This window comes from Sphaerodactylus townsendi, linkage group LG10 (genome assembly GCF_021028975.2).
Source record: "Sphaerodactylus townsendi isolate TG3544 linkage group LG10, MPM_Stown_v2.3, whole genome shotgun sequence".
Taxonomy (NCBI): Eukaryota; Metazoa; Chordata; class Lepidosauria; order Squamata; family Sphaerodactylidae; genus Sphaerodactylus; species Sphaerodactylus townsendi.
In genome coordinates, this window is record NC_059434.1 from 3,661,809 (window position 1) to 3,732,856 (window position 71,048).

Sequence of the window (71,048 nt, forward strand, 5' to 3'; positions counted from 1 at the left end):
GCCGCTGCCAACACAGCCCAAAGATTTTCACTGTGTGATTGAAGGTAAGCTGTGCATATGCAGGACATTATTTTAAAAACAATACGTTAAGCCATAAAAGGCATCTTATTAAACAGAGCTTCTGCTTGAAATACTGAAAATGTTAATATCAGAGTTGCTTGAAATGCTGAAAATCTAATTTCAGAATCACCAGTAACATCTCTTCTGCCTCACCTAGCAGCCATTTTGAAGTTAAGTCCACCACTCTGTGTCTGAATTCTAAAGGTACCTGCAGCCTCAGAAAAGCTGGAACCCCAGTATCAAAGGCTCCAGAGCTAATTTCGTCAGCTGCATGATATGTTTGCCCATTAAGCAAAAGTATTCAGGATGAATATAACTGGACAGGTTAATATAAAATGCTCATCCTGGAATAAACTTGTTAGTTTTTCAGATGCCACCAGATACTTGTTTTATCATGCTGAGAAAGTATAAGCTGTAAAAACAGAGAGGTCAAGCCATGCTTGATGGAAATCTTGGATCACCCAAATTATAGTTGCAGGCTATAAGGATTCAGTGGGGCTATATAGGGTCAGGAAGGGTTAGCCCTTTCCATCCTCACACAATTTGATAACCAGACTCCTGTGCAGTTCACAGGGGAAGGCGTCTTCCTTCCCCCCTTAAAGGGCGACAGTGGAAGGTAGCAGTCTGGAAAACATATTTGAGATTCTTCATTTTGAACTGGAACTATCTGAATGCCTGCAGAAAATAACGCAATATGCATTAGAGGTAACTATTATGATTTTAAATATAAAAACATACTTTATTTGAAAGGTCCACATTATTTATTCAAAGCAATATAAAAGGCTGAAATATAGAATGATGCTTTAATATAAAAATAAAACTTTATATAAACTGATAGATTGCACAGACAAACACGTTTAATGTTCAGTTTGGCTAAATATCACCCTAGTGTTTGGGGACTCATGTGACCTCCTGCTAGCACGGGTGATTTTCCCCAGATATTCCTGACACTGCTGTAGGGAAAAAAGAATAAGACTGAAGTCTAGCGGCACCTTAAAGATATGTAGACACTCCTCATTTGTGACAAGGACCAGGTATGATATAAATGTGACTTGGTTGGTCCAGGTCTGGTCCACCTCGGCTGGTCCCAGAACAGAACCGGGGGGTGGGGGGTGTCGCCTGAACTGGTGAGCCTGCAGAGGGATGGGGCAGCTGCCTTGACAGGGTTTATCAAACCCACAAGGCAGCTGAGGCACTGCCCCCCCCCCCCCAGCCCCCGCGTGCCTGATCCGGCCTGGCGATGCCACTCAGGGGTTGGATTTGGCCCCCAGGCTGCATGTTTGACATAAAGAGACAACTGGATTTAATGGCTTTTGCAGGATTTATATCTCCGGATAACTCAAGATTCAATGTAGCTCCAGCAGCTTATTTTTATTTCCTGGAATCCAATAATGCAAGAAGAGCATTCACGTGGGCCAGAAGCAAAAACCTGCCCTCTGCTGCACTGGGAGGAAAATTCAAGAAAACCCCACAGGAATGGAATGGATTCAATTGAGCGTGTTTTTCAACAGTGCCTTTTATAACAAGCTTCACCAAGAAACCACAGGTCCTCCTTGGATCTTACTCTTCTCCAGCTCAGCTCCTGACCTGAAATCACCTTCATGGGTGGAAGAGAGTTCGGTTTTGGGTCTCAGCATTTAGTCGCCACTGGGAGCTCCCCCTTACACGAGCAAAGACAAGAAGCTGCCCTCAAGGAAGAAGCCCAACAGCCGGCTGAGCTGGACGTTCTGAACGCTCCACAGCAACAAACACTGGGAAAGCATCAACATTCTTCGAGAAGCTCAGCCTGTTTGTACATGACATTTCCTCCCATGGAAGAAGCAGCAGCAGCCATGCACGAGCCAGACCCTTGATTTCTGAGAATCTTGGAACTCCCCCGCAGGTGAGCCAGGACCACTGAACGTCGTGCTGGCTGATGCGCCCCCATGGTGGCCTCTGCTACGCTCTAGTTGCCCCTAAGCGGGGAAGGGAGGAAACAGCACAGACACTCACGCAAAGGAAGCCGGCAGCTTCACCCTCCCTGGCAGCTGTCTTGGCCTGCGTCTGGGGGAGCTTCAGAGTTCTCAAAAGTCAGAGCACGGCTCTTCTTCAATGTCAGGCGTCGCTATAATCTCAGGTAACTTGTACCTGGGCCAACCTAAGATATTTCAGTATCTAAAGCAGACAATGCAAACGGCACTTGACACACACATTGTCCCAAGGTGGTATAGTGGATACGGTGGTGGACTAGGACCCCGGGTGACCCACATTCCTACCAGGGAAGCTTGCTGGATGACCTTCACCAACTCTCAAATTTGGCCCACCTCACAGGGTTGTTGTGGTGAGAAAATGGCCATGGGGAGAATGATGTTCTAAGCTGCTTTGAATCCCAATGGTGGGGAGAAAAGTGGGATATGAATAAATAAATGCACGCAAGTGGTGCACAATCCAGTGGACAGGTCTTTTGTACGTCCCTCACTGAGAGAGCAAGTGATGTGCAGCACTCTGCAGGGCTTCCCAGTGGACTGAGCCCCTTGGACCAGACTCCCACTCTGCCCCCACCCCTGTGCCCTCAGTGACAGCCACAATCCGTGGCCAGACGCTGATCAGAAGTCACCAGCCTGACATCATACCTTTGCCACAAGTTTAACAGATGACCTCAGATGAACCACTCTTGCGGTGCCTGTCCACAGTCTGAAACACAGGGATTGTAATTGCGACTTCCCTTGAAAGGTTGTTGTAAGGTAGGGGTGGCCAACCTGTGGTGCTCCAGATGTTCATGGACTACAATTCCCATCAGCCCCTGCCAGCATGCCCCCTGCTGTAAGGATTTCAACAATGTAACATCGATGGATGCTCTCTGAGCACTTTCCGTACTATACAAATCAGCAGTCTGACTTCTCACTGATCTAACTCATTCTCATTCTGCAAAGTCTTCATGGCTAAACCCCACAGGGTCACGCTGGAGAAGAATGGCCCTTCGTTGCTTCTATATTCTGCAGATGATACGCGGCTATTCAGTTCACTACTGCAGCTGCTGCCCAGGCTGGCCCCTGTGGAGTGAACCGTAGAGATCCCGTCAGACTGCAGCGGCGGCTCCTCTGGTGGTGTTGCCACTTCTTTACAAGAACATGGACGATTAAGTCTTTGGGGATACCTGGAGAGCTTCACAGGATCTAAACTCGTTTTCTGGGGGTTCCCACAATCATTCTGCTGCTCTGTGGGTGGCATTTTACGAAATGTTCCCGCGGGGCTTTCCAATTCATCCGCTGAATTTCCAGATGGGTGGATGGGAAGTTTCACTGACACTGGCAGTAAAGTCACTGATATTTCTTGGGTAAACGAGTCTGGCATTTGGGACTTTTCAAGGTCCGATATTTCCACTGTTTGGGCCAGATCGTCTAGACGACTTGGATCTTCGTTACCTGCTTTACAATGCATTTTTTTGTGCCGGCGTAAGACGGCAGAACGACTAAAGCATTTATTGCAGGTCTCGCAGGTATATGGCTTTTCCCCAGTATGAGTCCGGATGTGCCTTCGTAAGTCACCAGACCCTGCAAAGCATTTCCCTAGAAAACAAGAAGGTGTTTAAATACCAACCAAAGATCAGCACCATATGTGGTGTGTTGTTTGACATTTCACTCCTAGATTAGTAATTATCAATCCTAAAATAAAATCACTTCTCATTTTTAGAAGAAGAAGAGTTTGGATTTATATCCCCCCTTTCTCTCCTGTAAGGAGACTCAAAGGGGCTTACAATCTCCTTGACCTTCCCCCCTCACAACAAGCACCCTGTGAGGTAGGTGGGGCTGAGAGAGCTCCGAGAAGCTGTGACTAGCCCAAGGTCACCCAGCTGGCGTGTGTGGGAGTGCACAGGCTAATCTGAATTCCCCAGATAAGCCTCCACAGCTCAGGCGGCAGAGCGGGGAATCAAACCTGGTTCCTCCAGATTAAATACACGAGCTCTTAACCTCCTACGCCACTGCTGCTCCAGTGGCGTAACTGAACTTGCTGTTATCATCCGTCATGCGTTCGGATATCACAACAAACCAGGGGGGAGGGGGAGGCATGAACATACCTTGCAGTCGTTCTTACACATATCCCACTGTTCCCTCATGAATGATTCAAGGCTTTAGAAGAAGAAGAGGAGGAGTTTGGATCTATACAAGGTGGGGCTGAGAGAGTTCCAAAGAACTGTGACTAGCCCAAGGTCACCCAGCAGGAGCGTAGGAGTGTGGAAACACATCTGGTTCACCAGATAAGCCTCTGCTACTCAGGTGGAGGAGTGGGGAATCAAACCTGGTTCTCCAGATTAGAATCCACCTGCTCTTAATCACTACGCTCACCTCCGTTGCGCAGCCAATGCCCTGTGCATAATTGGCCAGTGTCAACAAACGGGGCATGAAGGCTAAGACCCTCTCAGATTCTGCTTCTCAACTACAGAGGTGAAGGCCTGGAAAAAATATTGGAGGGAAAACTTGCCAACATTTTTTCCTGAGGCCTTTTTTCAATTTTTCCAATGGAAAAAATTGGAAATTTGGAGTACTTGGGAAAAAAACCCTATGAAATATTTTCTCTTTTTGAATGAGTGAAACACTTTTAAAGACAAGGTGTCCATGCTATGGACATATACAGCTCTTAAATCGAAGATGAATTTCTGCACCAGAAGGACATCTGATCTCTATGAAGGGACCACACAGGACTTTCATTGGTTCTCAACAGCTGCATGCCTTCTGCTGTCCTTTGGACCAGCTTTTCACCTTCCTTCAAACTACTGGCATTCACAGATTTGCTGCCGCTGCATACGGAGACTGCCTTCAGTCACCCTGATAAACAGCCACTCTTCTTAGTAAATCTATCTACCCCACTTTTAAAGCTATCTACGCCAGGGATGTCAAACTGATTTGTTATAAGGGTACAACATGACATATATGCATATTTATCGGGGATGGGCCAGTTAGCCTTGAGAGGACCTGGTAAGGGTCTGGATCAGGCCCTGGGGGTACATGTTTGACACCCCAATCTATGCTCATCATGAAATGATTTCAAATGAAAAATGTAAAAGGGGTGATATTTCTCTCAGTGGCCAGCACCACAGCCCTTAACTTTGAATGGCAATATAAAAAATAAAAAGAATTGAAGCATCTACACCACGATAAATGGATATTTATCTAATCCACCATGAGAATCAAATGCAACAATAAGTACAGCTTGGAGAGATTTCGACGTCGAAATCTCTCCAATAAAATATTAATTGTATCTGAACTTTTATTTTTAGGCTTTAAGGAATTTAGGTATAGACGAAGAAATATCTGTAATGTCTTTGTTAAGTTATATCTTATAGATTAGAATAATAGTCGTTAACAGGACAAATTATATTAAGGAAACTGAGGGGAAGTCAAAGGGGAAGGCGAATGGGTGGGGTGGGAAGACTGGGGGAAAGGGGGAGGGAAGGAGTTATTGATTAATTAAGGAAACTGATATATGAAATGAATATATTAGACAACTATCAAATGCTCCTTTTTAAAGTTATGTATAAACTTTATGTTAGACAATGTATGATTATTTACAATCAATTGATGAACGAAAATGTACAGCTGATTATTATTTAATAAAGTTTTTTTTTAAATTAAAAAAAAAATAAGTACAGCTTGAAATCCACGCCATAATGCTTGGGTAGTGAACAAACTATGAACGTAAGCGTGTTGTTAAGGGGTCGGACTAGGATCGGATCTGAATCCGCACGCACACCAGGGAAAGCAGGGCCGGTCACACCCACCCAGCCTTGGCCCTGGCAAGCATCTGGATGGGCGGCTTCCGAGGAACACCGGGGCCAGGCCATGACCTCTCTTGCCTGAACCCCCCCGCCCCCCCAGCAGTCGCCTGTCGATGGCAAAACAGGAGGGGGGGACTGAACTGAACAAACCAAAGGGGAGTTTTATACTTTAAACCATCCATGAATCTTAAAAGTGGTCCAATTGATATGGGATTGGCTAGAAGGACCGTCCTTGCCTTTTTTACTATGGTCATGCTGCCCATTTGTTATACATTGTGGGGGTGGGTTGAATAACATATCCACCCTTCAGGGGAAAATAAGTGTTTGTATTCTAGCCAATATGCACAGAGGCATAATCCTGAATTTTGAAAATATGTTCCCCAAATGCACCAGTTACCATTTTAGGTGAAAAATTCCATGATAGAATATTATTTATTATTATTATTATTATTATTATTATTATTTATTTAATTTGTATACCGCCCGATCCCCAAGAGATCAGGAAAAGAAATAGAATATTATTTATTATTATTATTATTATTATTATTATTATTTATTTAATTTGTATACCGCCCGATCCCCGAAGGGCTCCGGAAAGAAATAGAATAGAAAGACCACAACAAAAACTTGCATGAAGAGATTGCCCCCCCCCCCCCCCCCCCCAACACACACAAACAAAGCAGTTGGAACTTCATGATTGGCCAGAATATCTGTGAGATGAGGAAATTCCCACCCCAGGGAACTGCATTTTGAAAGAGTTAATTGAGCACAAACTTACCACAAGCTGAGCAGCTGTAAGGCCTCTCTCCCGTGTGCCGGATCCTGTGCTTTACTAACTTCCGGGGTAAGTTAAAGGACTTTCCGCACTCATCACAGGTGAAAACTTTTTCTATGGCATGGTTCTTTTTGTGTTCCTTTAAATTACTGAAATTACTAAATCCTGGAATGGCGAGAAAGAGAGAGAGAGTGAGATGGTTATCTGCAGGGGGTAAGCTTCCAAAAGGTTGCACAAAAGTAATGCAGCTGTCCCTGCTGCTCACATTCGTGCCAAGATTCAAGCCCAGGCAATCCATGTTGCGTCCTGTGAGTGTGGAAGGGCCCAGCACCCAGCTGAGGCTCAGGCAAGAGGTCCCAGGTTGAATTCCCAGTGCCTCTCGCTAAAAGGATCAGATGCACGGGAAGGGAAAGACATCGGCTGCCTCAGAGACTAGGACACGGAGTAATGGATTCAAGGTGAAGGAAAAGAGATTCCACCTAAACATTAGGAAGGACTTCCTGACCGTCAGGGCTGTTCGACAGGGGAATTCACTGCCTCAGAGAGTGGTGGAGTCTCCTTCTTTGGAGGTTTTTAAACAAAGGCTGGATCAGCATATGTCAGGAGTGCTTTGATTGTGTGTTCCTGCATTTGAGGGGGTTGGACTTGATGGCCCTTGTGGTCTCTTCCAACTCTATGATTCTATGATAAACCATCTGACCTTAACAGATAAATGGCCATATTCACAGTATTTTAGCAAGTAGCATGTCCCTGAATTTCTGGGCAGGGGTCTGGCTCAGTGGTAGAGCATCAGCTACCTATGCAGAGGGTCCAAGGTTCGATCCCCGGTATCCCCAGTTGAAAGGACCAGGGAGTCAGTGATGTCAAGGCACTCTATCTGAGACCCTGGAGAGAAGCTGCTCGTCTTGAGTAGGCATTTTGCAGCAGTCAGGAGTTTTCAAAGCAGGTTGCAGTTTCTGACAGTTTCAAATTATTACAGTTCTAACAAACTTTGGTGCATTTTGGAAGCACGGACATATGGAATTCATGTTCCACTAGCCGTGAAGCTTGTTCAAGACCGGTGCGCATCTGGGTTCTGGTTAGCTTACCAGATGTTTTGCACGGCACAGGATTTTTACCTGTGTCTGTTTTTAAACTACATGCTTGTAATTTTGGACTCCATTTATGTATAACAAGACTTCACTTGCAAGTAGAGAGCAATGGCTGCAGGCCTTCATCTGGGTGCTTCCTATTGGTTAACCTGAGTAGGCAAGACCGACCAGGATGGACTGAGGGTTTGATTCACTCGGAGGCAGCTTCACGTGTTTGCATCTTACAACACAGCCATCCTTGCTGCTCCTAGTGATGGGCTGAGGCAATGCTGCCGGTTGTTGGGTGACCGGCTGGACCTCGCCCTCTCCCCACACACAGCTGGACTTTGCCTGGGCTGCGAGGGGGGGGGGGCAAGGAGAGGCATCAATGCAGGTCTCAAGTGTTGCAGGATTCAGTGGATTAGCGCCCCCCCCCCCCCATGGCCCACTCTCAACCCCTTCGAGGGGAGAAGGGCATCTCCTACATACCTCGGCCACAAATGTCACACAAGTGAGGCTTTTCTCCCGTATGGATAATAATGTGACGCTGGACGTCCCCAGAGGCTGCAAACCTGGAAGGGAATCAAAGGCCAGTCAAACTTCTGTTTACAAACTTGGGATGCTCGACCACCATGGCCCAGTTTATGCATTTGGCAGCCTCCCGAGTGAGAAGCTGCCAGGCTTGGAAACAGACAGAAACAGCTTCAAGGGCCTCAGTGCGCAAACTTCACGGAATCAGCATAGTGGCAGCCACTGTGGTCACAGCGGTTTTATATCCCCCCAATGTCTTCGGCTGGAGACTCAAAGGGGAACCAATCTCCTTGCCCTTCCCCACTCAGCCATAAAGCCCTGTGACTAGCTGGGCCATGATCGAGCTCCGAAGTTCGATGTATTGTCGGAAGGCTTCTCACCCAGCTCGGATCATTGGTAAAGAAGAAGGGCTAATCTGAATTCCCCAGATAAACCTCCGCAGCTCAGGCGGCAGAGCTGGGAATCAAACCCGGTTCCTCCAGATTAGATACACAAACTCTTAACCTCCTACGCCACAGATGCTCCAGGCGAAACTGCCAGGAGAGAATGTTGCTAGAACACGGGGAATCAATCTGCACTCAGTCATAAAGCCCACTAGCTGTCATGATCAGTCCATGTCTGGTTTGATTCTGCCCCGTCTCCCGCCTGGGACGTGGGATCCTTCCCTTCCTCATTCTCCCCTCCCCTCTATCTTAATGACTGTGGTTGGATGTACTTTCTCATTCTGTGCACTTTTGGCTCATTCAACAGCTGCTGTTGTTGTTCTGTCAGTGGTGTGGAATGTGGGGTGTTTTGACCCTGGGGAAGGCTGCCTTGTCTCTGGACCATAGGACTGGTAGGGTGCCATCTCCCCTTGGGAACTGGTAGTCAGGGCTGGTGTTGTGTGGTGTAGAGGCATGGCCTGGGGCATAATGGACAGCACTTTGTTGCTTATGCTTTAGTTCCAGCAACAGAAGTCTAAATACTAATTCCTGGTGCAGTTTCATAATAAATAAATCATCTGAATGCAGAGTTCTGCTATTGAACAGTCCAGGAGCACAAAAGTTGCTGACCGTGGGCTGGCCATTCTCTTTCTACCTCACCAAACTCACATGGTTGCTGTGAGGACACAACAAAGGATGTGAGAACCACATATGGCTGGGATGAAAATGCCATGCACATCTGACAGGTTGTCCTTTCTGAGTGCACAGGGGGGTGCATGAATCCAAAGCCCCTACATGGAGATGGCAGATCACACACAGTCGACACCTCCAGTGCAACGACTCCCCTGTGGAGATTTTAAACAGAAGACCTGGGCCTCTGGGTCACAAAACATCCAGTCTGCTGTTAGAACACTGGACTAGGATAAAGGAGACTCTGGTTTGAGCCTCCATGAGGTCTTGCTGGGTGACCTTGGCAGCACTCTCTCATGCACTGGAAGTCATACACTCGCACCTTAACCTACCTCACAGGGCAGTTGTGAGGATAAAATGGAAGAGATAAGACTTATGTAAGTCACTTCAGGTCCCCAGTAGGAAGATAGGCGAGGTATACATTTAGTAAAATTAAGAATGAAACTGCTGCGCTCAGCATCTGACCTCAGCCACCGGTTGGAATGATCAGATGGATGCAGGGTTGCAATGCATCCCTAATTCAACGCAAGGCACTGCCCAGCTATGAAAAAGGTGGTGGGGGGGGGGGGGGGAAGAATCCCCTTTATGAAGTATTTTACTTGATTCGTGACACTATTTATCTTCTTATCTCATAATCTAGACTGAATTAATATTAACATGAGCTTGATGTTTGCACATGGTCATCAGTTGTTTGTCTTGATGACAGAAAGAAGCAAGAAGGATGCTGCAAGAGAAAGGTAAAAAAATGTAAGGTTAAAATGGTATAGAACACCAAAACAACTAGCATATATGATTAAAGGCCTCGTCCCTAAATGCTGGCATTGTGGAGATCAAGAGGCATATTATAGTCATATGTGGACGGAATGTGTAGAAGTGAAAAGGTTTTGGACAACCGTGATGTTATATATCAAGAAACTGGTGAAGATTAATATTGGGGGTAAATAATGATTTAATGTTCATGGGTGTAATGGAGGATAGAAGGGTAGATAAAAAAATATAGCTATACGTATAAAATAATGATCAAAGCAGCACAGGCAACAACAGCTTTAGGCTGGAAAGAAAAGAAAAAATGGACAATCCAGAAATGGTTGGAATACATCTGGGAACAAGGGACACTGGACATGTTCGTAATAATAACAAAGAATCAACTGTGGCAAGATAAACAGAGTGAAATCTTGAAGATATGGACCATATATGCAGACTGGATGAAAGAAGCTGGAGTCAACGAGGATAAATGGGAGAAAAGACTACAAAGAATGAACTTACTGCTGTTTGTTTGACAAAACTATGAAAAATATAGGGGGGAGGGAGGAAAAGGGGAAAATGTACTGTTTGAAAACAAATGAAGAAAAGCATCAATATAAAATGTAATATTCAAATGATACAATATTTTTTTTTAATGTAAGGTAAATACTGTCCACACTTGCACAAATATTGTACATGTTTGACCCCAAAAAACCAAAATGGACAGTTAGGGAGGGAAATCTCGTGGACGAAATAACTCTGGATCTGGTTGGGTACAGGAAGGGAGGGGCATTCAACCACACATCCCCCACCTGCCAAGAAAGCTTCCAGTGGTGCAGGGAGGTACATACCCACCTGTCCCACAGCATTTCGTCCATGAGGCTTCCCCAGCCTTTAGCTTCTGAAGGTCAAAAAGGGCTGCTGAAATAAGGCGGGGAAGATCTGTGCCCGTGAGAACTTTCCAGCCACGGTTCAGAGGATCCAGCCCAAAGAGCAGCAGTTTTTACTTATTAAAAACTTCTCAAACTGAAATAACACTGTGTGGTCTAATGTCAGGAGGCCTGTTATTTAGGGGTTTTGCTGTTGCTGCTTTCTAAATGCACAGGAGGGTGGTGGAATGGGTTAATTGCATTTCTAACTGTCTTTTCACTGTTTCTGTAGAATGTTATGTAGTACCAGGTGGTGTCTGAGGTCACTGCTTGCCCATCTTCTGTTATCTTACTGACTTTTACTTTTAGGCACGTTTTCTCAGGATTGGGGGGGGGGGGGATGTTGGTTGAATTAAGTGTTGGGATTTGCACGGGTAAGTCAGTTCTGGCTTTAGCCAGGGAAGATTCCACATCATTAAAGCTTCTGTTCTTCAACAAGAGTGTATGTGTGTTTGTGGGATTCAGAATTCTCAAAACTTGTTCTTCACTTAGACTTTGCAGTGGGCACACAGCTGCAGAACTGAGGACGGAAGTGACTTGCCCTGCTATTTGCTGAAAGACTGCCTAAAGGGAAGACCACTTCCTGGGAAATATTTTAGTTTGTTCAACTCCAGGGAAGTTCCTGCCTGCGCATTAACACACTGTCATACTAATGTTGTGGGTTACGCAGCCATACAAACCGTTTCCCGCAGATTTCACAAATGTAAGGCTTTTCACCTGAATGCCGACGTAAATGAGTCTGAAGATTGCCTGCCTGCAAAGATAAGAAAAGTTTTTAATATGGTAGAAGTCAGTCATTCTGGTAACAATAATGCACGACTGGAAGGAGAGGCCTCGCTTCACTGCCTAATGTTAGCAATGCAGTGCTGGCTAAATAACAGCTCATTGTTACGAATGAAACCACGCTACAAGACTAAGGTGGAAGAGCGCTGTGCTAGAGATGAGTAATGTTTTAGTTGCAACACAGCCATCTATTACCCATCTATTACCCATGGCAAGGTTCCCGCACCTTCCAAGAGAATTGGCCGGGGAGTCTTTGTCAGAGCCTGTTCGGCATTTATTACCCACCACCCTGTTTGCAGCGGGGCAACCGTTACCCATCAGCTGCCTTTTTACTCTATACAACAACACAAGCCTTTATTGGCATATAAAACAGGACAAAATTTTAAAACAAAACAAGGTTAAGAAATACAGTTAAAATTACTAATTTCCAGTATAAAATTTGCAACAGTTTCACAAAAGAGCACATCAGAGCTGTTCAGGAGATTGGGTAATTTATAACACTCAAGCCACTGAGAACATTGCAAGAAAATGGAATTCGTGTATTTCATGCGTATCTTATTGTATTTAGGGCATAGAAACAGAGAATGGTCAAGTGTTTCGACTGTAATCAGATCACATGAACAAACTCTTTTAGAACGTTCCATATTCTTGAATCTTCCCTCCAGCAGAGCTGATGGCAGCACATTACATCTTGCAGTACCCCCGCCCCCGCCCGCCCCCCCCCCCCCCCCCCCCCCCCCCCCCCCCCTCCCCCCCCCCCCCGCCCCCCCCCCCTCCCTCTCCCCCCCCCCCCTGCCCCCCCGCCCCTCCCTCCCCCCCCCCCCCCCCCGCCCCCCCCCCCCCCCCCCCCCCCCCCCCCCCGGCCCCCCCCCCCCTCCCTCCCCCCTCCCCTCCCCCCCCCCCCCCCCCCCCCCCCCCCCCCCACCCCCCCCCCCCCCCACCCCCCCCCCCCCCCACCCCCCCCCCCCCCCACCCCCCCCCCCCCCCACCCCCCCCCCCCCCCACCCCCCCCCCCCCCCACCCCCCCCCCCCCCCACCCCCCCCCCCCCCCACCCCCCCCCCCCCCCACCCCCCCCCCCCCCCACCCCCCCCCCCCCCATCTTTAAAATAGATTTCTAGCTTGAGTTATATTTTATGGACCCGATGTTCACAAAAGTGAATGTCTTGAATGCTTAATATTATTGAAGAATCCCAATAAATGGCATCACCCGAGAGGACAAAAACACATTAAGGTTCTCTCAGAGAGATTAAAAGCAACCCTGAACATTTTCTCCTCCCGTCCGCCGGTCCTACAGCATTGCCAAAAAGGTTGACTCAAGCAGCAACATGCCTGCAAGATAAAAGTAAAGCCACGGGTGGCCAGACTACACATCAATGAAAGCAGAGCTGATTCAGACACAAAAGAATACTTCACAATATATACACTTTAAACTTCCTACCTGTGAGAAACATTTCCCACAAATGTTGCATTCAAATGGCTTCTCACCTAAAATTAGAAGTAATAACGTTTACGTATACAAAAAGAGCCAGTTAAAACCTCAGCAATTAGCTGTAGCACACTTGTTTGGTGTATTGTTGAAGGCTTTCATAACCAGAATCACTGGGGCGTTGTGTGGTTTCTGGGCTATAAGGCCGTGTTCCGGTAGCATTTTCACCTGATGTTTCGCCTGCGTCTGTGGCTGGCATCTTCAGAGGATCCCTTGTTTGCCCCCTTTTTTAAAAAAGATGAACGCTAGATTTGTTTTTAGGCATTGTAAAATATCTTGCATGCCTTTTACATCTCAAAAGGCTACCTTGATTTAGACAGATGCGCAACTTGCTCAACCATTTCATCACCTGATTTCTACTCAATCAATTTTATACCATTACCTAATTTACACCTCCTACAGGCTGAATGTGATCCACACAGAGCTCAGCACTAAGCCCTATTTGATTTTGATGAAAAAGATATGCTGTGCAACCCTAAACGTAATTATTTAGAAGCAAGTTCCAATATGCTCAGTGGGAATCACAGAAGCATACAGCTGGAAGGCTAGCTCCAGGATCATCTAGCCTGACCCCCATGAACAATGCAGGAAATCCACAAGCACCTCCCCACCCACTCCCCCAGTGGCCCCTGCAAAAAACCTCCAGGATCCCTGGGCCAAGTCAGCCTGGAGGAAAATTCCCTCCCGACACCAAAGTAGAGATTGGCATTATCCTGGGCATGTAAGAGAGGGCCACCAGAACAGAGCACTGGTGTCAGGCTGGGGCGTGACAGCAAGCACAGTTCTGTGGGGGATCATGGGCACTTTTGTTCCCCTAGGTCACTAAGTAGCAGCACCCGATCTAACGGTACCGTCTCTGGCCGTTGACCTTGAGCACATCGTGCATTCCTGTCCTTCGCGCCTTCTGTAGAGAGCAGTCTACAGGGATAGGGAGGTGGGATTGATATATTGGGATTGTGTTTCAGTAGATTCAGCTCCTTCCCTTTTATTGGTGGATTACAGTCGTATTGGACAGCACCGGTCCAAACGGGTGAGGATCGGGCCCAGAAGGAATGACACAGAGCTCAGCACTGACCCAACCTATCTGCGGACACAGGGACCGTAGAGCGATAGGGTCAGCGATTCACTTGCAGGACTGATGCATGTTCCAAAGTGTCTCTTGCAAAATTAGACCCCGAGTCACATTCATAACTTTCCCTCCCTTAAAGCAGCAGCTTTAAAAACCAAAGCTTTCTTGCACCGAGAGACAAATGCAAATGCGCCACGTGTAAAATAGCTGGGGATGGAAGGGACAGGGAGCGGGGGGCGGGGGGGGGGGGGGGGGCCGCCACCCCCTGCAGGTGCTTCCTTGTCGTCTTGAGAATTGCACTTGGGGAAGCAGGCAGGATTAGCTTGCTTGCTGCACTGCGGATCCCCGCTGAAACTCTTGCCCCGCTGGCACTTGATGCGATGACTTCCCCCGGGCCAAGGCTGCGCTGCTAAACCGCCTGGCTGGAGATCCTGGCGCCTTTTGCTCTGGCCTTTCTTGATCTGAGTGTTGCTCCGTCCCAAAAGGCGCCTGGCTGCACTTCAAGGGAAGTCTGAGCTGGTCATGATCGACGGCAGCCGGGCTGATTAAGATACCATATATACTTGAATATAAGCCGAAGGGGGCTTTTTCAGCATTAAAAATGTGATGAAAAAGTCAGCTTATACTAGAGTATATGCGGTAACTTTCACTGCAACTCACTACCAAGGTTACAAAGGCAGATAAGACACCTGTGGGAAGCAACAGTACAGAACAGCAAAGCACAGCAGAACACAGGAATAACCCAACAACCTCCCACAAGATCCAGGTCCGTGTTCTGAAGCGTATTCACAGAATTGGCATTATAATTCACTTTTATTTTGCCCTTCCTCTAAGGAGCAAACATGGATTTCCCATCCTGCATTTTATTTCCCCTTCAACTCTGAGACACAGTAGGCAGAGAGAGAGAATGACTGACCTAATGTCACCCAGCGTGTTCGAGGACAAGTGGGGATTGGAACGCTGGGCACAGGTCAACACTGTCAACCCTTCTACCTTTGTTGTGCAGCAATTTGACAAACCAGAATGACAGCCAGTGGTCTACATCTGGAGGCCCTTGCACCACAGGAACTAGCGTGATGAGAAGTGGGAAAAGATGGTTCACCTCTGTGTCTGGAAGCTCAAATTATGGTCTGTACAGCAAGTGCAACAAGTCAGGATTGGCTGGGATGTCCAAACAAGAGTGCATTTTGCTCACCCACAGAAAGCCCCTTACAAAAACAGCTTACAAAATGAGTCTTTTCAGTTGTTAAGACTGAAAGTTATCTGCCTTCCCATCACGGAATTAAATTATGATCAGACTGGAAGTTTTCAGTAATGATACCTGTATGAGACCTTATGTGGAGCTCCAGGTTGCTGGGGTGTTTAAAAGCTTTTCCACATAACGCACAAGGATACTGCCTCTCGGAAAGGAAAGTCGGGGACTGGCCATTCCCTTCAGAAAGTTCCTGTGACGGCTCAAGCTCGGCATTTTGCTCCAAGCCTTCCGGATTGGCCAGCTCTTCTTCCCCTGCTTGGTTTTCGGCAGCAGCATTTGCCCTCTGCACAGCACTTCCTCTTTCCAGCTCAGCCTCCTCAGCAATGTCCCCATCGGCAATTTTAGGAGATTCGGGAGAACTGAAGTCTGAAGACTTCTGAGACCTGAGGGAATTCAGTTTCTTAAGGGGCACTGCTTTCCGAAGTCTGAAGTCAGCTGAATGTAAAGGGGTGCTTTCTGAATCCTGATCTTCATTACACTCACTTAAAGGCTGAACTAGGAAGTTCAAAGGTAAATGATCAGATGATTCCAAAATACATTCTGAGTGACTGATGAGACAAGCAGCATTATGTTCAGCTGCGCTGGGTTCTGCAGAGGCACTAAAAGAAAAGGACGGCTCTGATGATTGTTCGTTGCCGGGACAAACAGTCTGCTTGTAGAACTGTTTGCTATAAAAGTTACGAAGTTTGTAATAGCCATTTGGCTGCTTAAGTGGGAGATTTGTGCAATTAGCACCCATCGAATCTTGTTTCTGTTTGTCTGCATCACTAGAGGAGACGGGGAGGGCAGCAGGCAGTGTCCCTTGCAAATGATGCTCATCCAGGAGTTTGCCGGGCTGTGCAGCTGGGGAACAAGCGCGCAGCAAATTAGCCTCGTAGGTCTCACAAGTAGTATCGGCAGCCAAAGTATTTTGCAATGGGAAGGTATTGTTGTTACAAGGCATGGCAGCTGGCTGCTCCAAGATCGCAGAGGATTTGATAAAGGAGCGACACACGTTCAAGACGTTCTGCACTTGCAGATACTGAGCAATATCCAAAAGAGCTTTCACATTGTCCTGGTTCAGGTCAAGGTGGGACGTGTACATGTAGTCCAAGATTTGTCCTATCCCACCAACATTTTTAATATCCAGTTGAAAGACATCATTCTTCTGTCCTGAAGAATTCTGAAATAGGGTCCTGGGGAAGGGATAGGCACAGCTGTTTAAAAGGTGGAAGCATACAGAACAGTCCATCTTCAGAACTATTACAGAACAATCATAATAATCAATTTTTACAATAGTTAAGAGAGATCCATTATCAATAAGCTTTGCTGCCATGACAGCTATTTAGATTTGAATTTTAACAAACGGTACCTTTTCCAGCCACTTCTTTCAATGTTTTGAACAGGAGCAATATAGAAGAAGAAGAGCTGGATTTATATTTCCCCTTTCTCTCCTATGAGACTCAAAGGGATTTTACAAACTCCTTTCCCTTCCTCCCTCACAACAAGCACCCTGTGAGGTAGGTGGGGCTGAGAGAGCTCAGAAGAACTGTGACTAGTCCAAGGTCACCCAGCTGGCTGTGTTGGAGTGTACAAGCTAATCTAAATTCCCCAGATAAGGCTCCATAGCTCAGGCGGCAGAGCAGGGAATAAAATCTGGTTCCTCCACCTGCTCTTAACCACTATGCCACTGCTGCTCCCTAGAACAACACTTTTCAAATTCCCAGCAAATAAAAGCTTTAACACACTAATCATTAACTGTAAAACAATGTCATAACTCTTATGAGAGTAAATTCAAGCACAGTGATTGGCTTACTATCTCATATTAAGCATGCATTATTTGGAATAGCTCTGTGTTCATTAGAACATGACAAGGAAACCAACACCCCCTCCCCCCACAAGATTTTAGACATAGAATAAAACAGGTTGAGGATATTTCAGATCTTGGGGTCATTTATATATATGTGTAAATGGATGTATGCGTGTGTATGTATGAACAGAATATCTAAGACAAGGATATTCTTCCAATGCACCACGCAAGGACAAATGCGCAAACTTTTCATTTATACTCCACCTTTCTCCCAAATGTGGGACCCAGATGGTTCTGTCCTCCCCTTTTTCCTAATGCCCCTAAGGCAGGTTAGGCTGAGAGCATATGACTAGGCCAAGGTCCCCCAGCACGTTTTTATGGCAGAGTGGGAATCCCCGCCTGGATCACCAGATCCCAGTCCTACACTACATTTGGCTCAGAATCTAAAATTTCATTTGCTGAGAAGGAGCAAATGCATAACCCTTAAAAATTCTCAACAAAGTTAGGAACAAATGAGTACAAAAAGTCTGAGTGAATTTAACAAGTTTTTACTGCATTTGACAGAAATGAACTAATTCATATTGGTTTTCCAGTCAGTAAAGATACTACTTTCCTGACTGTTTCAAGTACAATATATTACAAAAAAGCTGCAAATGTGCACAAGAGATCTGCTTTCTTAGCAGAAGGGGCACAAGAGGAGCAGTCCTACATCGCAGTGCGTTATTCCAGCTCCAGAGCTGCTCCATTATAATGTTACCATCAAACTCACTTCAAAGATGCAATTTCAGCCAGGGATATTACCTAGGGATTAAACACTTTGCAGGCAACTTTACATCCTTCTAGATAGTTCGGTTATTTCAAAGTACATTTTTAATTTAAAAACAAACGATGAACAAATAGGCAGCATAGACTTGAGAGGCTCTTTGAAGTAATAAAATGGTTAAAAGAATAATAAAAAATGGAGAACAACATATCATTCTCATAAAATACATTGCGAGTCTCCATCAAATAGAAAGCCAGGGACAAATGTGAATAAAATAACAGTCTCTCCCCAGCCCTCAAAAGACGCAACTGTTACTTTGGAGATAGCTCATGTATAAGCTGAAGCATTTCAGTCAAAATGACTGACATGTTAACGCACAAATCCCAACTGGATGTCAATCTTCTCCTGGCATAAACACCAATTTCAAACGTGCAGTGGCAGCTCATTCCATAGCCTAAGAGGTATGTGACAGACTCATTTGTATTCGCCTTCCCTCTTTATTTTTTTCCCCACCAGGTCTTTCAATGCATCTGAACTGCTGTCTTATAAAATGACTATTTCTGTCTCTAGCACCCAACAGCACGAATTCAACTTGTTTCCAAATAAGGTTAGGTCCTATCGCATGTTTAGTAACGTACCTGAAATACTGGCTGAAAGCAGCTAACACATTTTTATGTGCTTTGAAACAGACACCTTTGACCACCAACATGCAGTCACAAAGAAGACCTTGAATGCGTTGCTCATGAAGCTGCTGAAGCAGGTAACAGCTGTGGCTGGCAACAGCGTCCATTCTAAGTAGGACACGCTGAAGTTACCTGCCACAAAAAATTAAAATGTTTAAAACAGAGGTCAACAACCTTTAACACCCAAAGAGCCATTTGGACCCGTTTTTCACTGAAAAGAAAACACTTGGAGCTGCAAATACTTTTTGACATCTAAAATGAAGATAATGCTGTATATATTCTCATGCAGGGAAAAATTCCCTTCTTTGGGGCCCATTTTTACCCATCAAAGCAAAAGGGGGGGGGGGGATAAAAAGCCTGTTGTTTTGTATATGATTCAAATGACCAGCAATAGAACCCCCGTTTCATACATTTCTCTTTTCTTGAGTTGAAAGACACTGATTATGCCCACTCAAAAAACCCCCTCAAATTCCACTTGGATGGTCGATCAAAATTGGTGCCTTTAATGGGATTGTCAAGTTCCCGGAGGGGGGGCGGTGGCTGAACTTCTCCCCCCCACCCTGAGAAAATGTCTGCCATGGAGGGTGGACTCGACAGCCATATTCCTCGGTGAGCATGGCCCCCGCCCTGGTCCCAAAAGCCACAGCTTCTGAGAATCTACCTGCAAATGTCCTGGAATTTGCCCGCCGGGCGTTGGCAACCCGCAACAACCATGGCTGAGGATGATCCCGGCCTTCCTCCCTACAAGCTTATCCTCCACTGGCTCACTTTGAAGTAAACCTTTCAAGATCCATGTGCAAGGCTTTCCCCATGCGCTCCTGCCCTCCTTGGCAATGCAGAAGCAAACAATTCCCAGAGAAGCAGAGCAGAGAAGTGAAGTAGAAAAGCTGTTCAAGAAGCAGGGTCAGAAAATACAGCTGCCAACTCTACCCTCTGTCCCCACCTGTGTACAGCCAAGAAGATGCCTCCCCACACCCTTTTATTAAGACTGTTACACCTGGCCTTCGTTTGTAGATAAACCAGGTGGTAGAGAGGGTTGTACTGCTGCCCACTACAGAGAAGGAAAATACTTAATCGTACCTTCTCAGACATTAAAAATTAGCCTGCCAGGGGTCTCTTTTAACCTTCTGGCCTTTGCACATTCCCACAATGACAGTCACCGCCCCACCTGGGGTTGCCAACCATCAGCCGGGATCTGGAGATCTCCTGAAGATAAATTAATCTCCTGACTACAGAAATCAGTTCTACTGGAGGAAACAGCAGCTTGAAAGGGCAGGCTCTCTGGCATGCCACAGATTCTATATGAAATTCCTCCTCAAGTGGGCTGCCAGTTCAGGTTGGGAAATACCTGGAATTTTTTTGTGGGTGTGGGGGAACCAGAGGAGGGCAGGGTTCAGAGAGAAGAAGAGTTTGGATTGACACTTGCTTTTCTCTCGTGTAAGGAGTCCCAAGGCAGCTTAATGAAGTCCTTTCCCTTCCTCTCCCCACAACAGATGCCTTGTGAGGCAGGTGAGGCTGAGAGTCCTGAGAGAACTGTGACTGGCCCAAGGTCACGCAGCAGGCTTCAGATGAAGGAGTGGGGGAAACAAACCAAACTCTTCAGATTAGCTTCTACCTCTCTTAACCACTATACCCCGCTGGCTATCTAAGTATGCAAAGAAGTCTTTCATTGTAATCTTATGCTTACTTTTTGAAAGAAGAAAAGGAGGAAGAGCAGTTTAGATTTATACCCCACCTTTCTCTCCTGCAAGGAGTTTCAAAAGGGCTCGCAAACTCCTTTCCCTTCCTCTCTTCACAACAGACACTTTGTGAAGCAGGTGATGCTGAGAGAGAACTGGGACTAGCCCAAGGTCACCCTGCAGGCTTCATGTGGAGGTGCAGGGAACCAAATCCAGTTCACCACTGATATCTACTACACCCTGCTGGCTCAATGGGTTATAATGCCACAGATTCCACCTTCCATAACCACCATTTCCTCCAGGCATATTGATCAGTTTTATCCGTTACGTGCCCTGAACCTGGCCTTGTGCTGGGGAAGGGGGGATGTAAAAATTAATAAAATAATAAATAAAAATCATTGTCATGAGGAGTCCAACTGTAATGCCAGGAGATCTCCAGCCACCACCTGGAGACTGGCAACTCCTATCCCCCCCTCCACAGACATCGCCCTATGAATGGCCCAGGCTACCATGAGAAGCCCCTGCCCGGACCTCCCCGTCGAGGGCCCTTTCATGGCCGCCATTCCTACGACTGCACACACACCCGCCCCAGGGTTTGGGGAGGCTTAGCGCATGCGCCGCTGCAACCTTTCTCTCGCTCTCCCTCGGCTTGTCCCACCTGGGAAAGTGCCACTCCTCGGGCCAGCTTCTGGCGCCCATCCTTCTGCCTTAACACTCACTTCAACGCTATTGGCAGGTTGCCTGCCAACGTCACTTCCGTCGCACAGGTAAACAGGTGGCGGCCGAACATCAAAGGGCCAATTGGACGCTCTAGGCTTTTCACTCGCTGGTTCTTGCCATTTCCAGCACCAAACGGCCTTTCCTTTCTAGGCCCCACTGAGCCGTTTGGACTTTGGTTCTTTCCCTTCAAGGAAACCGCGGGCCTCTTTGGACGCTTCACCCCTCCCCCCATTAGCGGGCTCCGCAACTGATTTTCAGCCTTTTAAACGGCGCTTTCCTGTGCAAAAGTCCCGCCTTCGGCTGCCGCACTTCCGGTCTCGCTTTCCCTGGCCCTTGGCTGACTCAAGGAGTGGTGGTTGGGTCACAGAGCTATCCAGGGCGGAGCGGCGTCTCTCTGCCGGAACTTCCGGCCGTCGGGGGGGGAGGTGATGTTTTCTATGGTCGGAAGCAGCCGCACGAATCTCCTGGGAGAAGAAGAAGAGTACGGGAAGCCCGTGGTCGGGGTTCTGGTTACGCGCACGTCTGAATGGGCTGCAGCGCGTGACACGGAAGGCCGCTCTGAGTGAGTGGGCGACGGGAGCCACCTCCCGCCTTAACAACGTTTGCTAGTTAGACGCCACGTGTGGATACAGTGAACGTGCGCGCACACTTGGGCTGCTCTCTCCCCCATTGCTCTTCCGTCCTTCTTTTCTTTCTTCCTTCATTTTCCTTCTTGACCTTCCTTCTTGACCTTCCATTCCTCCCAAGTGTCTCTTCCTTACTGTTTCTTTTCTTTCTCTTCCTTCCCACAATGTCTGTCTGTTAGTCAACACATCCATGTAGCTTGACACCCTCCTCGTCCCCCCCCCCCCCAATTCGGCTGCCCCACTGTGGAGGTCGCGCTGGGGCAGCGTAGTCGGAGAGGGGCAATTTCGTTGCTTGCCCCGGGCACCATTTTTTTGAACCCATGCCCATGGCAGCCCTGCCGGAGGTGTCGCCATTCATGTGTCGCTATAATATCTGTAACTGTATATTCTGCTTTCTGGCACTAAGTCCATGCACTGCATCCCGTGTAGTAGGATAGATCTATACCCTGTTGAGGATATAATACGGTAGTAAATGTCTACCTCAGATCGAGCCACGCAGAGTTTGCACTGGTCGCAATTATCTACTTATTTTGAGATCTAGCTAGACTTCCCAAATATTGACTTAGTGCTAGCGAGAGATTTTATTGCCAGAGTTGGTAACGATACTTTTGTATTTATTTGCTATACTTTTGTATTTATTTGCTGTCACTGAGAACAGCTACATTGTGAGCCGCGTCAAATCCTTCGGGGGTGAGGCAGCCAATAAATCTAACAAATAAATAAAATAAAAAATATGACTTGACAGTAAAAAAAGATACATTCATGGTGGCTCTGCCTCTCAGTAGTACTGATTTGTTAAATGTTAATTTAATAATTTTCTATTTGAGGAGGTATATTCAGATCTTTGTAGTAACATTTTGCTGGTAAATTTAAGTAACCATTGCTAAAATGTCATGCCACACTTAATACATTTTTTAAAATTGTTTCTAGAATTTTCTGGAAAAGAAACCATTTTCATAATCTTTGAAGAAACAGATCCAGTCTCCGAAATGGTGGTTTTTACATGCAACAGTTGTGGGGAATCTGTGAAGAAGGGGCAGGTTGAAAAGCACGTGAATATGTGCCGGCATTGTGAATACCTTTCCTGTATGGATTGTGGCAAAGATTTCTGGTAGGTTGCTTCACTGTATGGTACATAATGAAACCGGGTCCCCGCTAACAGTCATCCTCAGTGAAAACAAGTAATGCACATGGAAAGCCACATGTTAAAATTACTCTTCCTTGTATTGTCGAAGGCTTTCATGGCTGGATTCAACTGGTTGTTGTGGGTTTTCTGGGCTGTGTGGCTGTGATCTGGTAGATCCTGTTCCTAATGTTTCACCTGCATCTGTGGCTGGCATCTTCAGAGGTAAGTGGCTGGCATCTTCAGAGGTAAGTCTGTTACACACAGCCTGGGAAACCCACCACAACTAGTTACTCTTCCTTAGTTCAAAAGTCGCATTTCCACTGGAGGGAACTGTTCAGATGTTTCTCCTTGTTATTGTGTTTTAGAACAATCATGTGCTAGCTCATCCCTCCACTGTTCTTTTTACTATAAGGAGAAGGCAGCAAATTGAATGTTGAGATACTAGTGGCATTTGTCTGACAGCAGCATTTTCCTAGCCTTTTACTTTCAGTATGGAGGAAGATCTCTTCCCATGATCTGTAACACAGTCTGTATACCAGAGGGTCATCTGTTCTGGGCCGCTGGCTGTGCAAATATGTGATTTCACAGAGTGAGAGAGGTGATCTGGGATGATCTGTATATGGGATTTCTGAAAGTTTGACTGGTCCTAATAAAAGAGATCCTGTGGATTTTGAAAATACCGCAGCCTAAGTCACACTCCTGCATTCTGCTGGGAAACGGGGGCTGATTCCGCATGGGCCAAAAACAGCAGTGTGAAAATGGTGTAAAAGGGTTTAAAATGGTGTAAAAGGGTTTATACTGTTTTCACACTGCTGTTTTTGGCCCATGCGGAATCAGCCAGGGACAAGGGAGTCTTTCTTTAGACCCAGGTCTTTGCTCATGCAGCAAGCTCACACAGGTCTGGAAGGACTAAAACTTTTAAATTGGCTAGCACAGCATAAGCATCATTATTGATCATGTCCACAGTAGAGCAAAGAGTGCTTCATAAATCAGCTCTTGTGCAGCTTCCTAAACAAAGTCAATTAGGACTAACTGATTGAGGTCAGGGCATGTCAAACTCTTCATAGGACTGCAGTCCAGTTGGGATAAGTCCGTATCTGAGAGCCTGAAGGGGTTACCAGTGTTCTGATGCCCTGTCAGGCTTCCTTCATGCCGTTTCATGTCTGAAAGCATTTTCCCCTGAAGTACTGTGTTGCAAATGCAATCTGCATAAATCAGTTGCTTCGTATACATTCTTCTTTTCAAAGGGGCGACGATTATAAATCTCACGTGAAGTGTGTGAGTGAAGACCAGAAGTACGGTGGCAAGGGATATGAAGGCAAAACTCATAAAGGAGATGTGAAACAGCAGGAATGGATGCAGGTAAAACTCACAGAACAATCACGTGCAAGTGTGGTAACAGAGCCCGTGTGTGTAGTGGTTAAAATGGTAGACTAGGGCCTGGAAATCTCAGGCTCATTCCGCACATGCAGAATAATGCACTTTCAAACTGCTTTCAGTGCTCTTTGAAGCTGAGCGGAATAGTAAAATCCACTTGCAAACAGTTGTGAAAGTGGTTTGAAAAAGCATTATTTTGCGTGTGCGGAAGGGGCCTCAGGTTCAAATCCCCACTCTGCCATTGAAACTTGCTAGGTGGCCATGGGCCACTCACATATTCTGAGCCTCGACCCTGGGAAGTATTTGGATGGGAGGCCTCCAAGGAAAACTTGGGGTATGATGCAGAGGCAGGCAAAAGCAAACTACCTCCCAACATCTCTTGGGTTGAAAACCCTATGAATTTCCATAAGTCAACTATCACTTGATGGTATGGTAACACTGTTTAAATATTGAAGAAAAATACCAATTTTCATTTCCCCCAGCATGAACCAGCACATTGGGACAATTGTCTAGTTCATGTGTTATCTAAAGTACAATCAAATTTCATCCTTGGTTGTGAAGAACCAACTCTTGCCAAGTTTGAAATTCCAGATTGCTCTTTTCTCTGTGCCCTTATTTATATTGGTGTAAGGTAACGGAGTCACAAGCAGAACTCTTTAGGGGCATGTGAATGCCCTCACGTACTTAAATTTGCAGTTAATGCGATGGACCTTTAGTGGGACCTCTTAATGAACCTGGCTTCACCTCATGTCTTCTTGAAGTGGGAGTTTTAAGGGTACTTAGAGCTAGAATTCAAAGTTACTGTTCCTTAGACCAGTGCTTCCAGAATGAATCCGCGTGCTAGATGGGAAATAGCCACAGGGTACTTCCTCAAAAATATGTCTTCTCTACTTTCCAGTAGTATTGCCTAAGGTTATGTGTCTTGGGCAGAGGGGTGTGGGGGCGTGGTTGAAGGTGTTTGTTCAGGTGTTTACAAGCACTAGATGTAAGAAAAAAACCTTTTTTTGGCTACTGTCATTTGTCACATTTGAATTCAGGTCTTTAGGATGCTTTAGCTGAAATGGAGCGAAGGAAGAAGAATTTATTATACACTTCGTGGAAGGTTGATTTTACAGAATACTAAGTGATAAATCTGGTCTTCAAGTCAAATCAGGCCCAATATCAGGTTTTTGTTTTTTTATAATTTTGGGAAATCATCTTGGTCCCATGTGGGTATAAGGAATAGAAAGGTAGCTGTCTGGAGCCTTTGGTGGTTCTTACAGGTTTTGAGCATAAGTTTGATTCTACTGTACCAAAATGTGCTGTTGAAGACTGTTTTTCTTTCTCCTTACAGAAGATTCATGTAGCAATGGAAAAAACAAACATTAACCCCAAAGTTCGAGATATCTTACAGCAAATGTATGCCTTTGACAATATTCCAAGGAAAAAGGGAAAGTTTCAGGTAAGCAGAACCAAGATTAACTGAGGAAACGGTTGTCTAGAGCATGCCACAAAAATTATCTATTACACAGGTAAGTCCTGCAATTGGCAAGTCAGTATAAAAGAGAGCATGTAAAGCCCCTGTATTTGGTGTAGTGGTCAAGAGCGGCGGACTCTAATCTGGAGAATCAAGTTTGATTCACTGCTCCATATGAGTGGCAGACTGATCTAGAGAACTGGGTTTGATTCCCTACTCTACCACATGAAGCCTGCTGGGTGACCTTGGGGTAGTCCCAGTTCTCTCAGAACTCTCAGTCCCATGTGTCTCACAAAGAGTGTGTTGCGGAAGGGGAAGGGAAAGGAGTTTGTAAGCTGTTTGCATCTCCTTACAGGAGAGAAATGGGTTGTATAAATCCAAACTTCTTCTGAACTCAAATCTTTTAACTCTTATGTCAAAATCAGGTGGTTGGCCTTACCAGCTGCCTGGCCTCCACTGCCTCCTAGTGTTGCCTGCTCCTCTTGCTGCCGCTATGCACATTTCCCCTTCCGATTAGATGCTGCATCAGTGGATACAATGGAAGTGCTGGGTGTATGGGAACATTCAAGTTCTGTAGCCCTGTGCTTAATTTCTTTGCCTTGGCAGTTATGGAAGTGAGTAGCAAAAGGGTCAAAGCCTGTCTTAGTAGAGCAGGAATGTTGATTAAAAATCACTCTGTTGTTAATTCCAAAACTGTATAAAATGCAGTGGTTTCTGAATAAAGCTTTTATGTTAGACGGGAACTAAGATTGGGGGTTGGGGCTCACCACCCTCTGCTTGTGATCTGCCTTCCTGTGTATTATTTATTTATGTATTATTGCATTTTTATACCGCCCTCCCCCGGAGGGCTCATTAGCCACTATTAGTTTGGAAAAGGGGAAATTATATGAGTCAGTCTATCACAGGGCTCTTGGCACCCAATGACAGCTTTGCCTGTGTTTTTAGAAAGTGGCCAGGTGGAACTTCGGCCACTGGGGATTTGATTGGCTTTGCAAGGAAAAGGGTTGTTAAGCAGAGCTTCTGCTCAAATCGTTGAAGAGTTACTTTCACATTTATGCATAACTTTGTTCCCTGACATTTTTGTGGTTGGCTCTGCCTCTCTTGGCAGCCATTTTGAGGTGGTCCCCCCCCCCCCCCAATCCTCTGTCAGGATTCTAAAGGTATTTGCAGACTTCAGACAGTTGGGGGCTGTCTGCGTCGTTTATGCCAGACTCCTAGATATGGAGGATTATTTGATATATCACTTCCATAAATTGTTACACAACAGAGGGTTATTCCACATACATAGCTGGCTGTTAGCAGTTGCCTAAGAAATGGAAGTATACACCGATCCTTTTGCTGTTTGTTGTTTATGACATATTTGGTGGATAGAAGTTTTCTTCTGCATCCCTTCTCAACAGAACTGGATGAACAACAGTTTGAAAATACATAATGCTATTCTACAAGATCAGGTGTGGGATATCTTTTCAGAAGCCACTAAAAAGGTAAGCAAGTCAAATTATCTATTCTAAAATCTAAAAAGACATCCTCATAGGTGTTTATGCCGCTCAGCATGATATTAACAGGCATTTAACATGTTTAAAAGGAAAGATGGTCTTGCTTTCTGGTTACATATCACTTCTCTAGCCATCGCTGGGTGCAGCTCGGCATAATGCTTTCTTTTATTTATTTGTTTGTTTGCTTATCTCATTTATAGTCCACCTTTTTCATCTTGAGTCAAGGCAGATTACCCAGAGTGAGTCAGAGTAGTTGATGGGATGGGACAGGGCTGTGGTATTAGGTTGTCGAACCGATCAGAAGTCTAAAAACAGAACTGAACCAAAGCAGGAGCCTTAACATGATACATTTAACTGATGCAAGAATTACAGGGTTCTAGTTTCAGCAAGCTAAACACAGTAGTCTAGACCAGTCTGAATAATTGAGTTTTGCAGAAGTTTTGCAGTGGGAGTCGTCTTGAGCGCCACAGGTAGGCCATTCCGTAAGATAGGGACCACAACAAAGAAGGCACGTGTACGGGCAGTTGTTGATCTTGCAGAAGACCTGGCTCAGATGATCGCAGCTGTCATGACCTGCATAGGTGAAGAGCCTGCGTCGCAGATATTAGCATCCAATGAATGTGATAGCCAGTACCTTAAATTGAGCCCAATAACTGACCTGCAGCCATTGGAGTGATTGTAGAATGGGAGTAATACACATGCTCCATCTAGCTCCAGTTATTAGCTGAACTACAGCGTTCTGCACCAACTGGAGATTCTGAATTGGTTTTGAGGGGAAGCTTTTGTAGAGCATGTTACAGCTGTTTAGTCTGGATCAGGGGTTGGCAACCTTTAACACCCAAAGAGCCATTTGGACCCGTTTTCCACTGAAAAGAAAACATTTGCAGCCGCAAATACTTTTTGACTTCTAAAATGAAGATAACACTGTCTTTGATCTGAGCTTGCAAATGCCTTAACAGTCCAGGTGCTCGGGAGCAATAGCCACAGAAGGCCATTGCTTTCACATCCTGCATGTGAGCTCCCAAAGGCACCTGGTGGGCCACTGCGAGTAGCAGAGAGCTGGACTAGATGGACTCTGGTCTGATCCAGCTGGCTTGTTCTTATGTTCTTATTCTTATGCAGGGAGAAGTTCCCTTCTTTGTGGCCCATTTTTACCTATCAAAGCAAAAAAAAAAGGGTTTTTTTTAAAAAAGTATGTTGTTTTGTACATGATTCAAATGACCAGCAATAGAATCCCCATTTCACACATTTCTCTTTTCTTGTGTTGAAAGACACTGATCCCCCCCCCAAAAAAAGAACCCCCTCAAATCCACTTGGGTGGTGGATCAAAATTGGTGCCTTTAATGGGTTGTCAACTTCCAGGGGGCCCCCCGCCCTGGTCCCAAAAGCCACAGCTTCTGAGAATCTCCCCCCAAATGTCCTGGGATTTGCCTGCCGAGAGTTGGCAACCCGCAACAACCATGGCGGAGGATGATCCCGGCCTCCCTTCCTTCCATGATCTACAAGCTTTAATGGGGGTTTTAATGGGGTTTTTATTGTAACTATTGTTTTATTGTGTTGTTCACTGCCCAGAGCCCTTCGAGGGAGGGGCGGTATATAAAACCAATTATAAATAAATAAATAAAGCTTACCCTCCACTGGCTTACTCTGAAGTAAACCTTCCAAAATCCACGTGCAAGGCTTTCCCCATGCGCTCCTGCCCTCCTTGGCAATGCAGAAGCAAACAATTCCCACCCACCCCACTGCCCCATTAAACAGCCCTGACGAGTGCAACCTTGCAGGGCTGCAGGTAATAACTCCTTTAAAACCTGACATCGTCTTTCTCACCTGCACTCAGCCAGGCTGCCATCCGGCAGGAAAGCCCCTGGAGCTCAGTGGGGCTGCTGGGGGGTCTGCAACCCAAGGTGACACTGCTGGGGTTCCCCATGTGGTCCCACCCCCCAAGAAGGGCCCGGGGAGGGGGAAATGAGGCCAAAGCAGGATCTAAAAGGGTCTAAGCCCCTTTTAAAGGTTAGTGGCCATCACCACCTCCTGCGGCAGCATATTCTAAACACCAATCACACATTGCGTGAAGAAGTGTTTCCTTTTATTAGTCCTAATTCTTCCCCCCAGCATTTTCAATGTATGCCCCCCCGGTTGTCAGGCAAAAATCTCCAGACAGATTACCTGACAGTGGACGGGCATAGCCCTAAGATCGGCCCAAAGCATGTCCCTCTTCTGCTATTTGCGGATGATGCAGCCCTACTGTCCCTCACTCGTGTGGGTTTAACAAGACTCCTGCATAAATTTGTCGACTTCTGCAAGACAAATGACTTGCAGGTGAACTATGATAAAACTAAGATTCTGGTCTTTGGGAAAAGTAACAAAAAGCAAACCTGGAAGATAAAGGGCCATTATATCGAGCAAGTAACAACTTTCAAATATTTAGGACTCTGGTTTAACAACAACCTGTCATGGTCCACTCATCTAAAATATGCACTGGCCCGGGCTCAATCAAGTATAAGCGCCATTAAGAGGTTCTATTACTCCAGGGGTAACCAATATATTCCCCCAGCTCTGCAAGTCTTTCAAGCGAAGGTGAAAGCACAGCTACTCTATGGAGCTCCTATTTGGCTAATTCCGAATAACAGCATTATCAAATCATTCCACTCCAAATTCTTGCACAAATTACTTGGTGTGCCAAACTGCGTCCCATACGCAGTCTTATGTTTAGAATCTGGCCAATATTCTATAGAGGCCACTATTTGGCTAATCATTATAAAATTCTGGTTAAATATTCACTACTGAAGCTCCAGAAACTCATTGACCCAACTTACCTTGAGTGAACTCCACCATTCAAAATGGTGCACAATAGTTACAGCAAAGATCGGGGAACTGAGTTTATGACAGTGACTCCTTTCCAATATTCTAACCTTTACTGGAAACAGCTTTGACCTCATTAAAGAGAGGCTGTTAGCAATGGACTCATCAACAACTGCAGAGCTTCTAAGCAAATAAAATCTTGTTCACCAACAAATATGTCAATTCCTTTCACCCAGGGATACTCCAGCCTATTATTATTATATTACAGCTGCTCACAAATCCCATACAGAGGAGAGCCTATATGCTGGCTAGATTTAACATCATGCCATCTCCGCTACATAGAGGAAGACTTAAAGGTCTTCCAAGCGATAAGAGGTTCTGTACCTGTAGCATAGGACAGCTGGATTCCATCCCACACATTCTCCTGAACTTCGTATTATACCAAGAACTCCGATCCAGCCTGCTATCCCAAGCTATAGACCCTATAATTGATTATACTGAATCAGATAAAGTAGTTATGCTTTTAAATTGTCAGGATTTTCATTGTTGCCTTATAGTGGCAAAGTTTTTGTCAGAAATTTGTAAACTGAATGTATGACAAACGCGAAGTTTTTTACTATTCACTTTTTAACTGGAACTGTATTTTTATACTATTGTGTATACTATTGTATATATATTTTTATACTATCGTATATGTCAATAAAGGCTTATTGAATTGAATACATGACAGTACATGTCACAGGGCCCTGATGCGTCCTTGTCTTTAAAAAAATGTCAGTTGGAATGTGGGTGGGGGGACCTTCTCAACAGCACTGTCCTGGATAGGAACACACTGTCAGTGGAACAGATCTTCCAAAGCCAGCCCTCCTTAAGGATGATGCATTCAAACCAAAATGGTGGTGATTATTTGAGATGAGTGTGTCGTGTTGCTAGTGGGGCCAACATTTCAAGCCATCTAAAAAATCTTCCTGTTTTTTTCCAAGAAAAAATCCAAACCTTTTTGGAAAAATCGAAATATAGGCAATACTTACTATTCTGTCAAACCAAACCTGATTTTACTGCTTTAACAACAACATAACTTAGCGGGTTGTCCCTGTAGTCCTCGTTCTGGCTACTTGGGTGACTGCAGAAATTTCCCTTCCCTCTTGACAGAGCAGCCCAGTTATGGTGAAGTGTGTGCCCTTCTTGTCTTCTCTATTTAAAGGAACCAAGTGAAAAACAGGAGAAGGGGCCAGTTGCAGTTGGAAATCAGAGTGAAAAAAGTGACGTTGCGTCAAGGCTCTGTGAAGAGGATGCAGCAAACACAGGACCATCAGCAAAAAACAAGAGCAGAAGGGAGCAAAGAGAAGAGAGGCGAAAGGACAAGAAGGAGAAGAAAGAATTACGTCTACAAAGTCAACAGGACAGCTTACAACCTTTAAAAGTCAAAAAGGCTAAGAAAAAAAAGTGGGAGGAAGAGGACGAGAAAGTATTTCAGAGCAGTTGTACGAAGGTGACAAAGAAAAAGCGACAAGCGATTGACGCAGAAGCGAACGGCTGCGGCCTTCTTGCAGAAAAGGCAGCAGGGCCCAAGGCCAAGAAATGCAAGTACATCCCCTCAGGAGGTATAGAAGTGGCATTTCATGTTACTTCTGTTTGTGAGAAATGTCAGCATCTTAAAACAAGAGATATTTTGTTGTTGTAAAATTAAATAGTGATGTGTTGTGCTGTTTTTAATTAAGCTGGTCAAATTGAACACAAGGAAGGGAAGGTGTGGTGAGGGGCATCTTGCTCCCATCTTGGAACAGTGGTGCAATCCAGTTTCTGAATGTCCTTCTCATTAGAGGCTTTGATGAAGCAAAGTCAGGCAGAACAACAAGGGCATCGTTCAGCTTTGCTATGTTTTATTTTGGTGCTCCTAAATCCCATCCATCTTGTGACAGACAGAGGGGCCTTCCTTCTGTCAATTACCAGTCCCCTGTATGCCTGTTTAGTGTGTGCACACACAGAGCACTTAACAGCCAATCACGGCCGGCAGATGGCTGAAGAAGCTAAAAGGGGTTGGGGGGGGGGGAACAAGGGGCTGTCAACTCTTGTCAGATAGGGGCTGAGAGAGAGAGAGAGATCCTGTCTCAGAATTTGGCTTGCAAGTAAACAGGCTAAAGCAGTATATGTTTGTAGACAGGGTTTGTGTCTCCTGTTGAGTGGACAGGAAGAAATCTCAGGAGATTTTGTATATTGGAGTCTGGCTTTTGGGAAAAAGCAGGCTAATTTCAATGAACCCTTTAAAGAGACAGCTGTGTTTGCTTACAGGTTGTTATAGGTCCGTGGTGGCGAACCTTTGGCACTCCAGATGTTAAGGACTACAATTCCCATCAGCCCCTGCCAGCATGGTCAATTGGCCATGCTGGCAGGGGCTGATGGGAATTGTAGTCCATAACATCTGGAGTGCCAAAGGTTCGCCACCACTGTAAGGTAGTAAGCTAAATGGCTGGAATGTCCAGAGGCAGTTAACATTTAGTCCTGTGAGTTTCCTAAGGCCGAGGAAAGCCAAAAGATTCAGCTCAGGAATCACAAGTTGGCTGATAACTGTTCTCTTGACTTCTGTCTTGTTCTGAAATGTTATAACTTCGTGATACTTGAAAATGATCTCGAGTCTTTTACTGAACAACCTTATTCCATCTGAGAAAGTTAGTAAAAGCTAACACCCCTCTCCCCCCTCAATTTACTTCAGGCCTCAACTGGGAATTCAAGCCTGTCTGTCAGGTGGCGGCTGGGGTAGAGACCACCCTGGTCAAATTATCCTCTCTTTAACTTTCCATTTTCACAGTGTGAGCGAATCCTTTTGACACTTCTTCATGTGTTCTCTCCTTGTAAATTTAGAGGAGTCTTGCATTGAAGTAAATAGGATTAACTTTCCAGGATCTGAAGAAAATGAGGGGGAACATCAAGGTAACTTTAATATGAAATGTTATGTGATAATATTTATTTATTTATTTATTTATTTATAATTGTATTTATAAAACCGCCCCATCCCCTAAGGGCTCTTGTCCTGGGTGGCCCAAGCAAGCCTGCTCTTGTCAGATCCCAGAAGCTGAGCACGGTTGGCCCTGGTTCGTATTTGGTTGGGAAACCAGTAAGGGAGTCCAGGGTTGTAATACAGAGCCCAGCAACCACATCCGTTACTTTCTTGCCTTGAAAACCCTCCTGGGTCACAATAAGTTGACTGCAGCTTGACTGCACTTTATATGTGCACATGTGAAAGTCACATAATTTAAACATTTGGGATGTTATTTATGAACCAAAGCAGCTCAGCCAGTATAGTGCATGTGTATTAGTATTATACACTTGCAAAAGTGTAGGGTAATCATGTAATTCCCCCTGCATATTCTGGCCAGCTTCTCTTGTCTCTTGGGCTGTCAGCCATTCCTCTTCCTTGAGCCCCTCATCAAGTAAATTCAGTTTCTGATTCTCTCTGGGCAAGGATCTTTCTTTTATTCTGCTCTGTAAAATGCCTATCGATGTTTTTGTAAAGTGATAGTCATGCAGTTTTGGTATAAGTTAAATGTAATGCAAATGATAATGACTTAAGTGGCTTGAAGTTGCAAGTGAACAAAACCTTTCCTATGGAACTGATGCGAGAGAATTTGTTAGAGAGCCGAGCAAACACATGCTGGTTGTGCTGTCATCATAAAGCAGCACCCACTCCCCCACCCCACAGCTGCACTCGAGGGCCCCCAGTCATTCATTCTGCCGCCACACTGCATAGCCTGCAGGGGCGCTGGGCTTCGCTGGGTGCCCTGGGCCTGCCCCTGACATCGCATCAAGGCGGTGTTCTGCTGGCGCATCCTGGTGGGCATTGGAGAAGTGTGCAGCAGACTGGTTGGTGGGTGGGTATCTAAAGAAGCAGCTGGCAAGCTGGTGTGTGGTGGGTAGGTGAGCTGCTGCTGCTGCTTGCTTGCTCCTTGGGGGGGGAGGGCAGGAGCACGGCCCAGTGCGCCCCCCCCCTCCCACTTGACACATGAAGGTGGCACCTGGGTCATCTGACCCCTCTTCTCCCTCTTAGGTCCACTGCTGAGTTAATCAGCAGAATTTCTCACAAGTGGGTACAGCCATCTCCTCCCACAGGAGACCAGATACCCACGCTCTCGAAGATCCCGCGGGAAGGTAGTTCCAAAGCAGGCAGGCGAGCTAAAGCAGTGAGGTTTATAAAACGACCAGAGCAATTCCAGATGCCACAACCCCGTTCCCGCCTGGGGAGTCTTGACACTCCTGGCAACATGTGGGAATTCATTCAGACTAGAAATTTTCTAAAGTGCAAGGGGAGGGCTCTGATAGGTCTTAAATTGTGGGGACGGCATCCAAGATGTGACCCAATGTTTTTTTCTCGGCTGGTCTGCAGAAGGCTAGACACCTCTCCTCAAAGAGCCAGACTTGATTCAGGGCCCAATTTCTGATGTATAAAATCCTGTGAGGTTTCTCCATGTCTTCTAGTGCCTCAGTGGCTGGTACGAATGTTTCAGCCACCACAAACGAGGCCCAGGAAGAACAAGCAGGCAGCCGGCGGACCCTGCGCGATTATTGGTTTTTGTGCTACTTTTTGAAAAAAATATTTATTTTAATCTCTGTGTGGTGTGTATGCTTACCAATTTTACAGGTAAATTCAATTGGAAAGGAACCATAAAGGCAGTTCTGAGGCAAGCACCTGACAATGAAATCTCAATTAAGAAACTAAGGAAAAAGGTATGTCTTTCGGAAACCCAGCTTGCATTTGGCCCACGAGGTCTCCTGCAAAGGCAGTCTTGAGTTGACTGGGTTCATTTCAGTCCGTTTTGTGTGGAAGAGCTACCAATGTATGCTGATGTGATGGCTTACAAAATGTGGAACTTGAACCAAAATATGAACCCTTCATTTAGCATGGGCTTATTAGAAGAGCAGTCCTTCTAGAATTTTCTATCGGGAGGCAGATTTTTAGTTTGCCACATTCCAGAAATGCTGCTTAAATTGATTTTAGAGGAAGATTTTTCATGTTGTGTTCCTGGCCCATATTAAATATGTGTTTTATTTATTGCACAGGTTTTAGCCCAGTTTTATGCTGTCGCAGGTGACCATCATAAGTCTGAAGAGGAAATTCTGGCCTTATTTAATAAGAAAGTCAACAATAATCCTAAATTTAAAGTTTTAAAGGAAAAGGTTAGGTTTGTGAAATAGCTTTATGTTCAAATGATCTAATTTTGCACAGTATGCCCAGTTTTACAATCAGATGTGAAATGGTGGCTTTCAATTGTTTTGATACTTATGTCAGCAAAAACCTTACTGTATTTGACTAGGAATTGTCTTTTACCTGCTGCTTCAAATGATGCAACATATTTGTTACTTTAAAATTTTATATTTTTGTAAAAGAACAAATAACTCCATTAAAATCTTGCTTGAAGTATCCGTAGAGTGATGGGTTTTCTTATCTGATCATATTACTGTTGTTGAGGGGAAATAATTCAGATGCACTTCATATACCAGTGATGGCGAACCTTTTCGAGACCGAGTGCCCAAATTGCAACACGGCAATTTAACCTGAATACTGAGGTTTTAGTTTAGAAAAAACGGTTGGCTCCAAGGTGTGTGTTACTCGGGAGTAAGCTTGGTGGTAGTCGGTGGCTTGGCTTTGAAGCAACCATGCAACTCTTCCAACGGGTGAATCACCTAGGAGGGTTTACTCAGAAGCAAGCCCCATTGCCAGCAACCAAGCTTACTGCCAGGTAAAGGATCGCGCTTTAGTTCTTCGCATGAAAATCAGTGGGGTTTAACAGTTCTTAACAGGGTTACCTATGCTGCTTCCCCAAAACTAGGTCTTAGGTTTAATGCTAATAATTGAGCCCAGCGGCCCAAGCCAGCCTAGATTGGGGGCGGGGGGCGACTCTGTTTGTGCGTGCCCACAGAGAGGGCTCTGAGTGCCACCTCTGGCACCCGTGCCATAGGTTCGCCACCACTGTCATATGCAGTCAAATAAAATACCCTGGATCAGTAAACCACTCAGCTATGAGCCAGAGAAAGTCTGCTTCAACACAAAAAGACAGTCACAACTAACATGAGCAGATTTGGAGCCCTTGTGCAGACTGATGGCATTTGACGGAAGCCTGGGGAGCTTGCAGGACCTGAGTGCCAACCCCAGCCACGAGAGATATGGGTCGTTGAGCCCCCACCACTGGTGGTTGGGCTGCCTCTGGGCACCAAGCGTAGCTCCATCAGCTGCTGTTGTAAAAGCTGGAGGTTCTGTCTCAGCTCTTCGTGGCTCCATCGCAGGAAAGCTGTCTCTCGCCCCGGCCCCTCCCCTTGTACAGGGGATCCTGCGGCTTGCTTTCCAGCATCTCTCCCCCTTCGATCTCCTCTGCTCAGGCCACAAGGCCCAGTGGGAAGAGGAATGTCCAATTCACTCCCAGCAGAAAGATCTCAAGGGTGTTTCTTCCATTCTGGTCACGCCCGTGTTGTCTAGGGTACCTCCTGGGGGCCCTTCTGCAAGGCCCTCGAGGACATCCCCCGACAGCCCCGCCATCCGCACCTTGGGCTCCATTGTCCCTGTGGTTCCCATTGTCAGTATCCTCCCTGCCCGAAGATCCATCCATAGTGGTAGGAATGGGAGAAGGCATGGCGTTCAGGGGGAACTGGTTTAATGTTAGGTCTCAAGACCCTTAAGCCAATAAACGGAGGTATTGATCAGTAACGTTTATTGAATAGGCATCAAAGTACCACACTGGTAAAGCCAGTTCTGACAAAGCTGGCATCCACAGTCCCCTTCATTCCCCACAGAGCACACACACACCCCATTTCCCCAAGAATTTGTGAAGAACTAGTCTTTGGAGATAAGGCACCCCAGGGTCGCCAGAAGATAGCAAGAGACAGCCACCTGGCTTCCTGTCCCACAAGATAACAAATGTAACATTGTTCCCAAGGGCCAGGGGGGCCAGGGGAAGTTTAGTTGTCTACAAGTGTGTGAAGCCATAAAGACCAAGAAAAGAATGTGCAGATGGCAGTGAATACATATAGCAGGCTGGTTGCATATATCTTAATAGCAGCAGCAATTCATTGCTTTAAGCAGTTACATGGTTCCAGGAATTCAGCTCAATCACCTAGATAACCCCCCCCCCCCCCCCGACAAGGACCAGGGACCTCCAGGAGGCCAGGGGTCAGACGAGACTGCAGAGAAATGGCTGGAAAGCCTCAGCAGCAGGAACAAGACCCAGCAGCTCAGAGAGCACAGCCCTGGCCAAGTTGCAGTTAGCAGCCCACTGGAGCCTTAGAGAATGCGGTGGTCTTGGCACAGTCCTAGCCAGGCTGCGATCAAGGAGGAGGGTCTGGAAGGCTGAAGAGCCAGTACCAGGTCAGCAGGGCAAGACAGACAGTTCACCAGCCATTAGGAGGCTGGAATGGGAGGCTCCCAGGGAAGAGGGATAAAAGGGAAGCAGGACAAGAGGGAGGGTTGTTGGTGTGATGCAAGGGCTCAAGCTTTCAGGAGTGCTGTTAGCTACCTGATGGAAGTAAAGAGCCTGTGAATAGAAGCCAGAATAGTGTCTGTGAACAGAGTAGGTAACAGGAGCCAGAGCAGGTGCACTCTAATCTGGAGGAACCGGGTTTGATTCCCCGCTCTGCCGCCTGAGCTGTGGAGGCTTATCTGGGGAATTCAGATTAACCTGTGCACTCCCACCCACGCCAGCTGGGTGACCTTGGGCTCTCTCAGCCCCACCCACCTCACAGGGTGTTTATTGGGGGGGGGGAGGAAAAGGAGATTGTAAGTCTTTTTGAGTCTCCTTACCAGAGAGAAAGGGGGATATAAACCCAAACTCTTCTTTTTTGATCCAAGAGGGCAGCTCAGCACCTACAAGTTCAAGGTGGCCCATCCTGGAAAAGGGGGCGCTCACATGGTTATTCACTTTAAAGAGCTTTATGACCTAGGACAGTGGTGGCGAACCTTTGGCACAGGTGCCAGAGGTGGCACTCAGAGCCCTCTCTGTGGACATGCACAAACAGAGTCCCCCCCCCCCCCCACCAACACACACAACTAGGCTGGCCTGGGCCACTGGGCTCGATTATTAGCATTAAACCTAAGACCTAGTTTTGGGGAAGCAGTGTAGGTAACCCTGTGAAGCGCTGTTAAACCCCACTGATTTTCATGCGAAGAACTAAAGCGTGATCCTTTACCTGGGAGTAAGCTCAGTTGCTGACAATGAGGCTTGCTTCTGAGTAAACCCTCCTAGGGTCGTGATTCACCTGTTGGAAGAGTTGCATGGTTGCTTCAAAGCAAAGCCACTGACTACCACCAAGCTTACTCCCGAGTAACGCACGCCTTGGAGCCAACTGTTTTTTCTAAACTAAAACTTCAGTATTCAGGTTAAATTGCCGTGTTGGCACTTTGCGATAAATAAGTGGGTTTTGGGTTGCAGTTTGGGCACTCGGTCTCGAAAAGGTTTGCCATCGCTGGCCTAGGAGGCCCCACAGTCTTGCAGCTTCCCTGATAAAACCAGACCTAGTTCAGTTCAGTTTTATTACGGCCATTAGGCCAGCAAAAACCAGACCTAGAATTTGCCATTTCCCAACTCTGAATGAAACCCGGGTTCACATTCTGTTCCTCTCTTGTACTGCAGAGGGCACCAGAGTCCTGTACTTGTCTTGCTTACAGGAACGTTTCCCTTCCTGATTCTACTTAATCGGTTACAACAGGTATCACAGTAATTGCCCAGTTCTTCTCACATGTTCTTGGTTGACAGAGCGTCAGGAGAGCCTTATAGCTTTCTTGCCAGTCCTGTGTGTTTATAGAAACATCCGTAGGGTGGATAATCTACCTTCTGACAATTGTGTAACGACTGGCCGTAAACTGCATATTTTCTTCCGTGCCTAGAAATCAGTCCGCCAGAAGTTGACAATTGTGTGGGACGATATCAACGAATAAATCGACAGCTTTGCTTCCTTATATAGTAGGACATCTTCCTACTCGTCGGAGCAGTAAGAATTCCAAGGCAAATGCAAGATTCTAGATGGATGTCTTTATAATATTTATTTACAAGAATTATGCCTTCCCCTTCGGCTTAAAAGCACTCCAAGGTACTTAGATAGAATGGTCAAAACAGTATAATACCTGAAACAACAAAATGAAGAAGATACTGCTAAATCAAGCAGTAATAAAAGAACCTGCAACCAACAATCAAAAGTATACCAACACTCCCATCACCTTGAACTTCAGATGTTTAAATAACAACAAAGCCTAAAGAACCAATCAGCACTAAAACCAAAGAAGATTAAACCACAGCTTATATATTTGGTGTTCAAGTATCTCAATTATGAAGGTAGGCGTATTGCTTCTCAAAGGCCTTCTGAAACTGAACTGTTATCAGAGGCCCATCAACATGTGGCCAAACAATTATTCCATTATTTGAAGAAGAGCTTGGATTTATGCCCCCGCTTTCTCTCTTGTAAACTCCTTCCCCTTCCTCTCCCCGTGACAGGCACCTTGTGAGGTAGGTGGGGCAGACAGAGTTCTGAGAGAACTGGGACTAGCCCAAAGTCACCCAGCAGGAATCTAAGAGTGGAAAAATAAATCTGGTTCACCAGATAAGAGTGGGGACCCTGGGTCCGAAAATAATAGAAACTATAGAATTGTTTTAAAGTCTCTATTTTGAGTTGAAAGGTGACCTTGGGCTCTCTTGAGTTGAAAGGTGACCTTTAAAGCGATTCGCGGCCTTGGCCCTGCTTATCTGAGGGACCGTCTCTCCCTATACCGCCCTTCTAGGCCCCTCCGCTCGTCGGAGGCGGACCTTCTGGTGATCCCTGGCCCCAAAGGGCTGATCCGGGCTGTCTCCTCTCACAAAGAGGCCAGGGCCTTTACGGCTCTGGCCCCTACCTGGTGGAACAGGCTTCCAGGTGAGATCAGGGCCCTGCAGGACTTACAAAGTTTCCGCAGGGCCTGTAAAACAGACCTGTTCCGCCAGGCGTTTGGCCAGCCGGGATGATGTCAACCCCGCCATAAGAACATCTGGCCTCCCGTGGGTACATAAAGGGGGAAGGAGAGGCTGAAGCCATCTGTAGTTTTAGTATTTTATATATTATTTTATTGTAAATTATGTATTTGATGTTTTAATTGTTTTAGTGTTGATGGACACCGCCCTGAGCCTTCGGGGAGGGCGGTTTATAAATGTAAATAATAAAATAAATAAATAAATAAACATTGGCAAAGATTATTCTGAAGATCCCACACAAATCACTTGCCTATATCCCTCAAAGCTCTCCACCCCCCTGTAGCCAAACAGTACACTCTCCCCTAGAACAAAGCATAACAGAGCTGGTAACACTTCACACCTGATAAGTGCTGCTCTTCCTGGCTCCAAGGCCGCAGACAGTGGGAACCTGACAACCAGACACTTGCAGAGAAGAAAGCAACACAGTTCCCTTTGCAAGTGCCCGCCACTCCCTACCGCACTGGCTCAGGCCTTCAGGCCTGACACGAATCCTGCTCTGCAGATCAGAGTTCACGTGCTCTTAGCCACATTCTCCTTCAACTTTCGGCAGTAGTCATTTCAAGTCTTCACTATTTTCTGACAGTATCATCAGCATATCTCCAGCAATTTTCACATTCATCTAAATCTAATCCAGCTTCCCTTACCATACGTTCTGCATGCAGATTGGAGAGAAAGGGAGACAAAACAAATTCTTGTCTAACACATTTGCCAATTGGAAACCACTCTGTTTCTCCATATTCTGCCCTAACAGTAACCTCTCATACAGAGTACAGGTTGCACATCAAAACTATCAGATGCTGTGGCACGCCCATTTCCTTTAAAACCAGCCATAGATTTTCATGATCTACACAGTCAAAAGCCTTGCTGTAATCTATAAAACACAAGTTGGTTTTCTTTTTGTTTTAAATTTGTTTATTAATACCTCAAAACAATTTAACAACAAACAAGTTATAAATGTATTGTCAAAGGCTTTCACGGCCGGAATCACTTGGGTGCTGTGTGGTTTCCGGGCTGTATGGCCGTGTTCTAGCAGCATTCTCTCCTGACGTTTCACCTGCATCTGTGGCTGGCATCTTCAGAGGATCATCAGAGCATCTTCAGATGATCCTCTGAAGATGCCAGCCACAGATGCAGGCGAAACGTCAGGAGAGAATGCTGCTAGAACACGGCCATACAGCCCGGAAACCACACAGCACCCAAACAAGTTATAAACATTATAAATGTAGATAGGTACATTTATCTATCATACGGACTCCCAATTTCATCTGCACTGAGCATTAATTCCAAGAAATATACTTTTTGGTCTTAATAACAAAATTAAGGCTATATCTCTATAAACACTGGACTTGTAGATTTGGTAAATCCAAATCAGCAAAAACAAACAAACAAAAACAACCCTGGAAAAAGCCCTATATGGCTGTGGGGGGCGGGTATTCAGCTCCGAATACAAACTACCCCCCCCAAAAACCAATCCCAGAGCCAAATACCAACACCCCCCCCCCAATAACCTAAATAGGTATTTCCCAGGTTGTGGGTTTGTCTGGCCTTGTCCTTAATCGTAGCAGACTTTGCCCTTAACCCTGGAAGGGCACAAGGTACAGCAGGCCAAAGGGAGAAGGCCTTAGCAACAGCCAGAAAAAGAGAAAAGGCTCCACAAGTATAGAACCGACCTGATTGGTTGAGAAGGGTCCAGTAACGGTTGGAAAAAGCTAGGGGGAGCCGGTATGCTTACAGCACGGAGAGGAGAGTTGAGTGCTGATAGGAGTCGGTCAGAGAGAGCAGAGTAGAGTCTGGCAGAGAGGAGTCTGTCAGCTCTGGAAGAAGAGGATTCTGTCTCAGCAGAGTTGGCTGACAGAAGTCCAGTCCCCTGTCTAAGCCCGGTGTATGCTTGAGCAGAGAGAGAGGAAGGCCCTGACTGGGTGCAGATTGACGTGTCTCTTCAGGAGCTTGGCGGTTTTAAAAGCTGCCCGAATTCCTATCTTAGTCTGCCTTGCCCTGTAGTGTATCACACCAGAATCACCGAGGGAGTCTGGGAGAAGCCAGTCCAGAGGCGAAGTGAAGCCATATTAGGACTAGTGGGAGAGAGGGAGGCCAAGTGTGCCAGAATCGGGCTGGGACTGTGTGCTTGGGTGTGACTGTAAGGGTATTGACAGGAGGGGGAATAGTGTCTGCGCATGTATGGAACTTTATTGCTTAAAGCTGGAATCTCCTGGGCTTGGACGCAGTCAGAGTCGTTGGAATCATCTCAGTGTCGGGTGTGCATTGGATCAGTCTGAAGTCAATCTTAGTGTCTGCGTGCGTAAAGAATTTATTAGTTCAAAGCTAAATCTTCCCTTAAGAGACACCTGCGTGTGTTGACCCGTGTGCATATGAATCTGGTAACATCTTGGAACAAACTTATTCTGGAAACAACAAAGCGTTAAACCTTTCCAGTCATTAGTATTTTTTTTGTCTGTGTGTCTGTGTTCCCCAGTCAGGGTGGTGACCTTGTGGAAAATCAGTATTGAGTGGGCTATATAGAGGAAAATATATTATTGGTGGCAGCGCAGAAAGCAGAACTTATATATAAGTGGCTTTCGTTACACTTAACATAACACGTCTGATACTTTTTTGCACTTTTTGCAGCTCTCAGCCCTGTTGCATTGCTTTAGAGATCTCTCATGCTATTTGATTACATTGCTTTATACCAGTGGTGGTGAACCTATGGCATGGGTGCCAGAGGTGGCACTCAGAGCCCTCTCTGTGGGCACACGCAAACAAAGTGCCCCCCCTCCACATCTAGGCTGGCCTGGGCCACTGGGCTTGATTATTAGCATTAAACCTAAGACCTAGTTTATTGTAGTGTAGATAACCCTGTTAAGCACTGTTAAACCCCACTGATTTTCATGCGAAGAATGAAAGCGCGATCCTTTACCCGGGAGTAAGCTCAGTTGCTGGCAATGGGGCTTGCTTCTGAGTAAACCCTCCTAGGGTCGTGATTCACCCATTGGAAGAGTTGCACAGTTGCTTCAAAGCAAAGCCACTGACTACCACCAAGCTTACTCCCGAGTAACACACGCCTCGGAGCCAACCATTTTTTCTAAACTAAAACCTCCGTATTCAGGTTAAATTGCCGTGTTGGCACTTTGCGATAAATAAGTGGGTCTTGGGTTGCCATTTGGGAACTCAGTCTCGAAAAGGTTCGCCATCACTGCTTTATACCTTATAATCCACCTTGAGTCTCAAGTAGAAACTGGTTCTATAAATATAGGCAAGAGTGATAGATGCCCCCTCGATATACTCAGTTGCCCCCTTGATAAATGTTTTCGTGGTACCCCCATCCCCAGTGGCCAGGGAGGGGGGAGACCTGGCAACCCCAGCTTAAAAGCTCCACTTATGCATTTTTGCAATAATGTAATAGCAACCTTGCAAGCAGGGTGGCTAAAACTAAAGGCCTCAATTCACCCTATTTTGTCCTCGCATCCTCATCAGGTACACGGGATGAGCGGGGTTTGCCAGCTCTGGGTTGGGAAATACCTGGAGATTTGGGGGGTCGGTCTGAGGAGGGCGGGGTTTGGGGAGGGGAGGAACTTCAATGGACTATAATGCTATAGAGTCCCTCCTCCAAAGTGGCCCTTTTCTCTGGGTGAACTGATCTCTGTCACCTGGAGATCAATGGTAATAACAGGAGTCTCAAGCCACTACCTGGAGGTTGGTAACCCTAAAGATGAGCCCTGTTCACATGTTATAATGCATGCAGTGCTACAGTTGCCAACTCTTGCTTGGAAAATTCCTGGAGATTTGGGACCAGGGCAGAACCCTTGGAATCACTCCTTATGCTCACAAAGGTGGAAGCCTTCAGACTAGCTAAGAATAGGCTCTTGGATCTTGATTTTCATAATTTGACTCGTGCTGCCAAGACAACCTGTTCTCCGACTACATTATTAATCCCATGCGAGCGTGGAATTATGGCAGCATATCTTCGTCTGCTGATTAATCCCACCCAGAGGAGAGCCTTGGCTACTGCAAGATGTAATGTGCTGCCATCAGCTCTGCTGGAGGGAAGATTCAAGAATATGGAACGTTCTAAAAGAGTTTGTTCATGTGATATGACTACGGTTGAAACACTTGACCATTCTCTGTTTGTATGCCCTAAATACAATAAGATACGCATGAAATACATGAATTCCATTTTCTTGCAATGTTCTCAGTGGCATGAGTGTTATAAGATACCCAATCTCCTGAACAGCTCTGATATGCTCTTTTGTGAACCTGTTGCAAATTTTATACTGGAAATTAGTAATTTTAACTGTATTTCTTAACCTTGTTTTGTTTTAAAATTTTGTCCTGTTTTATATGCCAATAAAGGCTTGTGTTGTTATACTTTAAATGATCAGGGCAGAATTTGGGGATGGGTGGGAGTGCTGTGAGGATGTGAGGCCACAGAGCCGGCTTTTAAAGTGTCCTTTCTCTACGTTAATTGATCTCTGTAGCTGAGAGATCACGTGATTCAGGGAGAAATCCAAGACCATCCCTCAGTTGGCTATCCTAAAATGCTCATAGATCCGCGTGCTAAGTGGTGCATTGCTTTGTCAATGTGCGCTCATTGTGCAGGTGAGACCACGGATCACAGTCCTGACCTGAATTGAGGCCACCTGGGCATGGGCATTAAGGTCCCAGCATGGACCTCGTCACGTGCCTCTCACTGCATGGATCTGTGGGGCAAGGCAACAGGAGGAAAACATAACCTGTAGTTGGGCCTTAAAAAACTGGGAGTGAGCCTTGAACAGGAAAGTCCCTAATTCAAATTTTGCTTCCACCACAAACTTTCTCAGTGACTTTAGACACCTTAATACTCTTCCACCTTGGTGCTCATGTTCAACATTGAGAATAACAGCCAGGCCTATACCATGATTGCTTGGGGAGGGGCCAGCAAGGAAAGGGCTCTGCTCACTCCCAGCTGCAGGTGTATCACAGTGGACTAGGGAGGCCAGGCTGCCTTTGCCTTGGTTCCTTCCCATCACTTAATATAGTGATTGTGAGCAAATGAGGGCTGAAATAGCATCCTGTGATGTTGCAAAGTCCCCTCTGGAAGTAACATCACTGCATTGCTCTAGGATTCCCACCAAAGTCTGTGGTTTTCACCATAGAGTTTTGGATAAATCCTAGAGCACCTCATGACTCAGTGACATAACTTCCAGCTATGCAGACAGAGCTGATGGTGCAGCATCACTGGTGGCCATTTGGGTAAGTTACCATCACCACCCCCAGTTTCCCCACTGGAAGCAGGGGCAACTCTCCTCATGCACTATGGTATCTCCAGTTGCCTTGTTGCCAAAGTCTCCTTCACTCCCTAAAAAGCTACTCCTGAACCTCTTAGCCCCACCTGAGTAGGACTGATCCTAGTGGCTGCAATGGAAAACTAGCAGCCCCACCCACAACAAAAACAATCTCTTTCCACTGGCACTGGGGCACACAGCAGTTTGAATCCCAACCAATATCAGAAGGGGGTAGATGTTGGTGTCAATAAAAACATCATTTTGGTTCAAACGTGTCCTCCTCCTGACTCCCTGCTGAGTTGTCCTCACAAAGGATTAGTGACAGAATGTATGCAAATGTATTTGAGCACGCAAAAATGTTTTGAAATGACAAGTATTACATAACGCAGACACCATACAAAGCATCTGTTTCAGTTCAAGTTACCTGGGTTCTCCTTTTATTTATTTTGCTCTGCTATTTCTTTTCCCATGAGTTTCTTTTTGTACACCCATGACATTCTTGTTTCTTTTCATGGGACTACTCCTCACGGGTGAAGCCACTAGAAAGACACCCTGCCCCTGTTTTAGTTTCTTTGCATTCCACCATAAAATACACATTGGCCGATTACCCACTGCCAGCTGCTCCCCGCCCTCACCCCTCTCTGGGGTGAAAAATAAGTGCTCTTGCTTTCCCCATGGGAAGTGAGAAGCACACATGGGCTAGAGGGAGCCCATTGGGACAAGAAATCTTGCACAATATCAATCACTAGTCTAATGCAACATAAATATTCCTCACTCAACAAACATGTGTTGCATTAACCGCTTTCATATTGTGCAAAACATTCATAAAGTGCAAAAACAGTGAAATTTAGTGCAGAACAAGTGTGAAACATTCAGCATATAACGATACAGCTTACAAGTAACCCAGATAGCAGCATTCACTGGTTGTGTCTCCAATTTATCTCAATCACGTCCTCTTATGTTGGTGACCACGGACCTCCGTCTCCGTAATTTCCGAAGGGATGCAAATTATTGTTCTCTAAGATGGCACATACACTTCAGTGTGCTGCATTGCGAATATATCAAATTCATATATTGTAAATCAATTTCCGTTTGGATTGGTCATGGAACCGGTCTGTACTTGATCCGGATATTGAGAATGAACGGATTGCGCTATTATGACCGTTTTCGAAAAGCTCTCCTTCAGATTACATTCTTACTTCAGCAGTCATATTAGGGATAATTCTTCAAGGTGATATTCTCACATCCATTCATTTCCCCTTTTCTACCTTGTTGAGTGAGGAACAAGAAATCTTGCCCCAACCGGCCTCCTCTCTCAGCTCCTCCAGCCACTACCTGGAGGTTGTGCCGCAAAGAGGAAACACTTCAGGACAAGATTTCTGGCCCCCCACGTGCTTCCAGTCCCGCAGCACACCAGAGTACCAGGGGGTAACCAGCCATTGCCTTCCTTCTGACGGTTGCATTCAATTTTCAAGTTGTGACTCCTAACCCTGAGCCCCTGGGGGGAGGGTGGTTTCTAAGTCCAATAAATAAATAAATTATGCAGTTGATAAAAACAGAGAGAGCCAACATTTGGTACGTGGAAAATAGGGCAGTTTGTGTTGTTCTTTGGGAATGTTTTGAGCCAGGACAAGAGGAGGAATTTAGCTGCTGTGACAGCAGACACCCCTGTTTCCTCTGAGACATCTCACGAGGGACCTTTCTCCTGGTACCCATCCACTGAGTTTCTGAGGTGGGGGGGCCCTGCAGAGAAGGACCTCTGTTGTTTATTGAAGAAAAAGTAAAAAAAAATTATGGGAGAAGGCAGTCCCTTCAAATAGTCTTGAGGGCGAATGCTGACCCAGAAGGTTTTCAGAAGTAGTACTGAACATTCAAACCATGTTCTCTAGCCTGCCCACTTCAGTTGCAGGAACTGTTCTTGAGAGTGTGTTTTACTTTACTTTGACTAGCCCTCTAAACGTCATGTTGGAACAAAGGGCAGCTTCTGGTGTGTTGAATATTTGTACATTCAGAATGTACTCTTCAGTGGCATGTTACTGTCTACTGAGTCAGCATGGTGTAGTGTTAAGGGTTTGTTACTTCAATCGATAATTAAGACTCAGGAATATTTATAGCGCTTTGTTGAACTGTGTCAGAACCTGGGATTCAAGAAGCCAGAGCTGATGCTCTGTCTTTTGCCCCCAGTTTATATCTTCAAACATTACCCCTTCAGGTGCTCCCCCCTCCCATCCATTCCCCCAAGCATTCGCATAATAGAAGACAGTGGTCGATTCCCCACTGGCAGGTTTGACTTAGGTATTCCCCACAGCCGCTGAGTTCAACACGGTTCCGTCCCAGCTTCACCCCCTCAAACTGTCAAATTCCAACTCCATCAGGGAGGTACAACTTTTTCAGCGAACCTAGGTCGAACTCAGGTCGAAGCCGGTAAAGTGGGGAATCATCGAGGAACTGTTCCCTCCAGTCAGCCAATCACAGTTCAGTGTTTTGGGCATGCTCAGAACAAAAGACTTGCAGCGGGGAAAAGCGCGCCCTTTAAAAAAAATCCTTCGTGTATATGAAGCGATGGCCATACATATAAACAGCACACATTTAGACACTGCTTTTAGCTACATAGACCACTGATTTATGGCTATGTTGCCATTATTTTAAAAAAAATGGGCGCACATTCTCATTCCCATAGTAACACGACAGCCAATCGGGAACAAAGAGCAGAAGAGGCGCTGAGGTGATCCCGCCCTCTGAGCTCAGCTCTGGTGGGACGAACTCTGCTGCTATGGGGAGTAACAATGGAGTCAACGTAGGTCAGTTCCTTTTCAGGGAACCGGGTCGAATCTAGTCGACTCTGCAGTGGGGAATCAACCAGTGTGAAAGCAACATTGTTATGGGAACCAAGGCCACGACATACATCCTCCTATGATCTCCAGGAAGTGGAAGATGTGGGGGAAGGTTTGCATAATTCACTAGTTGCAAGCAAACTGTAGAAAAACAGCCAGGCCCTTTGGCCACAGATATCAACAAGTGCAGGTGTGGCCTTGGCCCCAGGCCTGTGATGCCAGGCCCAGCAAGAGCCAGGCTTGACATGTAGCAATTAGCTTGTACTGCTCACGAAGGATTCTGTGGTCCTACAACAGCAATCTCTTAGTGATCCCCGGCCACAAAGACACGTGGTTGGCTTTCACCAGAGCCTTCTTGGCGGTGGCTCCTACATGGTGGAATGTACGGTTGGCAGGGCTTGCAAAACTGAAATGTTTTGTCAGGCCTACAACTGACCCCATAGGAAGAAAGAGCCATGTTGGCCTCACCCTGCACCCTCACCTTGGGTGGGAATGCAAGTTTTATTCTATGGACAATGTTTATCAATGAAATCGCCATCAGGAATATTATACTTAATGTTTTTAATTGAAATGTTGGAATTTGGTAATGTGTTGTTTTAATGTGATTATAACTATGTGTGTTAGCTGCCCCGAGCTCTGCTACGGCCAGAGAGGGTGGGATATCATATCATATCATATAACCAATCAATCAATCAATAGGCAAGGCCCTTGGGGACCCAAGTTCAAATGTGCACTCTGCCAAGGAAGCTTTCTGGGTGGACCCTGGACCAATTACACACCTTTAGCTTAACCTACTTTACAGGGTTTTGTGAGGATAAAATGCAGGAGTAGAGAATGATATAAGCCAGTGTGGCTTCCCCTAAGGAGAAAGGTGAGGGGCAAATTAGATGAATAATGAATGAATAAATTAATCATAAGGAGGACAAACCAAAGCCAAGGGTGTCATGCCTCTGGACTGTTGAATGATGAACTCTGAAACTTTATTAGGAAACAGTGTCAGGAATAAGCAGGGATGTAGGTATAGATTTTTTATGGGGGGTTTTCGGGGGTGGGGCCACACCCGCAAGCCCCGCCCCTGGCCTAGCGCTTATAAAAGCAGCTCTCCGAGGTCAGGGATGGCAGACTCCCCTGCCCTGCCCTGCCCTGCCCTGCCCTGCCCTGCCCTGCCCTGCCCTGCCCTGCCCTGCCCTGCCCTGCCCTGCCCTGCCCTGCCCTGCCCTCTGGGCAGAGGCATAGAGGGAAAATGGAGCCTGGTGCAAAATCTGAGTTTTGCGCCCCCCCCCCAACCCGGGCAGCTGTTGTGATGCTGGAATCCACTCCCAAACAGCATCACTTTCAATGGTATTTAAACTAGAGAGCCCAAATTCTCCTTTTAAATCCACATTAAAGGGAGAATCTGGGCTCCCTAGTTAAACAACATTGAAAGTGATGCTGTACACAGATGAATTATCCCCCACCCTGAAACAGCATCACTTTCAATGTGGCGTAGTGGTTAAGAGCAGGTGCATTCTAATCTGGAGGAACCGGTTTTCCCTGCTCTGCCACTTGAACCGTGAAGACTTATCTGGGGAATTCAGATTAGCCTGTGGACTCCCACACAGGCCAGCTGGGTGACCTTGGGCTAGTCACAGCTTTTCGGAGCTCTCTCAGCCCCACCCACCTCACAGGGTGTTTGTTGTGAGGGAGCAAGGGCAAGGAAATTGTAAGCCCCTTTGAGTCTCCTACAGGAGAGAAAGGGGGGATATAAATCCAAACTCTTCTTCTTCTTCTAAATGGAGGACCTCAGATTCTCCCTTTAAATTCATGCCGAAGGGGGTGGATTTAAAAGGAGAATCTGGGGAAATTTGTGGGGTGCCTGCTGTCAGGGGTGCAATTAAGCTAGAAGCACCAACCTTTCATGGTATCTTTAGGAGTCTCTCCTAATGATACCACCCAGGTTTGGTGAAGTTTGGTTCATGGGGTCCAAAGTTATGGACCCTCAAAGGTGTAGCCCCCATCTCCTATTAGCTCCCATTGGAAACAATGGGGGATGGGGGCACCCCTTTTGGTAGCCCATAGCTTTGGACCCCCTGGACCAAACTTCACAAATCCTGGGTAGTATCAATAAGAGACTCTCCTGATAACACATCCCAGGTTTAGTGAAGTTTGGTTCAGGAGGTCCAAAGTTATGGACCCTTAAAAATGTAGCCTTCATCTTCTATTAGCTCCCATTGGAAACAATGGAGGATGGGGGCACCCCCTTTGGGAGTCCTTAGCTTTGGACCCCCTGGACCAAACTTCACAAATCCTGGGTGGTATCAATAAGAGACTCTCCTGATAATAAATCCCAGGTTTGGTGAAGTTTGGTTCAGGGGGTCCAAAGGTATGGACCCTCAAAGGTGTAGCTCCCATCTTCTATTAGCTCCCATTGGAAACAATGGAGGATGGGGCACCCCCTTTGGGAGTCCATAACATTGGACCCCCTGAACCAAACCTCACCAAACCCAGGTAGTATCATCAGGAGTGTCCTCCAAACAATCCCTGAAAGTTTGGTGCTGCTAGCGGGGTAGGGAACCTGCGGCTCTCCAGATGTTCAGGAACTACAATTCCCCATCAGCCCTACCAGCATGGCCAATTGGCCATGCTGACCCAAGCTGATGAATTCTAATCTGGAGAAACCACAGGTTCCTAACTAACTGGCTCATCGCCCCCTGCAGGCCAAAAACCAAAAAAGCACTAAAATGTTTTTAAAACCCACAAACGGAGGGGCAGAGCTTCAGACATGAATGGGGGGGGGGGGGTTCAAACCCGAGAACCCCCCCTTACCTACGCCCATGGGAATAAGCATTTAGACTTCTATTGTCAGAACTAAAGCATGAGAAACCAAGCACCCTCCATTATACCCCACAACACCGCCCCTGACTACCAGCTCCCACGGGCGGATGGCACCCCACCAGCCTCACGCTCCAGAGACAAGGCGGCCTCCCCCAGGGTCAAAACACCCCACATTCCACACTACTGCAAGAACTATAACAGCAGATGTCTAATATGTTGATATGATAACGCATCGCCTGGGAAGTGAAAGTACAGAGAATGAGAAACTACAATCACAGTAATAAAGAGGGAGGGTGGGGGGGAACGGATCCCACGTCCCAGCCAGGAGACATGGCAGGACTAAACCACAGTGCAAAACAGGATTCTGGATTAGATGGACAGCGGGTTGGACCCAACAGCAGCACTGGTTCCTTGGGTAGACTCCTGAGCATGGGAAAGATCACTGGACGTAAAGGGCTGGTCACATTCTCGAGACCTGTCTTACGCTTGAGAACAAAACATTCCTGCAAGAAGTGGTGGTGGTGGACAGTGCCATCAAGTCACAGCTCACTCGTGGTGACCTGTTAGGGCAGTGGTGGCGAACCTATGGCATGGGTGCCAGAGGTGGCACTCAGAGTCCTCTCTGTGGGCATGCACAGAGTCACAACCCCCCCCCCCCCACATCTAGGCTGGCCTGGGCTGCTGGGCTCGATTATTAGCATTAAACTTAAGACCTAGTTTTGGGGAAGCAGTGTAGGTAACCTTGTTAAGCGCTGTTAAACCCCACTGGCAATGGGGCCTGCTTCTGAGTCAACCTTCCTAGGGTCGTGATTCACCCATTGGAAGAGTTGCAGGGTTGCTTCAAAGCAAAGCCACTGACTACCACCAAGCTTACTCCCGAGTAACGCACGCCTCGGAGCCAACCGTTTTTTCTAAACTAAAACCTCAGTATTCAGGTTAAATGGCCGTATTGGCACTTTGCGATATATAAGTGGGGGTTAAGTTGCAATTTGGGCACTCGGTCTCGAAAAGGTTCGCCATCACTGTGTCAGGGGTGATCAAGGCCAGAGACATTCAGAAGTGGTTTGCCACAGGCTGCCTCTGCATAACAACCCTAGAATTCATTGGGGGCCTCCCATATAAATCCTGACCGGGGCCAAACCTGCTCAGTTTCTGAGATCTGATGAGATCAGGTTAGCCTGGACCATTTAGGTGAGGGCCCCGCAGGACCTGCGGCTGCTCCGGCACATTAGGGAAGGCACGACACTGAAACACACCTAACTAGCATTACTCGTTTTTCTTTGCAACAAGGTTATGCAAGAAAAGAGTGACACGTCCTGCTTCCAATCCACTTGACTACGTTAGGATTTGACCTCTTCTTATGTGCAATTAAAAAACCCCCCTCCCTGTGCTGCCTAGATTTCCTTTCAGTGCAAGCCACATTCACAACAGCCAACCAGCTTCAGTCAGAAAACAGAAACATTTTGACAGGGGGGTATTAGGGCAGGGATGGCCAACCGATGGTGCTCCAGATGTTCATGGACTACAATTCCCACCAGCCCAATTGGCCAAGCTGGCAGGGGCTGATGGGAATTGTAGTCATGAATATCTGGAGCACCATAGGTTGGCCACCCCTATATTAGGATCATGGGATCACTCACACTTGCTTTTTTGTTGTTATGGATATTATATGCCTCTCTGGCCTTTGGATCGGGCGCCTGTTTTTTAACAACTTTTGTTGTTTTAATGTCTATTTATTTAAAGTGATTGCTGCTATTAGATTTTAATAGGATTAAGTTATATTTTTGTATTTATCTGCTGTCATTGTGAACAGCCATATTGTGAGCCGCCTCGAGCCCTTCGGGGGTGAGGCGGCCTATAAATCTAACAAATAAATAAATAAATATGCTCCTTTGGTGAATCCTCAGAGTCCAGACATTCCTCCAAATCCATTGCAGTTCAGTGTTTTCCCTGCAGTCCTCCCATTTTCTTTCAAGTGTTTACTTACGATCATGTAACGTTGTCCTTTCTGGGGTGAACTGGTGTAGCACTGGTGTAGCTGGTGGTAGTGGGGAAAGGAGTTGGTGTCTGGCTTGTGACCCCATATTTCCTGGATATTGTTCCTCCTACTGTCCCCATTACTTTGTTGTGTATTCCCGCTCCCATTCACAGTGCAGTGAAAATAATCACACTGGCTGAGATACCCTATAATCAAAAGTCCTCCCTTCTAGGCAGAAAAATGCCCCCTTTAGCTCCCCCCCCCCTTTATTCTAATAGCAGCAGCAGCTACAGAACGAGGAAGGAAACAAAAACTGCTGGGAAGGGGAGAGAGTTTTTGAAATGGTCTTTTGCAGGTCAGCTGACTTTCCATTCAGGGCAAAGCTGGATTTATATCCAAATTCAGTGAGCTGCACCTTCCCCTCTAGCAGTTCCACATTTGCTAGGCTTGAGTTTAACTCCTCGCCGGGCCGTGACACTTTCCGTGGGAAATCACCTTCTGGGGCTCATCTATCCCACGACTTCCTCATTTTTTTCTCCTGAGCATGGGTGTTGCCAGAGGAACATGATGCACTCCCATGTGTTCTCCCCACCTGTTATACTAAGAGTCTCAGGGCCAATATTCAGGAAATGATGCTGAAAGTGGAGCTGCACCTCTGCCCAGCACAGTCTACAGCAGACCTGGGCATTATACAGCCCGCGGGCCACATCCGGCCCGCCGGATGACCCTGACTGGCCCCCCTGCCGTGCTGGGGAGCGAGGCGCCTTTGAAAGCCCCGCAGAAGCCGGTTGCCACAATATTTTCTGTTTCTTATGCGGCCCCATGGAAAAAATAATTGCCCACCCCTGGTCTACAGTCTGGCTGCTTGAGGAATAAGTCCCCAGTTATGGTTGTTACTTTAAAAGTCCTTTATTGTTAGAGAACTCCACACCAGACAGGAAAGGCAAACCAAAGGCATCTCGATGGAAAACAATGCCTGGGCAAACTCCGAAAGACCCTCTCCGCCCTCCCTCCCTCGCAGCCTTGCCAGTTTCAGCTGTTCCACTGCACCTGGTGCCCCAAAGTCCATGTGGACTTTGGAGGTGGAGCCTGTAGTTCAGTGTTGGACCAGCCAGGCTAAGCCCAGAGACGTTCAGCTGCGGGCTCCATCTACACAGTTCACATACACTTTGGAGGGGCCCAGAGCCCCTAGGGGCCCAGAGCCCCTAGAGGATGGGGCGGTATAAAAGTTTAATAAATAAATAAAAAATAAATAAATAAATAAACCTGCAGTTTAAAGCTGGACCCAACCAGGCTGAGCCCAGCACTAAACTACGGCCTCCTCCTAACCAGGTCAAGCTTTATGTTGCTGGCTCCACCTCTGAAGTCCAGCTGCCCACAGTTTAAAATTGAATGTCAGGGTGGAGCCAAGGCAGAGTTGCCAAGGGCGCCCCCTTCAAGTGGTGCCCAGGGCATGTGCCCTGGCTGCCCCAGCCCAGATATATGTCTGCAGAGAGCACCGTGCCTACCCTATACTAACTCTCCACTGCCCACCCCACCCCCACCCCCGAGGCTCCAAAGTCTGTGCTAGCAGTCCATTTCTTCCAACAAATACAATACAGGCTTTACTTGCCAAAAGTTTGACCTCTCATTGTCTGTAGTATTTTTCCACGCACTATACGCTGCGTCTTCTCTTGAATAGGCAAGAAAGAAGCATCTGAAAGGCCATTCAGCAAAACAATTCTCAGCAAGTAGGTGAATGGTTCTTCACACAGCAATCGTTTTTCCAAATTTTGCAATGATTCCTCAGGCTCTGTGACTCAGCAAAAAAAGTACTTCTTTATCTGCCATGGGGATTTTTTGGTAATTTTTACTTAGACACAACAAACTAAGATTTTACAACTTACCAACACAGCTTACTAAGATTTCCCAATACAGAGTAGAGGGTGCCTATTCCCAGAATGTGACCTAGACCTTTGGTCCCTTTTGCGGAAGTATCCAAAATCAGGTTGACACATGGTAGAAGAAGAAGAAGAGGAGTTTGGATTTATATCCCCCCTTTCTCTCCTGTAGGAGACTCAAAGGGGCTTACAATTTCCTTGCCCTTTCCCCCCCTCACAACAAACACCCTGGGAGGTAGGTGGGGCTGAGAGAGCTCTGAAGAACTGTGACTAGCCCAAGGTCACCCAGCTGGCGTGTGTGGGAGTGCACAGGCTAATCTGAATTCCCCAGAAAAGCCTCCACAGCTCAGGCGGCAGAGCGGGGAATCAAGCCCGGTTCCTCCAGATTAGATACATGAGCTCTTAACCTCCCACGCCACTGCGTAGAAAGCTTTGGCTGCCTTGAATTATGAGGCCCTGCCACCAGATGTCCCCTGAAAAGTGTTATGCACATCCAAATTCTTCTCTTCCATCAATTTTTGGCAGGATAACTCTTCATCAAATAAGCCTCTCATGTACCCTTGCCATCACGAGACTGCCCAAAATACTGATTTAGTACAAATCATTTTCCTGCATGATATCTACCAGCCAGTAGCGTATACGCCTTACAAATATCCTTATGTATAAGAAAGTGTGTTCCTTGTACCCTGAAATCATCTTTAGTCACCTATCCTGTCTCTTCATCTGCCTTGCTCTCATTCATAGCCCTTCAGTGTTGTCTTGGTTGAGTTTCCATTTATTCACCCTTATTTAGATGTTTACTACACCGAACACTGGTTCAGCATCTCCGCTACCTTCCTGGAGTTAGGATGGAAAGGGAGAGGGGTTATGTTTAGGGCAGGGGTAGGGAACCTGCGGCTCTCCAGATGTTCAGGAACTACAATTCCCATCAGCCTCTGTCAGCATGGCCAGTTGGTCTAGGGTTTCCAGTTCTGGGTTGGAAAATTCATGGAAATTTAAGGGGAGGGGTGGAATCCAGGGAGGTTGGTGTTTGTGGAGGGGTGGGGCCTCAGCAAGGTCTAGAGCCACAGAGTCTGCCCTCCAAAGCAGTCATTTTCTCCAAAGGAACTGATCTTGGTTATCTGGAGATCAGTTGTAATAGTGGGAGATCTCGAGGTGTCACTTGGAGGTTAACAACCCTAGTTATGTACCACCAGACCTCCTGATGATTTTACCTGGCACCATCATGTAGAAGTTAGCCAGGTTGGGGCATCAGACAGAACCTTGATGTCCCTCCAAATTCTGCAGCCAAGGAGTAGAACAAAAGACCTAGAATGGCACAATTTGGAATCTACCCTCTAGAACAGTGGTGGCGAACCTATGGCACAGGGGCCAGAGGTGGCACTCAGAGCCCTCTCTGTGGGCACTCGCGCACAGAGTTCATCATGTGGGAGCGGGGTGGAAAATCCCTCCCCACACACACACACATCTAGGCTGGCCTGGGCATGATCCTTTACCTGGGAGTAAGCTCGGTTGCTGGCAATGGGGCTTGCTTCTGAGTAAACCCTCCTAGGATCAGTGAATTACTGACCCCGGCTGCGTTGCGGGTTGGCTTTACCTAGCTTACTCTAGTAGCAACGTGTCTTTCGAGGAGCTAACTGTTTTTTCTAAACTAAAACCTCAGTAAACAGGTTAAATTGCCACGTTGGCACTTTGTGATAAATACGTGGGTTTTGGGTTGCAATTTGGGCACTCAGTCTCGAAAAGGTTCGCCATTACTGCTCTAGAAAATATCTGAGGCAGGAGAGAATATGGTATATAGGGTCATTCTTGTGAGGTGATTCAGATATGATGTCTGATGGTATCAACATACACAGAGAGGTCCAGGGACACATTACCCCTTGTCATCAGACAGAATCAGTTGTCTCTCAGAGTAATCCAGACAGTTTCTGTTCTGTGAACAGGTTGGAATTTTGACTAACAAGGATCTAGATTGTCAATTTCATCCACTTGAGAGTCCTTTAGACACTACACTGTCAAGATCTGTTAATCCCTGCAATAACCCAACTCTTGGGTTCAGGAATTGTTTTATTGACAGGTTAGAATGAACCGTGATCAAGCTAGCATTTGCTGGTATTGAGCTTCAATTCAGCAATTCTTGGTTATCATCAGTGGTGGGATCCAAAAATTTTAGTAACAGGTTCCCATGGTGGTGGGATTCAAACTGTGGCGTAGCGCCAATGGAGCTGGGCGGACCACGACAGGGGTGTGGCCGGGCATTCTGGGGTGGGCGGGGCATTGCTGGGCAGGGCTGTGGAAAGGACGCAGGAAACGAATGCATGCAGGCGCAGGCTACCACGCACACCGGTGCACCTCCTGCTAGACTGCTTCAAGTTCTGCGCGCTACTGCTGAGGAGCGGAGGAGGGGCGTAACTAAGGCAAAAATCACGTGGCAAAATCACCAATTAGTAACCCCCTCTCGGCACACACAAATAATTAGTGACCTACTCTCGGGAACCTGTGAGAACCTGCTGGATCCCACCTCTGGTTAACATCCCTTCCCCAAATATCCATCCAGCCCTCATTTTCAGGATCCCAGCAACGTGAAATCACTAACAGCGTTCCCAATTGGAGCAGAGTCTTCAAGGCCAAACAAGGGGATAAGGTAGGTGAAGGCTATCCCAGAGGGTGAGAAACTATTTGTGCAACTAAAGCAAAAGGAAGAAAACCAGCCAAGGGTTCCCATGTGACCACCTGCTCCTGGCCCACTCCAAAATCTCAGGAGAAGAACGACGGAGGAGCTGGAATGCCAACAGATCTTTACACTCTCTAGCACACTCACCCCAAATAGATGGTTTCAAACTGGCTGGTTGTCTGGCTTACCAGACTGGCGCAGGTCTGAGTCCACCACTTCCACCCACAGCCCTGACAGCAGAGCGGTCTGGTCAAGAATACAAAGTCCAAAATGCCAAAGTCTGGCCCAAAGCTGCCCATCGTGAGCTGCCAGCGCAGCCAGGGATGAGACCAAACAGCAGAGCCTGCGTGATCCAGTCCAAGGTCAGGCAACAGGTGTTCAGACTCAGAGTGAAGCTCCAAAACAGGGTTGTCCACTTGCACACAGACACATGGGTCTCACAGCCAGCTTAAGTAGTGTTTCCCTTCCAGGTGCCGCTGGGTCCAGTCATTAGACTCTGTGATCTTAGCTGAGTCATCCTTCCTCCTCCTGAGGAACAGCGGGGACAAGATCCTGTAAAGACTCATCACTGTAGTCTGATGCTTTGGGAAGAGTGCACTCCTGTGTCTACTCAAGGTCTTTGCCTTCTCCTTTCCCAAGGTGCTGGAGGAGACAATGGTGATTTTGGAAGGGCATCTTCCTATGCTGATGTCTCCTGTCTTGAGAGCCCTTCGCTCAGGGGCTGGTGGTGGTACTGGTGAAGGGTCCTTTTTGGAAAGTAGTTCTGCTCAATAGGGACCTACCTTACAGGGTCTGCCAGTCACTTTAATATGCAACTTAGCTTGGACAGATTTATGGAGGAGAAGTCGATCTATGGCTACCAATCTTGATCCTCTTTGATCTGAGATTGCAAATGCCTTAGCAGACCAGGTGCTCGGGAGCAACAGCCACAGAAGGCCATTGCTTTCACCTCCTGCACGTGAGCTCCCAAAGGCACCTGGTGGGCCACTGCGAGTAGCAGAGAGCTGGACTAGATGGACTCTGGTCTGATCCAGCTGGCTTGTTCTTATGTTCTTATGTTCTTACAGGCCATCTTCTGAGGATGATTTATCCTCCCATTCTGATACAGGGCTGCTCGTAACACTGGTGACAATTTAAAACCAGCCCAACCAAGAATGGATATTCTCCTCCCCCTCCCCCAAATAAATGACTGACTATATGGCCTCTTTTGAAGTTGGAGGTACTGTGCCTTCCACCAAGAAGCCCTCTACAATTTGTAACATCGACCAGGGATCCCCAGGCAGATTTCACAAGCCACGCACGGGGTCAGAAGGGGATCTTGCCTCTGTAAACATCTTGCTATCCACAGGTTGCAGCAACTGAAAAGCACCCCTATTAATACAACAAGCAGAGACCTCAGGGAAGTTTAGAGGTACCGGGGAAGATCTAACTATTCTCCAAGTCACCTGCCTCCAGCCTAAAGATCCTTCTTCCAATTTAAGTGGCTCTTGCTCCAATGGAGCAAAGGCATCAAAACCAGGAAGGTAACGTGGGGTACAAATAAATAAATAAACTTGGCTCACTGAAATGGTAAAATAGAAGAAGGAAAGTTTGGCTTTATACCTTGCTTTTCGCAACCATGAGCAGTCTCAAAATGGCTTACAAACCCCTTCTCTTCCTCTCCCCACTGCACACACCCTGTGAGGTAGGCAGGGCTGAGAGAGTTCTGAAGAACCGTGACTGGCCTAAGGTCACCCAGCAGACTTCATGTGGAGGAGCGGGGAAACAAACCCATTTCTCCAGATTAAAGTTCACCACTCTTAACCACCAAGATCAATAGCGCTGCTTTTAATGCTCAATTGTACTGATGTGTGTTTCATTGCTGTAATGTTATATTATGACTTTTATTTTTATTTTACTTTAACAGCTCCTTTGAGCAATGTTTTTGGAATAAAGTTAGCTAGAACAATTCCAATCGATTCATATGAAACCAGACGCCTGGGATTCCAGGGACTGCCAGCATCAAGCCACATATTCACATGTACCAGTCGGTGGCCCTCAGGTGTGAGAGTCACTTTACCACAGCCGGGCCAGGGTCAGGCTAAACCAGCCTCCCAAGGCAGGAAACTGCAACCACAGGGCCCGAGGCAAGGGGGTCTAGCACAGCACACAGCAAGAAGGCCGGAGGCTGGAGGGTTGCCAGGAAAGGGACGGAGGCCGCGGGTCTAGAGAAGCACTAATAACAAAAGCAGTCCTTTCGCTGCAGACAAGTTTTGAAGACGAAGGTGCAAGCCAGAGCCAGAGATGCAGCTATTCTCTGACAGCCTCCTCCCACTACATCAGTGGTGGCGAACCTATGGCACAGGTGCCCTCTTGGTGGGCACGCGCAAACAGAATTGCCCCCCCCCCCAATCTAGGCTGGCCTGGGCCGCTGGGCTCGATTATTAGCGTTAAACCTAAGACCTAGTTTTGGGGAGGCTGTGTAGGTAATCCTGTTAAGTGCTGTTATACCTCACTGATTTTCATGTGAAGAACAAAAGCGGAATCCTTTACCTGGGAGTAAGCTCGGTTGCTGGCAATGGGGCTTGCTTCTGACTAAACCCTCCTAGTGTCATGATTCATCTGTTGGAAGAGTTGCACAGGGGCTTCAAAGCAAAGCCACCGACTACCACCAACCTTACTCCCGAGTAACGCATGCCTCGGAGCCAACCGTTTTTTCTAAACGAAAACCTCAGCATTCAGGTTAAATTGCCGGGTTGGCACTTTGCGATAAATAAGTGAGTTCTGGGCTGTAATTTGGGCACTATGTCTCAAAAAGGTTCGCCATCACTGCACTATATCCTTCTGGGGTGGGTGGTGGGTGGGGGTGAGTGGCTGCCTCAGCTGGCGACCCCACAGCAGACTCACCAGCCCAGATTGGCATTGGGGTGGGGTGGGGTGGGGTGGGGGGCTACACTGGCTGTTGAGCCCCCAGTGGTGTAGCCAGCCCAGATTGCTCCGGGGGTAGGTGGCGACCTCTGCTGGCGAGCCTGCTCAGATTGACAGGGAGAGGTGTGGCTCGCCAGGCCAAATGGGGGCGGGGTGAAGTGGCCACCTGGGCTGGTGAGCCAACTGCATGATGGGAGGGGGCTGCGTGGACTGGCACCTCTGCATTGGGCTCTCCCTGCCAGAGCAGAAGCCCTCCCTCCCTCCCTTTCAAAACCACTTTCACCCCCATCATTTTCTGGAGGCTGATTTTGAGTGAGTTCCCCCCCCCCCCTTGTGCATAACATTTCTGTTGGTTTCCTTTGTCCCATGAAGCACCAGGGGCTGTTCAAGCTCCCTGCTGCAGGTCTCTCTGCTCTTTATTGGAGTCTTCCTTCCTTCCCACTGCTGCTAAAGGTGAGGAGTTCAACGAAGCCCACAGAACTGCTTGGGTTGTTGACATGGGGGAGCTGCCCTCCTGAGTGTTGGCCTCGGGGCAGAGGATGAAGCCCTTATCGGCTCAGATGCTGGCCCTGTTCCTGGGGGCAGCAGTCATGACTTTCTGTTTGTACATATTCCGGCTTGTTATCCTCTTCCTTGATGGCCTGATTTCCCTGACATGTAGGAAGCCACGTACTACCCGTCACCTCTCTGTGGGGTGTGAGCTGCAGGGCAAACATTTGACATCTTTTCTTGTGCTGTGGGGGAGTAATACTGGTGCTATAAGCAAACCCTGTATCGAGAAGGAGTCATTTCATGACTGCTGGAGAATATATAGGAATTTGTCTGTCTTTGTTGCTTGATGTGTTTCTCTGTGCATTTTTTGTGTGCGCATTTAAAACATCACCACACAGCTGAGTGGGCACAGTCAGTTGCTTATCAGTACACCATCTGTTGAAATGCAACCAGATGTGACAACCCAATCTACCTTGGACACTAAACAACCAGTGGAGTTCAAGTATGAATTCTCATGTGTGTATTAAATTACTTTCTAACCGTGATTTGACCCCTCAAGAAGGGGACAGTTGACATAATGGTGTGTTTGATGCAAAGAATGTACCAGTTATAAACATGCACGCAATTGAAGTGGAGACAAGAAAATACAGGAAGAGAGAAATGGCAGGAAAGCACCGAAGCCAAATAGGGCATCTTTGGTAATCCAGTATGGAGAATAGAAAAGGAGGCTTTGTTGTGGCATTGTGATCGGGTCTTCCCAAATGGATTGCATTCTCTAGTTCAAGAAAGATCAATGCTAATTTTCGAGCAAGTGGAACGGCTGTCCAAACCTCTATTTCACTTTCAGGAGAAGTCTGGCTGACCTCAACCAGGCCCAGGGCCTTTTCAGCCGTGGCCCCTTCCTAATGGAACCCTGTTTCTGGGGAGACCAGAGCCCTGAGGGACCTAATGCAGTCCCACTGGTCCTGTAACACTGAGCTGTTCTACCAGGTATATGTTTGAGGCAGCTGTGGTGATACATCAATAGCCCCTCCCCCTTTTCAGTTGGACCTCCGTGATTCCCCTGCTGGGGTCCCGTCCCAATAAGATAGTAAAATTATAATAGACGATGGGATCCATATCTTAAATTGAACTGTGGGCCTGCAGGAGTTCTATCTGGTATATTTCAAATTTAAATGGTTTTTGCAAGTGTAATTTGAAAGTATTTATAATGTTTTGTGCATTGTTTTATCGGATGCATTGTTTTGTTGGATGTATTGTTTTATGAAATGATGGAAACTGCCCTGAGTCTTTGGGGAAGGGTCGTAAATACATCCAATAATAAGGATCCTCTGAAGATGCCGGCCACAGATGCAGGCGAAATGTCAGGAGAAAATGCTACTGGAACACGGCCATACAGCCCGGAAACTTCACAACACCCCAGTGATTCCCACCATGAAAGCCTTCAACAATACAATAAAGAAGTTGTTTTATGCTCCTAGGAAGAAGAGCCATTCTGCACAATTGTAGCAACGTGTGGATTTGATGCTTCTTAAATCTGTTTTTCAATCTCTGTTTGCAAACCAGGCCTGGGAGCGGGATTCAGCCTATTCACACCAGTTCGGCAGAACTGGTAGCTAACTTTTTGTCTAGTTTGGAGAACTGTTGTAATCCCACTATTGAGCCCTTTCAGAACTGGTAAGGAACTGGGACCCAGGAAAGGTTTACACTTAAGGCTACCTTGAATGGTTGTCAGACATTCAGTCACCCAGTGCTTTCCTCATAGTTGTAATGCTGCCAACAAAAGTTTGAAATGCATTTGAAGGATGAGAACTGTATATTGTTTTGTCAAAACATCCCCCTGTCTTCGGAATAAAAAATATATCACACAGTTGACACCTTAGGCAGCGGTGAAATCCAAAAATTTTAGTAACAGGTTCCCATGGTGGTGGGATTCAAACAGTGGCGTAGTGTCAATGGGGCTGGGCGGGGCACGATGGGGGCATGGCTGGGCATTCTGGGGTGGGGCATTAATGATTTCTCTGTTATTATAAAAAACTCTTACTGTAAAAAAAGTTCCTAATTTCCAGCTGGTATCTTTCTGTCTATAATTTAAACTCATTATAGCAAGTCCTATCGTCTACTGCCAACAGAAACAACTACTTCTCTAATTGACTGCCTGTCAAATACTTTCAAATACTTAATTTTGTTTCTAGAAATCAAAAGAAATATACTTTCCTTAAACAAGGAACTTTACCATATTTCTAAAACATGTTTTTAAAACAGCCCAACAGGGAGAATTATCCCGTTTTCTTCCTTCACTAACCAGCCACATAGGAAACAACAGGACTTTATGATTTTTGGACCTAATGGAATTTCTAACGGAAAAGCGGACCCAATTAGTAACCCCCTCTCGGCACACACAAAGAATTAGTAACCCACTCTCGGGAACTGGTGAGAACCTGCTGGATCCCACCTCTGACCTTAGGTGACCTAGGCTTCATTATAATATCAAATCTTTTCCTTATAGAGGTAATAAGGTGTGTCTTTTTGAACATGCATTGTATGAAGCAGGCTTCACATGTGAGAATATGTAAAAGAACGGTCTCTTACCTCACTGATGATGTTGCGAAGATGCTGACTTTAAAGTCATTTTGGCACCGTCCAAATATGCCGGGTTGAGCAAGGGAAATATCCTGGTTTGGCCAAGAAGTTTGCACGGTTCCTAGTCCTAAAGCGGGTTTGCTCTGCGACATTTCCCTCATCCTGGGATTTTCAAAAATTGTCATTTGCTGATTCTTTTCGAAAATCCTGCAGTGAACCTGCTACTGTGCAAACAACATTCGGGAGCAGACCCAGCTGCCTGGTCTTCCTGCCCCGCCGCCCACCCCCCCTGATCTCCCCATCTGACAACATGTCAGTTTTCAACTTTGCTAAGCCGGACCGTTGCAGCCCCCCCAAGCACGTTTTGGTATCGACCGGTGTGGAGTCCCAAAATGTTCTAGTTTTCTTTTCTGTACATGTACTTGGTTGCTCGGAGCACATAGCGAGGGAAATGAGCACTTTGGGCTGAATGTTAGTGGGGATATCACAGAGTGGGGGGAGTCTCGTTTTCCACAAAAATATGGGAACATGAGTGGGGATGTGATGTGATGCTGTGCCCCCCTTTTTTTTTTTTTGCTGCTGACTGCCGCGTTGAGGCCTGCCCCAGGCCCTATCCAGAACTGGAAAAAGGGGGGCTTCATTTCCCCCCACTCACTGTGAGTCGACCAATCAGAAGTGCAGACTTTTTGTGGGCCAGCAATTCAAAAGGCAGGGCGGAGATGTTCATTCAAGCTCCCACCCAAAAACAACAGCCAATCAGAACGCGGGACACCAGGAATGTTTCTGCATGTGTGGATATGCTTGTGGTGTAAATACAAAAGACCCAGGCATGTGCAGAACAAACGGAAGTATTTCCTCCCAGTCTTTGTTCAATTCCTTCACAGAAATGGACAGCCATGTGAAGGCAGAAATCGGGATAAAATAGACCCGGATTGTAAGATACCAATTGTAACCCAGTATAATTGTGTCATACAGAAACGGCCTTAGACTCTGTAAACTATTATACAACTTGAAAAACTTTTGTGTTCTTTGCTTTTGCCTCTTGAAACTGGTGCTGCAGCCAAATAAATTTTATACTTGATTTACTACTTGATTTACTACTTGATTTTATACTTGATTTTATACTTGATTTTCTTGATATATCACTTATTGTGTATAAAGTTCATTAATAAAGTTAGTTTTTCCTGGCGATCCCATACATGTATAGTTTTGTCCTCTTTTTTGTTTTAAATGAGATAGCTTCGAAGCTACGATGTCATGGTATAAGAATCGCAGCCAATTATCATATCATGATGTTGTAGCTTTGAAGATCTAATTTAAAAAGAAAAAAAGAAAAAAAATACATGCACGGGATCGCCAGGAAAAACTAACATTATTAATGAACTTTATACACTGAAAGGAAACTCCATGGGAACGTTCTGCAAATGGCGGCAGCGCAGAGCCTTCTGAAGAGGGAGGAGAAAGGCAGGCACGGACTGCAGAGAAACTGAAAGTGAGAGCTTTGAACTCCAGCAGGAAAAATGAAATGCTTCCTTGTTCTGCACAGCCAAGAAAAAACGTCTTAAAACACTGCAAGTTTAGCATTTTCTGGAAAACCCAGGTTGAGCAGAAATAAAAGGTCCTAAAGTTGTTTTGAGGAAAAAGCTGTGCAGAGTTCCTCCCCAGAACACCTTTCCCGCCTGTCCTCAGGACGTTTTATTTGTGCCGTGCAGAAAGGGCCGGCACACAGCATTCCAGTTTGCTCTGTACAGTTATAATCAGTACAGTTGTTTAAATAAACAGAGATGTGATCTACCTTTAGCCTGACTGTAGTTGGGAAAGGGTGGGCTAATGAATCTAATAAATCTAATAATATTTTTAAAGTAGTACTTATGCCCAGCCTCAGGAATAACTGCAGATAAACTACCTCTTTATTCATCAGAGAATCAAAACCTGCCTGCCTCTCATCGAGATATGAGGGAAAAGACACGTCTCCTCAAGAGAAGAGACTGGAGACTTGCTTTTTTTTAAAAAAAATGAAAGCAAGGAATTCCAAGAACCTGGTTAAATCATCAATGCTATACCTGTATATCTATATTTTGGGGGCATTTTTGAACGAAAAGTTGTTGTGATGAGCCCTTTCCCCCCCGGGTGGTGACAGCACCCTCCCTTGAAAATCCTGATTACTGAAGCCACAGACGGAAGAAAATAAACTGTGAAAATACTCAGGGAGGGCAGACGGGCAGAAGATCCCTCCCCATATCAATTCCATTGTTTGTGGATCGACTGCCAAGGAATCCGAGATGAAGCTGAGTGTGCCGAAAAGCCCTTCTCGTCACTTTTTGTGCTTATTCTTGCTCATGTATTGTAACTCGCTCTACGTGGGCCTGCCCTTGTGTCTGATTTGGAAGCTGAAACTGGTCCAAAATGCTGCGGCTCGGCTGCTCACTGGTGGTGCCATTAGAGATCAAATCTTGCCAGTGTTGCGTCATCTGCATTGGCTCCCAGTTGAGTTTCGAATCGTCTTCAAGGTGTTGGTGCTCACCTTGAAGGCCTTATGTGGCCTGGGACCCTCCTGCCTTTGAGACCGTCTGACCCCGCATGGCCCAGTTCAGACTCTGCGTTCAGCAGAGGCCAATCTTCTGGTGGTCCCCAGCCCTTCAATGATGTGGCTGGCCTCAACTAGGGCCAGGGCCTTTACAGCCCTGGCCCCTGCCTGGTGGAACACTCTTCCTCCAACTGTCCGGGCCCTGCGGGACCTTGGAGAGTTCCGCAGGGCCTGTAAGACCAAGCTGTTCCACCGGGACTTTGGAGAAGCCGGCTGCTCCTTCCCTTTTTATCATCTGTGGCCTTTTACATCTTGGGCCTTTCCGTTCCCTCCTCAGAGGGACTTAGATTGCCGGACGCGATGTTTTGTGCGCTATTTTAAATGGTTTTAATGTAAAATTTAGAGCCCTAATTTTATTATATTGTATGTATTTATTGAATGTGCTCTTCTTGTTATTTTAGATTATATCAGTTGTTGTACACCGCCCAGAGCCCTCCGGGGGTGGGCGGTATAGAAGTCGAAGAAATAAATAAAAAAATAAAATATATCCCAAAAAAACAGGCTGTGAGATTTTGATTGAAGAAAGTAAGACAAGGACACCTGTATTTCTGCGATGTGCAAAAGATGGTTCAGAGAAAGTGCCGGAAGTTATCATTTCGCTCAGACTTCTACTAAACTGGATGATCCGAGAATTATTCAAGTCTTTAAGGAGAACTGTGTTGTTGTTGTTTTATATCGAGAGGGTAGAACGGGAAGAGGTGCTGTGGATTCTTGTCCTTCCAATTAAGTTATCGACGAGATAGAAAAAGTGCAGAGAAGGGCAACGAGGATGATTGAGGGACTGGAGCACCTTCCTTGTGAGGAGAGGCTGCAGCGTTTGGGACTCTTTAGTTTGGAGAGGAGACGTCTGAGGGGGGATATGACTGAAGTCTATAAAATTATGCATGGGGTAGAAAATGTCGACAGGGAGAAATTGTTCTCTCTTTCTCACAATACTAGAACCAGGGGGCATTCATTGAAAATGCTGGGGGGAAGAATTAGGACTAACAAAAGGAAACACTTCTTCACGCAACGTGTGATTGGTGTTTGGAATATGCTGCCACAGGAGGTGGTGATGGCCACTCACCTGGATATCTTTAAAAGGGGCTTGGACAGATTTATGGAGGAGAAGTCGATCTATGGCTACCAATCTTGATCCTCCTCGATCTGAGGTTGCAAATGCCTTAGCAGACCAGGTGCTCGGGAGCAGCAGCAGCAGCAGCAGCAGGCCATTGCTTTCACCTCCTGCCTGTGAGCTCCCAAAGGCACCTGTTGGGCCACTGCGAGTAGCAGAGAGCTGGACTAGATGGACTCTGGTCTGATCCAGCAGGCTCGTTCTTATGTTCTTATGTTTTTATGTTATTCCCATAGAAACCAAGTCCCTTTATACAGCTGATAAACAGTGGGGCTGTGCACAGAACAGGCTAGGCTAGGCAGGCCTCCAGGGCAGAAGCACGTTCTACAACAGGGGATGCCTGGGGGTGGGGGGGGGGGGGGGCCGTGGTTTCCAGCCTTTTTGGTATAGCGCACCACAGGTACAAGGAACTAAAACCTGATGTGGTTACCCATCCACCTGAGGCAAACCCTGACCTTGTTCAGCACTGCATTTTCTACAATGGCCAATTAGATGTTGTTGAGAAACACACGGACATTTCACAGAGGGTGCAGCTGCCCCCAAGCGAGTGGCATTCCATTTCCCCCTCCTTCCAGTGACTAATTACACCAGTTTCTGGACAGATGTGTGTCCCGGCCCCCCGACTGTCACAAAGGCAGGTGGGAAGCCAGAATGCGAGATGTCAACAAGGAGGACAAGGAAGGAAAGACCGATGCAAAGCTCAGGAGTGACCAGTAGAGAGGACCGGACTGCAGCCCCCTCCCAGAGGTTCAGGAAATGCTGGCCCAGGGGAATGAGAGACGGGCGTGTGAGATGCTCTGCATTAAAGCATAGGCTAGGACAGGGGGCTTCAGACCCCCTTCACATTCAGACAAGAAGAAGAAGAAGAAGAAGAAGAAGAAGAAGAAGAAGAAGAAGAAGAAGAAGAAGAAGAAGAAGAAGAAGAAGAAGAAGAAGAAGAAGAAGAAAAAGAAAAAGAAGAAGAAGAAGAAGAAGAAGAAGAAGAAGAAGAAGAAGAAGAAGAAGAGGAGGAGGAGGAGGAGGAGGAGTTTGGATTTATATCCCCCCTTTCTGTCCTGCAGGAGACTCAAAGGGGCTTACAATCTCCTTGCCCTTCCCCCCTCACAACAAACACCCTGTGAGGTAGGTGGGGCTAAGAGAGCTCTGAAGAACTGTGACTAGCCCAAGGTCACCCAGCTGGCATGTGTGGGAGTGTACAGGCTAATCTGAATTCCCCAGATAAGCCTCCACAGCTCAGGCGGCAGAGTGGGGAATCAAACCCGGTTCCTCCAGATTAGATACACGAGCTCTTAACCTCCTACGCCAATCAGGAGGTTCTCCATGCTTCTGGGTTCATTCATCATTTTCACCCTTGGCCAACTGTCCATGCTGTTCCTTTGGACTTTCCAGGACCACTCGCCTGCTTTGCACTAAGTCCTGTTGTCTCCCTCCAGTTTCCCCAACTTGTGCTCAGCATCCCTACCCTGCTTACGGTCCACCCACCACATACAGCCCTGCTGCACGACTCCCTCCTACTCCAGCTCTCACTGGATCCTGACGTATGCATGTATGTGCCATCAAGTCACAACTGATCCCAGCAATGGGCTTTCAAGGGGAGTGAGAAGTGGAGGTAGTTTGCCATTGCCTTTCTCTGCAGTCTTTCTTGGTGATCCACCATACAAGTACTGGCACTGCTTAGCCTACAAGATCTGATGAGATCAAGTTATACTGTACAATTACGGAGCGTGGTGTAGTGGTTAGGAGCAGTGGACACTCATCTGGAGAACCGGGTTTGATTCCCCACTCCTCCATATGAGCAGCAGACTCTAATCTGGTGAACTGGATTTGTTTCCCCACTCTGATGCAAGAAGTCTTCTAGGTGTCATGTTCAGCCCTTGTTTGATCTTGCCATGTCTGTCTCCTGTGTGGGATTTGGGAACTTTTCTTTTCTCATTCCCGCTCCCTGCTCTGCTTGTTTTTCCACTTTGCTTCTCAGGCAATGCCTTATCAGCTCATTAGACACCTGCTGTTGTAGCTATCAGTGGTGTGGAATATAGATTGTTTTGACCCCAAGTTTCTTTGGACCATGGGACTGGAGGGGTGATATCCTTCCTTGGGAACTGGTAGTTACATGGGGGGTGCTGTGGGGTATAATGGTGGCTGCATTGCTGGTTATGCTTAGTTCTGGCAATAGCAATCTAAATGCTTATTCCTGATGCTGTTTTATAATAAAGAAATCAACTGAATGCAGGATCTTGTTACTTGGACAGTCCAGGGGCACGGCACTGGGTGATCTTGGGTTAATCACAGTTACCTTGGAACTTTCTCAGCTCCACCTGCCTCACCAGGTAGGGAAGGGAGCTTGTAAAGTGTTTTAAGACTCCTCTACCAGCAACTTATACATTCCTTATACACTCCTTATACACCCCAACTTATACACTCCTTATACACAATCTTGATCCTCCTTGATCTGAGATTGCAAATGCCTTAACAGTCCAGGTGCTCAGGAGCAACAGCCGCAGAAGGCCATTGCTTTCACATCCTGCAGGTGAGCTCCCAAAGGCACCTGGTGGGCCACTGCGAGTAGCAGAGAGCTGGACTAGATGGACTCTGGTCTGATCCAGCTGGCTTGTTCTTATGTTCTTATGTTCTTATGTTCCTTATACAGCCCCTTACATGGAATCCTGGCACTACACAAGCCCTGCTATGGAATTTAGACGTGATATCCCTGTAGAGACCCCATTCCATGCTTTTGTTGTCTGGTCATGGAGGAGCATTCAGGTAGGGCAGCGTCCAGAGCATTTTCATCTTCTTCCAGCTTGCATCAGCTGCTGACTGGGGTGCTGTTCAGCTGCCTCTTCTGCCCAGTACTGCTGCTTGCCCTTTTGGGGCATCGCCTCCAGCCACTGTACCAGCATCCGCTTTGGTCAAGTCTCTTCTCTGTGGAGCTGAAGGCCAAATGAATTTGCCCCACTTGCTTCTCCCCTCTCAATCCCAACTCTGTTTGGTGGCAATCTACTCTCCTCGGCAGCCAATTGAAGAAAGGCATCTAGTGTAGCCTGAAAAACCTTCTGTGTCTCTTAATAGTTGTATGATTTCTTTATAATGAAAGGGATTCCACCATCCTCTAAGTCAGGGGTGGCCAACCTATGGTACTCCAGATGTTCATGGACTACAATTCCCATCAGCCCCTGCCAGCATGGCCAATTGGCAAGGTCTGGTGGGAATTGTAGTCCATGAACATCTGGAGCACCATAGGTTGGCCACCCCTGCTTTAAGTGATTCATTCTCCAACTTAAGTGGCGTTGTGATGGAAAAGCTAATTCATTTGGAGAAATGTTCTTAGATTGCAGGATGGCTTCATGTTTAAGTAAAAAAGAAAGAGAAGTATAACTAGTTTAATATAAATGGATAAATGAACTTTGGAGTGGCAGGATAGAGGTAGAATCCTTTCCAGTGACTCCAAGAATGAAGTTTGGTGTAAACTTACCTTCAGAGGTGTATTGAAATTGAAGAACTGGAAGCAGGCACCCAATTAGGGACCATCAAGGGTGGGATGATAGTAGAACAAAGGGAGGCCTACTTTAAGGTGACCAGATGGTCACCTTTGTGAACCGGGACAGGGGTAGGCGGCCGCGTGGGCGCATGTGCACGCAGCTGCAGGCACGCACTGCCTTCTGAGGCACTGCCGTTTCCTGCCCTGTCACAGGGCGGGAAACGGCAGCACCCCAGAAGGCCGTGCTCCTGTGGCCGCATGCGCAGGAGGCTGCCGCACTGCCTTGCGCCCCAGAAGGCAGTGCAGCAGCCTCCCAAAAATCGGGACAATGGAACTAACCCGCGGGACGTGGGACAAATTGTGTGAAGGCGGGACTGTCCGG

At 46.7% G+C, this 71,048-nt stretch overlaps 2 protein-coding genes across 5 annotated transcripts; one reads left to right on the forward strand and one right to left on the reverse strand.

The window, feature by feature from the left end:
• Positions 1–778: 778 nt before the first annotated feature.
• On the reverse strand, positions 779–21,506 carry ZBTB49 (zinc finger and BTB domain containing 49). 2 transcript variants are annotated; one of them, XM_048510139.1, is made up of 8 exons: positions 21,204–21,506; positions 18,761–18,937; positions 15,637–16,745; positions 13,199–13,245; positions 11,657–11,730; positions 8,150–8,232; positions 6,594–6,755; positions 779–3,608 (listed from the first exon to the last, which is right to left on the reverse strand). In XM_048510139.1, exons 2-8 carry the CDS (start codon positions 18,910–18,912, stop codon positions 2,941–2,943), a joined length of 2,295 nt encoding a protein of 764 aa, XP_048366096.1. In that variant the 5' UTR covers positions 18,913–18,937; positions 21,204–21,506; the 3' UTR covers positions 779–2,940. The 2 variants fall into 2 exon arrangements, with proteins under 2 accessions (XP_048366096.1, XP_048366095.1); XM_048510138.1 differs by having other exon boundaries at positions 21,143–21,505.
• Positions 21,507–21,592: 86 nt separating this feature from the next.
• LYAR (Ly1 antibody reactive) lies at positions 21,593–35,503 on the forward strand. 3 transcript variants are annotated; one of them, XM_048510142.1, is made up of 9 exons: positions 21,593–21,841; positions 22,761–22,941; positions 24,204–24,318; positions 25,667–25,774; positions 27,190–27,273; positions 31,292–31,691; positions 32,950–33,018; positions 34,724–34,809; positions 35,143–35,503. In XM_048510142.1, exons 2-9 carry the CDS (start codon positions 22,820–22,822, stop codon positions 35,275–35,277), a joined length of 1,119 nt encoding a protein of 372 aa, XP_048366099.1. In that variant the 5' UTR covers positions 21,593–21,841; positions 22,761–22,819; the 3' UTR covers positions 35,278–35,503. The 3 variants fall into 3 exon arrangements, with proteins under 3 accessions (XP_048366099.1, XP_048366100.1, XP_048366098.1); XM_048510143.1 differs by having other exon boundaries at positions 21,593–21,835; XM_048510141.1 differs by having other exon boundaries at positions 21,594–21,766.
• Positions 35,504–71,048: the final 35,545 nt, after the last annotated feature.

Bases quoted from the DNA above. Each gene is read 5' to 3' on its own strand.
- LYAR (XM_048510142.1), top strand. From the start codon at position 22,820: ATGGTGGTTTTTACATGCAACAGTTGTGGGGAATCTGTGAAGAAGGGG. The intron at 22,942-24,203 runs GTAGGTTGCTTC...TTCTTTTCAAAG, and splicing joins GATTGTGGCAAAGATTTCTG to GGGCGACGATTATAAATCTC. The intron at 33,019-34,723 runs GTAACTTTAATA...CCAATTTTACAG, and splicing joins AAATGAGGGGGAACATCAAG to GTAAATTCAATTGGAAAGGA.
- ZBTB49 (XM_048510139.1), bottom strand. From the start codon at position 18,912: ATGGACGCTGTTGCCAGCCACAGCTGTTACCTGCTTCAGCAGCTTCAT. The intron at 16,746-18,760 runs GTACGTTACTAA...TCCCTTCCCCAG, and splicing joins GCTTTCAGCCAGTATTTCAG to GACCCTATTTCAGAATTCTT. The intron at 6,756-8,149 runs GTATGTAGGAGA...TCGCCATTCCAG, and splicing joins GTGTGACATTTGTGGCCGAG to GATTTAGTAATTTCAGTAAT.